Source organism: Vanellus vanellus, assembly GCF_965231255.1.
Source record: "Vanellus vanellus genome assembly, chromosome: 5".
In the NCBI taxonomy this organism is placed as follows: Eukaryota; Metazoa; Chordata; class Aves; order Charadriiformes; family Charadriidae; genus Vanellus; species Vanellus vanellus.
In genome coordinates this window covers 21,108,741-21,180,829 of record NC_138910.1, presented here as the reverse complement: position 1 = coordinate 21,180,829, position 72,089 = coordinate 21,108,741, and the positions used below count along the sequence as shown (strand labels likewise).

At 37.5% G+C, this 72,089-nt stretch overlaps 1 protein-coding gene across 1 annotated transcript; it reads left to right on the top strand.

Annotated features, from left to right (window-relative positions):
* Positions 1 to 33,283: 33,283 nt before the first annotated feature.
* Positions 33,284 to 71,776, top strand: COBLL1 (cordon-bleu WH2 repeat protein like 1; the record flags this gene model as incomplete). Its single annotated transcript, XM_082483455.1, has 13 exons — positions 33,284 to 33,327; positions 33,983 to 34,162; positions 40,555 to 40,756; positions 41,710 to 41,938; positions 44,694 to 44,788; positions 44,924 to 45,163; positions 53,877 to 54,021; positions 54,623 to 54,691; positions 60,211 to 60,469; positions 63,009 to 63,094; positions 64,394 to 66,018; positions 67,145 to 67,327; positions 70,501 to 71,776. 13 exons carry the CDS (start codon positions 33,284 to 33,286, stop codon positions 70,585 to 70,587), a joined length of 3,444 nt encoding a protein of 1,147 aa, XP_082339581.1. The 3' UTR covers positions 70,588 to 71,776.
* Positions 71,777 to 72,089: the final 313 nt, after the last annotated feature.

Below are 72,089 nucleotides of genomic sequence, written 5' to 3'. Positions count from 1 at the left end.
CAAGGACCTGATAAATTCTTTCACTAATCAGGCTTCCATTTTGACATGCAAAGATCCTCAGTAATAGGAATAAAAATAAATACAAAAATTAAAAAAGCCATAAAGAGCATGTTTTTCTTAGCATCTCTGGTGCTTCATGGAAGGCTGCTTTTATCCCTACAAGAGTCTGGGATACTACTGATTCTTACTCTTAAATGTTCGCTTTGTCATCAGAAAAAGTTCAAGTGTATTTGCTGGAAGGTACTCTAAGCTGACCTGAGCCAATTTTTATCTGATCTGTTTGGGCTAATTGCCTTTTAGGTAGAATATTTGCATTGTACCATAGCCTTCCATAGTCCCAGCTGATGTACTCTGACTTCTATTTTAAATTGGTGTGGTGGTGTAAGGATTCTTGCTGCAATGAGTGCAATACTGAAATAGGAAGTACAAGAGATCACTGAACTTGCTTTTAAACTTAATTACCTACAGCCAATCTAATGAAATGTGACAGAACTCAGAGGGTTGTGATCAGGGGCACAGAGTCTAGTTGGAGGCCTGTAACCAATGGTGTCCCCCAGGGGTCAATACTTGGTCCAATTTTGTTTAATATATTCATTAATGACCTGGATGAGGGGACAGAGTGTATCCTCAGTGAGTTCACTGATGATACCAAACTGGGTGGGGTGGCTGACACCCCAGAGGGCCGTGCTGCCATCCAGCGTGACCTGGACAGGCTGGAGAGCTGGGCAGAGAAGAACCTAATGAGGTTCAACAAAAGCAAGTGCAAGGTCCTGCACCTGGGGAGGAAGAATGCAAAGCACCAGTATAGGTTAGAGGCGGACCTGCTGGGAAGTAGCTCAGAGGAGAAGGATCTGGGGGTCCTAGTAGACAGTAAATTATCCATGACCCAGCAATGTGCCTTTGTTGCCAAGAAGGCCAATGGAATCCTGGACTGCATAGGGAAGAGTGTGGCCAGTAGGTCGAAGGAGGTCATTCTCCCCCTCTACTCTGCACTGGTGAGGCCACAACTGGAATACTGTGTCCAGTTTTGGGCTCCTCAGTTCAAGAAGGACAGGGAACTGCTGGAGCGAGTCCAGCAAAGGGCAACTAAGATGATTAAGGGCTTGGAGCATCTCCCTTATGAGGAAAGGCTGAGAGAGCTGGGACTCTTTAGCCTGGAGAAGAGAAGGCTGAGGGGAGACCTTATTATGGCGTACAAGTATCTAAAGGGTGGGTTGAAGGAGGATGGAGCCAGGCTCTTTTCAATGGTTCCCAGTGACAGGACGAGGGACAATGGGCACAAGTTAGAACATAGGAAGTTCCGTTGAAATACATGGAAAAACTTCTTTATGGTGAGGGTGACAGAGCACTGGCACAGACTGCCCAGGGAGGTGGTGGAGTCCCCTTCTCTGGAGATTTTCAAGACCCGCCTGGATGCAGTCCTGAGTAATGTGCTCTAGGCAATCCAGCTTTAGCAGGGGAGTTGGACTAGATGATCTCTAGAGGTCCCTTCCAACTCTGAGACTCCGTGATTCTGTGAAACAACAGTGGTAGTTCAGAGATCTCCTTTGTTTGTTTCTTTATATTGTATTATATTACAATTTCATTGGAAATAAAGATGACTGGTGAGAGACAAAACTGGCATATCAAAGAATTGAAAGGTTTGATTGCAGCGTTGTCTGTTTAATGTGACTTTAAATATCTTGACTTGCTAATTTCGTCTGATTTGAACATAGCAGTGTCACGTTTGAAGGCAGAGGATGCCAAGAAAGGAAGGAGATGATTTACAGCTTCCATAAGTGTGAGTTTCAGGTTGGAATTTGGCTATAAAATATTCAGAGTTTTCAGAAACAGCTACATGATAAAACAGGATGGGGTACAAAGGCCTGTAACTGGATCCATAGCTTGTATGTACCTTTTCCAAAATGTAGTAAAGTGTCTGCTCTGTCTTGACAAACAGCCAGCTTGTTTCAGTTTCTACTGTCTTGAGTTTTACAACGTACAATTACTTACATGTTTAAAAAAAGCTGAAAAACTTCAGGCTAGTATCATAAACAAGTTCTACTGTACATCTTGAGACTGGGCTCTCCTGCTGCTAACTCAGACTAATCTTAAATCCTGGTTAGAAGACCAGACGTAACAATACCAAGCCTGTCGTATTGGTGAATATATGGGATTGTGCTGATGAAATTAAGCTATTTGCTCGTTCATCCATCCATATTTGTTTGTGGCATATAAGCAAGACTATGTTTTGCAGGTGAAAGGATCTAACTCTAAATACTACTAGAATTGCTGTGTAGTCATTTGCCTCATTCTGTTGATTTACATATGCTTACACATACTTATATATGTATACTCACAATGTTTGAGTTCAAGCATTTTCCTTTGTTTTCTAGAGCTTAATCTTACAAGTTCTGCATATTTTCAGATAACAATGTTGTGTATGTTGTCACTGTTGGTAGTTGCCAACAGTAGAAATAATCTGCCAAATGTTAAATTAATTCTGATTGCACACTTTCCTTAACGCAGCTTCTAAAGAAAGCTGTGTCTTGAATTCCAAGTATACAAACCAGTACGTTCAATACATATATTCTTCTTTAGGAATCTGTGGTGACAGTTGTCACTGACCGCAATGTGGAGCTTCACAGAAGCTCAAGAAGAGCAGGATTATTGTGTTTTCTAGTTTCAGTTTGTGTTTCTGTTCACTTCAGCCCCCTCATGTAAGAAGCGTGGAACGCTAAGACTTGTTACCCAGCAGGATGTTGCAGGTTTGTCCACTATGAGCAAGTGGGGATGCTTTTCTTTCTTCTTTTTCATATTTAAAAAAAAAAAAAAAGGAATATGAACAGGAGTGGACAACCTGAAGAGATGGTTTCACCCCTCCAGTGAAGAAGGCGAGGAGTTGGCACTGTTAGGTTTACAGGTGGACTTGATGATCTTCATGGTCTTTTCCAACCTAAACGATTCTATCATTCCATCTTTTCCTTCACCAGCCACTTAGCTGCATTGCTTAGCATCAGTTGTGATAAAATTATGCAGCTATGTAACTGGGGCTAAAAAAGACCAGTAAAAAGATAGAGAAATGATACCTCGGCCTAGTGGTAAAATTTGTCTTGCAGTTTTCTCAGAAGCTTTTGTCGTTGTTATGATTCTTCACTTTTGACAGCCACTTGCTATCCTTATTAGCCACCTTTGACCCCAGAAAGCTAATGGTATAGAATATTTTTAAAGGCTACTGGATCATACTTAAACTTGAAGTCTAATAAACTGTTTCACATAATCCACAATGATACTGTGACAGATGTATCCCCCGTTCACTGTTGTTTCACATCAGCAAGTATGCAGAAAATAGAATTATGAGACTAAAAATGATGGTGAGCTTGAGGAAGCCATGTGACTGCACAGAAATAGCACGCTGGTGCGAAGTGTTTTATGAACAGCCATTATTTAGCCATGTTATTTTTCTTTTTTGTTTAGAAAACAGATTCAGCCAGGCTGTTGGTGAGTAATTAGAAGGTGTGGTCTAGTAATTCACGTGTGATTAGCAGTGGGATCCAGTGAGGTTGTGTTGCCAATGGCTGGTCCTTAGATATAGAAGGTGGTGAAAGGTTGATGGACCTTATGAGGAGGAGAGTGAAGGTATGCAGAATCACACAGTCTGTTTCCTCTGTCTTTACCTACTGTAATCCCTAATTTGACAGGTGAATTCTGGTATCTCCTAGCAGTCAGTCACAGCTTGTTTGGTCCTCTGTATATATATGAAGTGACAAATAAAGCTGTAGCCTATTTTTCTGATCCCTATCTGTATGTCTGAGTGAATACTAGACCAACTTTGTCTAACAAATTTAATCTGTGGCTGTCCCAACGCTTTCAACACAAACCAACTTGTGTAACTGCAGCCACCACAATACCTAATTACATCTATTTTAAATACACATTCATTCCCCAGTTATACTGACATTGTTAAAGAAGTCTTCATGTATGCAGGCTACACTTTAAAACTGAATAGAAATCCAGGACTGGAAATACCTTTTTGATCCATTAGATAATCTTGATAGCTGTTATTAATATCTCTTTTCAGTAGATGATAAAATAAATTTATTTCCCCTAGAAAAATGCAGTAAGCTAGCATAAGTTTTAGTTATATGTCAGCAAGAGACAGAGACAAGACTGTAAGTGTGTTGGGTCTTCTGCAGCATAGTTTTTGGACTCCTTCTGGGGGTGATCTGATAATAGTCACCTGTCTAAACTGTTAAGTTTTTAATTTGGCAGAATTTGTACTTACAAGGTACTAATTTTTACTGTTGAGTAAAGCAGGAGCTTTGCATATGTTTTTAGCTTGTGCTGTCAAGCATACTGTATTAGCAATACCGATATCTTTGTCTTTTCTGGATTTTTTTTTTTTTTTTTTATCTTGCAGTAATAGGTTGTTCATTTAAAGGAAGACGTTTGTGTTCTAAAAACAAATGACACACACAGCTGTGTAGCCAAGTGACCCAGAGAAAATGAGTTCCCATGATCTATGTATATGTGTAAGTGATGGGGACCAGAACTTGTTCTTCATCCAATAGTTCAGTTGTGCATGGCCTCAAGGGAACATGTGGCTGTGCTCCTTGTACTGTTAACTTTCCATGGGAATGTAAGAATGTGTCTCACAGTGCAGGCTAGGAATAGTTGAGGGGTGGGGGGGTGGTGTTTTGCTTTTTAAAATGTTTTCTTATATCTAATTCCTGTGGGTTGTATAGAAATTTGGGCTATGTACTGATTGCACTTTTAAGGAAGAGTGTAAAATTGTGTGATACTGCAGTTGTTAAGAATTGGACATAAATGTTTTGTGTTGCAGTGACAAAAGTTATGCAGCTGTTTAATTTCTACTCTTTGAGTTCTTGAACAAATACTTCTGTTCTAGAATATTTGAAAAATGAAGGGAACTTCTTAGTCATCTGCATAAATAAATAGATACGAAGTTCTCAGATACCTGAGATGTGTAGATTTTTTTTTAATTATTATATTCTGTTGTTGTTGTTCTACAGTGGGTGAGAGAGGACTAGGATTGGCAGAAACCTTTCTTTGGTATTTGATTTTGTGAGTTAAAATTTTAGTATTTGAATTTATTTTTTTTTCTTGAGGGATATGTGTGTAACCTCATTTAGAATTGAAAAGTTCTGTAATGCCATATCATAGACCAAGTGCTGTTCAAGTTACTAATGACCAACTAGGAAAGCTTAATGCATTGGCTGGTTTTGAAATGATGATTAGCAATTTGATTGTTTGCAATGTGATTAACAAAAGTAGCAATTTAATTGCATAGGGTTCCTAGTGCCATCCTGAGGCATTATTCCAAACCTGTGCAAAATATGTAAAAACTAACTATGAACACTTCTCTGCCTTAAGTAAGGAAATTAAAAAGCAGAAGAAAACAAAACTCAAATAGAAGACATGCTAGTTACTTCCTCCATATATCCCATATATCATGTCCTCATATATCAGCTTTCTCAGAGTTCGTACTTTTAAGAGTATGGCTTTGGTGAGCAAAGTACCTACTTCCCGAATTTTTACAGTTCTGTTTAGCTTTCTATTAATAATGGTATAGGTGGCAATAGAAGTGGCCAGAAAACCTATTTGAAGCACTATTAGATTGCATCTGGTGTGTCTCCTTTTAACTTAAATAGTTCATTTTATTTAGAATTAATGAAGCTTACTTCCATTAGTTGCATCAGCACATAACCTTGCTGTGTTAGATGTAAACAATATTATAATTTACATAGTTGATGAACTGTGAAGTTATTGTATGAAGTGTTGCAAGTATGGTTACTCAGTATCTAACAGCAAACATTTCTGCAGAAGCCTTTGCTCTCCAAACCTAAGCAGAGGAAATAATAATAGCTAAACCATTTCAGTAATAAGCGTTTTCCTTTGTGTTTTGCTTTTGGTGGGTGGTGTTTTTTGGGGGGGTCTTAAAAACATTTTTATTAAATATATGATTTTTAAGAAATACTGATTCCAGGCACTGAAGTTGTGGTACCAAAATCAATTTATTTTACCAGGTGACTAACTTGTTGATTTAATATTTGTCTAGGCACGTGTTCTGAAACCGTTTATTAGAATGTAGAGTGCTTTAGCTTAAGAGTCAGCAAAATAGGTAAATAATGTGCTCAAATCAAACTTGTATAGCTTTGGAAACCAATGCCATTACATAATCATTTGCCTTATCCATTGTTAAAGTCACTGCTATATTGGCGTATTTCTTTGGCAATGTGTTAATGTTATGCTATCTAATAGGAAGATAATCTCCATCTACAAACAGTTTAAGAAATATAAGGAGCAATCCTGTAGCAGAAAGAATGGTTTATAATTACTTGGCAGTTTAAACAATTACCAATCCACTCTTGAACTTCTGTCTGAGGGCATAAAATGTCCTGTTTTTTAGAATTTTTGCCCTCTGGGGTAAGACAAATGACAGCAGATGAATTAGTGTTCTAGTTTATAATATGATGCAACTGAACTAAAATAAGCTTATTTGCTTATTTTCATTTATTACTAGAAACATTGACAAGGAAGGATGTTGCTGGTCATACTTTTGACCGGAAAATTTAAAATGGTCTAGGACTTCAGGCGACTAAAATGGTTGTGCATAGTCATATATTATCTGTTAGCTTAGAATCTACTGAAATATCAGGTTTATACCTTGAAGGAACCTTTTGTTTTATAGAGTGGAAAGCAACTGTTGCAACCCTGGATGACCTCCAGATCTCCTCTGAAAATCAGTTTCTTCACTAAATGAACAGGAATAGCTTTTCTTGCAAATGTTTTGGCTTTTAACTCAAATGCCAGGGATTTGAAATTTGGGGAACAAGAAGCCAACAAAGCAGATTAAATAGACTCCTAAGTCTGGCTTTGAAATATTGCTGTACTAAGTCTTCTATTTTGGATGAAATGATGTATGGTTCTTTTATACATAAGAAGAAAAATGTTTTAAAGGCATGTGGTAGTGTTGAATGCAGTATTAAGACTTTTTCACGGACTTTCATTCACTTTCTCAGAAGTTAAAACTGTCCTACGTTTCAAAGGAAGAGAGAACTGATGAGAGATTTTGCCATATTGATAAAAAGTCATGGTACGAAGAAAATTTTTTTAGCTTTTTGTATGAGAATGCACATGCTTTATGAAGATTTTTTCTTAAATGTTTTCAAAATGAACTGACAAACCCAAAATATGTATCAATTCTTAGAGTATCTTTACAATAGCATTCTCGTGTTATGCTCTTAAATGCCATTTAATGAATTTATAAAATGATATCTCTTCAGTAGAGTACCTCTTTTAAGATGTGATTTATATTCTAGTAATATTTGTTGCTGGACAATACAATGTTTGAAGAAAAACTAATGAGCCGGTCTGTTGTTCTGTACAGATGGGATTAGATATGCTCTGATTTGCCTGGAAAAGAGTAAGAAGCCAAGTAGTTTTAAAATATAGCCTACCTGCAGTGCCACCCTGTGGCTTTTTTTTTTCATGGCTTCTCTTAAACTAACCAGTTGCTGTTCCATCCTCCCCAGTGGGAAGATTATTTGTGAACTTCTAAAATGTCTGTGTTCCTGGCTGCAGACCTGGTCTGACCAGGATAGTACAACACGTTTCTGTGCCTAACTTCTGTGAGGCAGCATTATTTCTCCCTGCTGAAACCTGCTTAGATGGGAGAACCAGAAAGAGGATTTCTAAGCAATACCGGTTCATTCATCTACCACATCAAATCACTAAGCAATGGCTGGCTTGGCCATTGGAAAGGAAAGATCACACTGGAGCTGGAGAGCAAAACTTGTGTCAATTCCCAGTGGTAACGTGAACGAGCATGTTAAGTGGTCTCCTATGGTCCAGCAGTGCTACGTATGCAGATAGTTTATTTCCAGGTAGTTGGTTTTCTGGGAAGATGGTTTCATTTTAAAATTAGATTGTCTAGGTAAACACAGCATTTCTTATGAAGATAATTGATACTATTTTGCATTCAAGACATCTGCATTTTTGTTGACTTTAATTGAAGGATGTCAGAGAGACTTTGTTCTTAAAAGCAGCATTATGCTTTGAGGGGTATGTTGTGCTTTGCCTTGGACCATTTTAAAGAGTTGCTTAAATCTCGGTGGGATAATCTCTGCAGGTTTAAGACTGGTTTTCACGTATAGGAAGTAATACAATGTTGAGGATATTTCACCCCAAGCAAGTATTTAGGAAGGAGTTTTTCAGCACTTTGCCTGCCTTGTCTGCCTCGGAGAGCAGAACCTGCTTTCTTGCTCACAGCCAGCTTAGTCTTACTAACAGCTCGGGTGAAAGGCAGGGTTATACCTATCAGTATTTTCTTCCTGCACGAGGCAACAGAGTAGACTCTTTTGCCCCTTCTGCCTAGGTGGCAGCACTATCATCATCGTCTAACGCAGGGGGTTCAGTAGTGGTTCCCAGGGCTTCCCACCACTTGTCCCCACTATACCAACAAGCTGACCTGCCACACTTCAGTCCAAGGGGAGTGTTTGGCTACGGTTTTGAGTGTTTAAAATCGGTGCTTTTAATGTTATAAGAGTTTTTATTGTAATGCTTTGAGCATGCTGTCAGTATTTTCTTGCTACGAAAGTAGTTACTTATTTTAATAAAATTAACTCGCCATGCTTGCGTTGCTCTGCTGTTGGCCTGATGGCGCTGCCTGAGTTTCCTTGCTTTCACAGAGCGCTGGCTGCCTGCCCCAGAGCTACTTGCGCTGTGCGGAGGCAGGACGAGTGACTAAGGGGACAGATCGAGTCTGGACTAGCAAAGCCTCAGTGTGTGTTATTCAGACACCTCTGGCGTTTGGTGTCTTCATTGAGAGCTTTGTATTTTTCTGTAATAGGAAAGTAAAATGTGAGAGCGTGGTAAGTATCAAGCTGTATATTTAATGTGTATAGGCTTTCTCTGATGAGCAGAGGCTTATGTTTACGTTTGGTCCTAATTATAGAAATTATACTTGGGCTTTTCTAGAAAGCGTTTTTTTTTTTTTTCTGAATTCAAGTATCTTGCTTGAAAAATGTAAGTAGAGGCATGTGAATATGGAGTGTGAGTTCTTGCAGAATCTTAAAGCCACCAGTAGAAATATCTGAAACTACAATCTGTACCTGTAGGTTGTACTGTTTGTTAAGTGGAGCTGGAAAATCTTAAATAGTGAGAGTTAAAAATGCAGAATTTTCTTCTTCCAGTATTGGTAGAAGGATTTCCATTCTTTGACAAGAAGTGCAGCATTTTTTTCTAATTACGTTAATATAAAAGCAGCATGTATCTAAGCAAAATGATGAACAAAAGGCTTAAAAAGAAACAGTTAAAAGACTGTACTTTAGTTTAATAAAACTGTATTGAATTGTTTAATGCTTGCAGTTAAATACATCCTTTTGAAGCCTGGATTTCCAGGTAGTAACAACCAAAGGTAGAAAAAGTGGATGTGGAGGAAAGTAATGGAGAAGTGTTCGATTACTCGTCTTTATTTAGGAAGCTTGTTTGCTCTTTCTACCACGCGTCAGCCTTCTACAGTATTGGGGATGTGTAAACTAAAGAGTCTGTGATTTAAGATGCTTATTGCAGAATCTCTTCAGGCTGCTATAAATTGCAACATAAAGAACAACTTCATTGTACTTTAGATCTTGGTTTTTGTTCAGTGGATGATTTTCAAATTGCTTACATTTAAGTCATGGACAATTCTGATTATTCTTTCTTAAAACAGAATATTGAAATGTATACGTGCTTGCACATTCTTGTGTATCACAGGTCCTGGCTTGAGCCCTTCCTGTATTAGAAATTTTGTCTAGCAAAATGTCTCACTTCATACCATAAATCAGAAAAAGGCTGCAGTTTTATTTTAAGAAAATGCATTTAAAAACTTGTATACTGTATGATTCAAGTTGTGGTAAACCTTCAGCATTGTAAATAAAAGCCTGTTAGTCTCTCTGATGGCACTTCATTTCATTGGGAAAGAAAATCTGTACTTGCTGATCTGAAAGTGAAATTCGTGACCAAGCTGTAGGCCCTTTCATATCTTTTTTAATAGGTACTTTTGTTTATAATTTTCTTTAAAATAAGATTTACAAAAGTGTCACATGAGCTCACCTATAAAACATTCTATCTTTAGGAACCTTGATTAAAAGGTGCTGTTTGGTTTTTACAAACAGTCCACAAGAGGAGGAGAAAACAAAACAAAACCAAACCCCAAACAAAAACCTCTAGTGTTGATACATGCTGTTCCTTCAGTTCTGTGATATGCTGTGTCTAACTTGGTCTGTTTCATGTTTGATAGAAAAAAAAAAAATGGCCCGAAATAGCCACCTACCATAAGTGTTTGCCTTTCTGTTGAAGGCTTGCAAAATTTACAGGGCTAAAGTAAAACACTGAATCATAAAACCTTGCTGTGTTGTATGCCTAAGTTTAAAAGTAGATACTATCGGGTAAGCAGACCAAATGTTCTCTGACTCTCGTACATCACTCTACAATAATGCAATGGTTTTTTTTTAGCAGCACGTGAAGACAAGACACTTAGAAACATTTGTGAACTTATAGTGGTGTAAGAGGCCTCTTATTGCCTGAGCAAATATCTTCCTATTTTCCCCCTTTTCCTTTTTCTGCTTTTTTTTTTCTTTTTTATTTTGGTCCAGCAGAACTCATCTCCGTTAAACTGTGCTGTTGGCACTACTTCTTTCCTCCTGCTTTCATTCGTTTTGTTCTTTGTGAGCTTTTTCATTTGATAGGATTTCAGTATTTGTACTCCACACAAATAGAAGTGTTTGAATACTTACATCATGTAGTTTTTAATTTTTTTTCTGATTAGGTGGAAGATCAAGCTGACAGTCCTGCTCTGTGATGAGCTTATAAGAACTTGGGATGTTTTAGCATGGAAAATTTTGTAAAGCATCTGTTTTGTACGATTGCACAGAGGAGACAGGCTGCACAAGTGGTATAGCACTGTGTGATGAGCTGTACACCCATGCAATAAAGGGTGTTGTACCTAGTTTCTAGAATATCTGGTTTATCTAGTAGCAGTTTGAAGGAGCCTATGAGCCACTGTTGAGGTAATGCAAGGAGGGTTTCTACATTCAAGTGGGCGTTCTAGCAATAATTAGAAATATTAGAATGGTGGAAAATGAGCTCTGTCAATTTCTGCTGATGTAAAATACGTTGTGGTTATTTTCCCTCCACATAATAGCTCATGGCAGGAGCAATTTTCTAAGATTATACTGTAGATTTTCTAAAAATAAAATTGAAAAATTCCCCAATACTATAACATGTATAATAGATACCAAGTATGGCTGGAGCACTTGCACTTTTGAATATTACTCTAGAATTATGGTTTGAAGCAGACAAAACCAAACTCAAGCCTTTTTTATTTATTTGTTTGTTTATTTTAAATCATAATGGTGCAAATAGCACTTTCAGGGTGCTAACCTGTTAACGTTTGATCCTCTTGGGGATATTTTGAACTGTTTTGTTAATGGTGCCATAGTGTCACTGCTATATCTGGAATGAAGCCTGTATTTTGGAAGGCATATTTTCTTCTCTTTTTTCCAACTTTGTTGATTTGAGCTTTCTTCTTTTGAAGACTAGAAAGAATCTGCAAGTGTGACTAGCTGCCCTTTCCAGAAGTCAGTACGCTACACTCCCAGTTTAGTTGTCAGTGATACTGATTCCAAAGACATGTGCTTATCTGAATTAAGGAGCTTGTTTGTGTGCATATTAAGTAAGAAAGAACACTGTATTTTTCTTCCTCATTCCTGTCTTATGGGTGGCAGGGAACCTGAGGCATGGTCCTTCCCACGTGCCATCTTTGCAACCGTGGGCTTTTGCTCCCCAGACGGCTTCTTACCCCTTTGGAATGAATATCCTCCTGTAAATCAGTTTCAGGTCCTGTAAAAGAAACTCTGAGCAGAATTGTTTGATGTCATCATTAAAAAGGGGAGGACATTTCATTACAAATTATAATATTGATCCCAGTGTGATTAACTGTAGAATTTTTCCATTGCCTCATGTTTTCTCCACTTTGAGGAAGTACCTGAAACTTGCATGACCAAGTCTGTAACTGTAGTATAGAGTTTGCTTTTGTTCTTTTTTTTTTTTTTTTTTTTTTTTTTTTGGGGGGTGTGTGTGTGTGTTTGGTTTTGATGTCTGATAAGCACAGGAACTCAAAAGATTGAGAGAACACCACCAGATACACAGTTCTGAAGAACTGAGTGCTGAGTGAAGTAAACACAAGGTGTCCTTGCTTCACAAACTGTTTAGCATTGAAACATTGCAATTATTTTTAACTTTTTGTTTTGGGAGGAGAAGAGTGAGTGTTACTAAACCTGACCAGAGGTACAGGTTTTTAAAAACAGCATTATACTACGTCTAAACATTCAGAACAAGAAACTTGTTCAACTTCTCATTAAAGCTACATCTAAATTGCTTACAGCAACAGTGCCATAAAAAGATCTGTCAAAGTACACACTATTCTGTCAAGGAATGGATATGATTATGAAAACTTGCATGTGAAACTGGATCTGAAAGTTTCTGAATTAAAGCATGGGATTTTCCAGAAGGAAATCACTGTGGGAACTTTATTTTGTCTGTTATTTTTTTATTAACTTTCTAGGCCTCTGAGAGTAATTTAAGGAAGCACAGTTAACTCTGTTTGGAGCTGTAATTCTCAGATACAGAAAAACACTGAGGGCTTTTTTTTCAGTTGTTTGGTTTTGGGTACATTTGATTGTTGAATCCCATAGTGACATTTAGTGTTCCAGAAAGTCTTTGTTGTGCGTGGCTTCTGCTTCCGCTGGTTAAGGAAGATAATACTGTTTCAGTTCTCCTTAATGTTGTCTAAATAAATTCTGGTGAAATGAGAGGGCTCCAGAATCTTGCAGAATAGTCATAATAATAATGTGTTTGTTAAATAATAAGGTGTTTGTTAGAAAATCCAAATTATCTTTTCCTGCAGTTCTCTGTCATAAGAGAGTTTTGGGGCTTAGAAGATATTTTTAGCATTACAACTTTTAAATAGTTGGATACTCTCTCTCCTTTTAACTATGTAACTTCAGTCACAAGTTAAGTTTTCCTCATTATGTTCCTTTCATGATGGCTTGGCAGTAGCTATCCTCTTTGGAACCTCTAGCACTTCAAAAAAGCAATACAGTTGTTTCCATTGGTCTTTGCTGGTAACTCAGGATGTTACTGCTTGTAGAAGAGTGCTGCATTTTTTCTCAGTGTAGATTTTTGGTGATGGCAGCTAAAAATAGAAAAAAAAAACCCAACAATAACATTCGATAATATTTTGTGAGCTGGTTCTGCCAAGCTACCAGTTTTCTTGTGCCATAGCACCAGCGCAGGTATCAGTTATCTAGGGATACGCCTGTACCACCCAGTGACGGTGTGACTGGGGTGTGGGTATGGGTATTCACTGCAACTTTAATCTTTTACCATAGGTAACACAGTAATGAAGGCGCAGTGTCATTAGTTAGTAACTGGTGTGTGGGTTACGAAACCCCAGAGGGCTTTTAGCTGTGAATACCACATCTTTCACTACTATTTTAATTATATTGTTTAACTTAACGCTAGCGTTATGCCTGTTTGTGTTACAGCAGCAGCTTCATTTATGGAAATAACGTGAGAATAAGATTTGTGGTGATTCTTGATTTTTCTCTTTCTAGATCCCAGATTTAGTGATATCTTGGTGTGCTGCTAAGCATATATTGTATTTCGAACTTTTGTGGAGTACTATAAACTGGGATTAAAAAAAAAGTAATTATTCAAACGTTCATCAATGATTTTATGGTAATATTGTAGTAATAGACCAAGAGTTGTTGATCCTAGCTTTTCTGTAGAGTGTTTGGTGTAATGTGTATTTGAAGAATTCTGTAAGTGTAAGCTGGTATCTCTCAAATAAAAACAAGCTGAAACTCTGAGAGGCAGCTGAATTGGGCCTGTTCATGGCTTTCCTGCCTACACACTCTGCTAAATAAAATAATACACTTGCTTCACAAACAGAGGGAGGGTTATAAAGGTAGCTTTACTGTGACATTAAATCTGTCTTGAGAGCTTTCCCAGAAATATGAATATAGTAATTATATGATGAAACAATAAGGAAACTTTTTGGGTTGTGCACTTCCTCAGGCTATTAACCTAACCACTAATTAACCAACAGGAAATTCCAGACCTGAAAGTTTCATTATTGCTATACTAAAATGTGATAATATAAGTGTGTTAATGAGGATTTCATTATAGCCATCTGTAGCTTGTTTTTAAATTGTGTCAAAGCAGGAAAAACATAATATACCATCTGTTACCTAGCCATACCCAAGTTGACATGAAAAATATTAGACAAAAAAATCCCCCAATTTACAACTCTAGTTGTGTCTTATTTCTTGTATTTTATTTGTGGCAATGACTAGTGCCATGGCACTACTAGTTCTACTGGAGTAATGTGTCATTTATCCCTTAAATGATGTATTTTGTTTAGTTTACAGTTTCTGTATTATAACTTCAGTACTTGGGGAGGAAGAGGTGCTGACTTTCCAAGATAGTAATTTCTGGGCAATTAATGACCCCTCTTTCAGTGTCATATTCTCTCAAATAGGTCTGAATTGCCCAAGCTCCGAAGCTGGGGATTGTCTTGCAATTTTAAGTAAATAAAAATTTCTCAATAACTTTTTTTCTTTGAATAGTGAGCATGAATTGAAGCATTTTGCTATCATCAGACACTGGGGGTTTTGCTGCTCCTTTTACCCTAACGCTTGTATGCTCTTTTTTTATGGATTCTTTTTCTCCTGTATTTCCTTGCGTTCCTCTATACAGCTTCATCCATACAAACTTTTTCAAGTCCCTTGACTTGTGGTTCGCTTTGACCTTAAAAAGGAGGGAAGTTGTAATGTATTACCATGCGCTTACCAAGAAATATTATGGATTCTAAATGTCAGGTGTTTGTAGGTGTAGTGCAAGTAGAATATTAGGTGAGAAGAAAGGGGTGGTCCCATGGGAAAGGTTATAGAAATTGCTCTTGGGAAGAGAATTGGCACAGAATAAAATACTAAAACAACTGTGGGATAGCGAGGCAGATCCTTAGCTAGCAGCTGAAATGAAATATGACTCAGTAAGATCATAAAATGTGCTAATGTTTGCATATTATCTTTTGTCCTGAGTAGACAGGAGTGATCTATGATGTGAAAATGAGGATAAAAGGTTGTATTTGAGAGGTGGAAGGGTGATGCAGCAGTTTAAGGGAAGTCGTGCTGTGGACAGGCAGCCCAAAATATGGGCTTGTCCTTTTGTCCCCAGAAGTTTTCTAAGTAGGCACTCTCTTTTTGTCCTGAGTTTGCACAGCAATTAGCGCAGCTTCGGTGAGGGCTCTTAAGCACTACATTATTATTCAAGACAAACTAGAAATTTGGTGGCTGAATATACAGTTGTTCTGTAGACTGCGATGCAACAAGCACAGTTAGGTAAAATGAGGAACTCTTTATATTTTTATAGCATTAAGACATTTACATTGTAGGTATACTGCTATATCGAAAAGAGTCTTAAGTGTGCTGTGCTGACCAAATGGATGAGGAAAAGCCAGCTGATGCAGTCTTTCAAAGGCTTCTGCTGGTGTCTAACCTAAAGCCTTTTAGGAAAACTAAACAAACATGGCATAAGACAATAGACCTTGCATGGCTAAATATTTTTCCCAAAAATAAGAACAGAGGTATGGGAAATGGTCTACTATGAAGGTGAAGGACTTGGGCTTCCACAGTGATATAAGCTGAAACTCTTAGTTCAACATGTTCATAATGTAGAAAAGCACTGAGTAGTGAGGTGGCAATTTGGTGACAGTAAAAAGTTATTATTCGCAGTATTGAGTGGAGACATGACTCTGAAGACTTGCAGAAGGATTTTACAGGAAAAAAAAAAGGGTAATAAAATGAGATTAAATTCAGTTTAGATAAATTTAATGCGAATCAGTTTGCCATGTGTATTAGTAAAGGAATAGAGAAGAAAAGAGAAAACATGATTATGCCACTTTATAAATCTAGAATGACAATACAGTGCACAGTTCTGGTTGCTGTCATCTACAAAAGGATATCATAGAACTGCAAAAAGTTTAGAGAGGATTGTCAGGGATAGTCAAAGGTGTGTTATGGTTTTCATGTAAGGGACAATGTTCTTACGTTTACCATTTGTACATGTACCAATTTGTTGCATTCTAACTGTTCCAAGTAAGTGAAAAGTGAACATGCAATAGAATTGTCTAATGATGCTGCATAAAATCCTTAAACCAAATGTTAATAATGGAAAAATAATTAAGTTCCCCTTAATGTTGAGTTATTATACAATCTATAATCAACTTCCTTGTTGATGTGTGACTTGCATAAGAAAAACAAGTTCTTGGTCTGTTTCCAAGCCATTTGGAAGCCTCTGTCTATGCTCTCTTCTCCAGTTCTTTTTGATAGAACAAAACTATTTGCCTTTCCCTGGAGACTTGACTGTGTTGATCCACCACAGATGAGATGTCATCTCAGTAGGTACAAAGCAACTGAAGAAATAGAGTATTTAATAAAGCAGGAATTTAATCTGGAAGAATGCCTATTCTTGGCCTAGTAATCCAGGTTTCCTGCTATTCTTGCTGCTTTCAGACTTTAGTTTGTCATGGACATTATTTTTAAAAAAATAATCATTACTATTTCAGGCTTAGATGAAATATCAGATAGTTTTTAAAAACAGTCATTTGTTTATAACAATAGAGACAATAGGTTCAAAGAGCTCCCAGCTTCACAGATATGTCCCTGTAGGGGATTTTTTTTTTTAAAAAAAAGATTATTCTGACCAGCTTTTGCATGTGCAGATAATTGATACACGTGTTGAGTTGTATCAGCCTATTGGGCTTTTGGAGGTTTGTGGGTTTTGTTGTTGGTTTTTTGTTTTTTTTTTTCTCCCCCCAACGCAGAAATACTCTATGTTCTGGGTAATCTGACAAGTGAATCTGACAGTATTAAAGATCTAAAAATGAATATTGGGAAGCCTTTGTTTTGCTGCTCTCACTAGTATATGCAAGTCTTCATATCCTTTTGGTCATGGAAACAACTCTGTAGATTAAAGAGCATGAAATATCTGTACTAAAAATGTGACATATACAGGGATCTCTTTAGAAAGTGTTTTGTATTTAGCACCATAGTGTCATTGTATTCAGCAAAATTAGATTGTTTACTTCTTGTAAAGCATACACACAAGAAATAAAATAAATTCCGTGTTTATGATCTGTTCATATGCATTCCCTTTTGGTGCTGATACTAGTCTGTTGATGTTTCCTTTTTAGGGAATGTTTGCTAATACAGCAATGCCAAGATGAGTAGTTTAAGTAGATGCTTTATGGAAAATTGAGAAGCATTTTAAAATTCTAATCCTAAAGAATTTCTAACAAAACAATTTAATTCCATTCCCTTAGATGTTGGTTTTTTTTTTTCCTAATACCCTGTCTAAGCTCTCCTCCCACCCCATCTTTTAAAATTCTCAACATTTTACCTTTCACAAGTGTTCTAGGAACTTACAAAAAAAACAAAACAAAACCCAAAACCAACTAGTAGCATACGCTGAGTGATATCAGTGGGGGGAAAAAGTAAAAGTAACGTTGTGTGGTGCAGGGGAAATAGGGAAGTAGCCAGGCACATGCTTGCAGAAGTGGAAAACCTTTCCTTTCTTCTCTTTCAAGTTATCTGAAATGTTGGGCCCTTGCTTATCATGGTCAATAGTACTAAATTCCATTGGTGACTCCCTGAATGAAAACCACATGATTTTTCAACAGTGATAAATTTACTACTTAATGTGTGAAAGCCATAAGAAGGGAATTGCTAAGTAGATAAAGGGTACGTAAAATTTAGTACCACAAGATACCAGTAGGACTAAAAAAAAAAAATCAGATATTTTATTATTGTAAATATTAATTGAATATTTGTAGCTACAGCCCCTAGACGCAGATAGTAGTTAATGCCTCCAAGTAGAATTCCCAAGTGCTTTGTCCTGTGTAGGGCATACTAGCCATAGGAAATGTGTTGATATTTTAGACAACATTGATAACCCTGTCTGCACTGAAACTTTTACTACTGGCAGTCTAGTCCTGCAAGTCTGGCTGTCTGCATTATCACTGTCCCCAGCTTTTCAAGCAATAAAAATCGCTTCAAGGATTTCTATTCTTTGCCTTATTAACTCTTGAAGTGTGGTTGCAGAGTGCGGTTGACTTGGAACGCAACCAGCATTTGATCTGACTGTTTTATTCAACCTTACACACATTAGGTAAAACTGACTTAGATTTGGTAAAACTGACTTAGATTTCTGTTTTGTCTGATATGATGGGGGATGGATACTGGTGACAGGACTTCTCAGGTATGAGAGGCTAGATAAGGAATTGTCAGTAACGTTGCTCACTCAGCACAGATGTTATCCTCTCAGTGAAGTGGTACACAAGCCACTTCAAAACACTCTGTGGCCTGATACGGAACTGGAAGACACATTTACCAATGACAGGAACCTGCAGGATGTTGCTGTTGATGACAGCGCTTGCCCAAAAGAGTTTGTGGACTGCATTCCTTCCCGTTCCCTGGGCAGACTTAATTGTAAGCAGCCCTCATATGGCTGTATGCATTAGGTTTGACTTTAGGAAGCGGTAACTGAATTGAGAATTGCTTTTAAGCAGCTTCTGTTTTTAATTGACACTGAAGTCACACTTCTGTAATTTATCCTACTTCAAACACTGCAAAGTTGTTTTTTGTTTTCCTGATAGCATAAATATTGTATTTTTGTTTGTGAAATTGATTCATCAAGATCCTAAACTTCAATAATTTTGTGGGTAGTACTGATGATCAGAGTCATTGGAGGTAAATGGGTATTTGCCTCTGCTCCCTAAGTATTCCACTGATACTAAAATTTGCTCACCTGAACTGTTTAGTCAGGTATCTTACAGACAGGGAAACAGGGAAAGCTAAAAAGCACAGAAAGAAGGAAGAGTCCTAATTCTAAAACTCCCCATTAAACTTGTCTTGCAAAAATAAAAGCGGCACAGAAAACAGGATTGGATGCTTTTTATGGTATAAAGCCACAGAAGACATAACAAAGCTACTTAATGCTCTCTTTTGAATTGGCTGAAGTGGATATGACAGGATTAATGGCTATACAAATCTCTAGATGTACTCTGTAGGCTGTTTGGTCAGGTGGTGGGATTATAAATAGGTAGGCTTACTGATGTCACCAGTAGTGAAGGGAAAAACAGTGAGCTTGCCATGCACACACACACTCCGTCCCTTCTACCTACATATGCTATTGAAAGAAATTCACTTGATTTTGATGGAGAAGAAAAACCTGTGTTATCTTGGAGGTAAGCAGAAAAGTAGTTTAATCAATTTTAGCTCTTCTTCCCTCTCCTTGTTTAGCTGATCAGCAGAATGGCTTCAAACTAGAACTTGTATTATCTTACTGGCGAGTGTCATACTAACAATAATTTTGTTTGCTATACACAGCTAAAACTTTGACCCACAGAACTGTTCTGGTTGGGGTCAATGGGATTTCTGGAAGTGTTTGTAAAGTGACACATATTTTGCAAGACTAAGGATGCAAATGTTGGTATTTACACAGCATTTCCTTGCTTGTTTGGTTGAACTTGTCCTAACACCTGCTGTGAGGAAAAATATTTACCAACAATTATGTATCTGCAGCAGCATTGAAGTCATTGCTCTTTGAGGGAAAGCAGAATTCGGGTGTAGGACAGAACATTAATTGCCAGAGCTCAAACAAAGGCCTGTAAAAGGGAATTATCAATGTATTTTGTCTTGTTTTTAGAGAAAGTATGTAATTCTTCCAGTCCAAGGTGCAAAAGCTTTTTGTAAATCTCATTTCTGGCTCAAACATGAGACCGTATAAAGACCTGTAAGTTTATTCATGTGGATGGACTGCTGAAATTTCAGTGGTGCATTTCTGGGTATAGAAGCTGTTCTGTATTTTAAGTTCATAATTGGGGCCTTGAAGTTCAAATGAGGTTATTGAGATTATTTTCAATGAGGAGTGTTGTTATTTCATGTAGACTGTAAGACTTTTCTGTCTTTAATTGTCTTTCATTTGATTTTGATCTGAAATTTTGTTTGGAAGAAAAACACTTGTTATTTGTAATAACTTGTAGAAGTCCATGCCTTTAGTGTTTAATATAGCGGAGTCCTCACTGTGTATTCCTTGAATATTATATATAACTTTCATTTATCATAGAAAGCATTAAAACAGATGAAATAGACTAAACACCTAAATAAGTGCACAATGCCAAGATGCACTTTGCTTACAGCAGCAAAGAAAGAATTTAAGAAATCTTGTTCAGTTGAACTTCTTGTAAAAGTCAGTAGGATTCTGGCACTGAGTCATATGTTAATATGTTAAAAACTCAGCAATGAAAAATACTGGGTGTAAACTTGTGATAGTGAAAGTTGAAAAGGTTGAGAGGTGAATACAGGAGTGAAGATAGCAGTTACAGCAAGTTATTCATCAGCATAATTGTATAGGAAAGTTTTTCTGCATTCCTCAGAGCAGACTGCTGCCAATGATTATAATTGTTATACAGGTTAGTAAGAAGTATGCTTCTCCCTTTCCTAAAGAATTTTTTCCTACTTTATAGTTGATGCTGAAGCCCTGTACCCTTTTTCAGAAAGAGCAGAGGCTTTCTTACAGAAGTAACGGGTCATCCAAACCAGCTTTGGTGTTACCACCATTATGCAGGGAGCCAGCTTTCATGAAGAAATGTCTTCTTTCTTCCTTGCCTGTTGCAAGAATCCAGTAAGAAGTGGATCTGGGGGACAGTGAGTGTGCAGAAGAAAGAGGAAGAAGGGGCCTAAAGGGTAGAAGGGGCTCTTGTGTATAGGTAGGGATCAGTTTTGGGGCAGAAATAATAGCATTCGTTTGGGCCCCTGAGTTGCCAACCAATGAGGGAGTTTAAGTTAAAGTAGGACAAAGGGGAGGGAGCTTCTGCTGTCAGCAGCAGCAAAGGTGGCTATGAAAACTGCTGGTCGGGCTTATGCTATGAAGAGAGCTGGGATAGTTCTGGCTGTGCTTTGTACCACCCATCTCCCCTCGCATAGTGCATAAGAGATGAGGCTTGGGCTCTAGCAGCAGCACTGGCGTTTGAGTAGCTAGTAAATGCGACCCTTTTCTTGAAGGTAAGAGGGTGTTCCACTTTGCTTTCCGAGGAGGATGCAGGGAGGGGAGGGAGCTTTGAGGAAGAAGCTGTGAAAGATGAGCAGGAGAATTTGGTGGCAGGTAGGTAGATACTTAGAGCATTTCTTCTTAGTTTTGCAAGGAGCGTTAGGCCGAGATGCATGGTGCTTCTGTTTGGGGAACTGAAGCTACCTTGTTCGTACTTCAGGAGAAACCTTGTTATTACATCCTAGTTTTCAGGACATTAACTGTGAAGATGCTTCTTATGCAATCTAGTAAAGAAAATGCTTGTTTTAATACAATTTCTTAGCCTGAGCTTAATTCTATTTATTTTCCCCCTGTAATGAACTAGGATGCCTTGTTTGCTGATGTGGTTGTCTGTGTAGGAACTCTGTCTGTTCTTCATGTGTCACATAACATCTGTGTATGTGCGTGTATATATATATTTGGGGTTTTTTTAAGCTTCTTGTTTGGGATAGGAAACTTTCCCTGCTTCCTGTTCTCTTCTGATGCTTAATATCATGTCTGTTCTCCAATTAAGTAAACCCTCTTATTTCTTGGTTGTGCAAACGTACAAAACATTTTGAACTTTTGCCAAACTAAGGTAGCTAAAGGACATAACTGCTAAGAGAAGGCTCCTGGTGGCTGAAGAGCTTTCTACAAGGGAGAAAGCTTGTTCTATTCCAAACACCTGCATAAACCCCAGAAATTAGCTGCGGTGTTTTCCAAAGTCTCATCACTGTGCTTGGCTCAATTATTCTTCCTCTATCAGAACCTTCAGCTGGGAAATGAGACTGTCCCAGTTGAACCCAACCTTTTGTAGCAGCTAAAAGGAAACAAAGTTTGTCTTCCCTGTTGTTACTGCAGAGCTTCCTAGCTGCTGTCCTGTATTATTTCATCTATTGCCGACCCACACCTACACCCACATAGCTATATTTGAGGGATGTGCGTACGTGAGGAAAAAGGGAAGGGTCTGTGTTAGTCTCTTTCCTGGCCACTGTGACGATGCTTTGCTTTTCCTTACTTTTCGCAGCCTCTAAATCCATCCAGTGCCTGCCTCCAGTGTTACTTCTGAAACGTGATTTTGAACAGGAGAGAAAAGCAGCAGCAGAAAAGCTCAGATAAATTGACAATTCGTACCTCTATTGATGTTCAGAATAGCGGCTGAAAAAGCCATGAGCAGAGCTAGGTGTTTCATCTGCAGGCTTTGAAAAGACAGTGGTGTTACATCTGCTTTCATGACTAGGAGATAACGGCCAGAAGGGCAGATTCGGGTTTTGCTCTATTTGAGAGCCCTTAATTGAACTTTTCTTACTGGTCATGGGAGAAAAACATCTGTATGAACATCCTTTTATAGCAGTTCTTGAAAAAAGATTTGAGGGTTTGTTCCTAGTGGAGGTAACATACGTTTGCTCAAGTTTTAAGCATTTGTTAGATTTATTAGTGTATCAAAGGTTAAGCTCCCCCTTTCAGTTCAAGCCGCTCTTTGTTTTCTTTCCTGTTTATTCAGCCAGTTATATATTACTCAATTACTGTTACAGATTTACTGCTTTCTCTTCCCTGCTCCTTCCTTTCTGTCAGTCTGTTTTCATAACTGTAAATATAATAAAGGCTAAGTGAGTCATATGAAGTTTTAATAGTTTTGAATGTCATTCAAGTTTTTTTTTTTACTTTCTTTTGGTAGTAAATCTGGGTTATTTTTTGCTTTCAATACTTTGTGAAAAGGTTGCAAATACATATAAGTATCTGTTTACTGCAGAGGTATGTTGTACCTGGACATGCAAGTTTGTATTTTTACTTTGTTTTAACCCTATTTTATTTCAGAAGTCTTAAGTTCTCAACCTCTTTAGAAGTAACGTTGTTGGAACTAATTTTCCACTACACCTCCTTTTTTTTTTTTTTTTTTTTAAATTTATTTTATGCTTCTTTTGGCACAGCAGAATGTGCTGTAAAGGAACTTTTGTATCAGAACACATTTCTATAATCTCTTAGTAATAATAATAAACTTTATGCTAATTTAGAGCATAAAGTATTTTTTATCCTCTGTTGCCTGCTAGGATTCTCAGCTCTTGGCTGTCTTCCTAACAGTGAGGCAATTCTTATGCCTCGAGAGGAGCTAACTATGTTTTGTTGGACAGTGCAAGACAACACTAAGTCAATGGCTATCTGCGCTCAGGAGTTGGGTCGTCTTTCATATGTTTTAAGTAAGCTTGAAAAGGTTGTTGTAATAATAGTTATGATTTGGCTTTGAAGGGCAATGAGTGAATCATTTCTCTAGAAAAGTTTTAAATTTGTACTTGACTTAATTACGTTACATAAGGTTATATTGGAGGTGGTGCCCCTTTAATGCTAAGAGGGGGACAATTAAGAACATGCCCGTACCATAGACATTTTTGTTTACATTGCCTCTGAATCTCCCCTTTTTCCTTGTAATAAGAGAAAACATTGCGTGAATTATAGCTCAAATACAGTCCCTTCTGTTTTCAAGACTGCCACTGCCATGGGGACAGACAATCAGACAGGCAAATGTCTGTTCCAAATGGTCTGGAGGGAACTGGAGGATTCATTTGCTGCTGTCTCGCTTTTAGTGTGAACCAGACATCCGAAGATTCCATTAAGCTTTCACCTTACTGTCATGGTTACCGTCCCAGTCCTGTGATTTATTTCTCTCTAGGATAAGACTTTTTTTAAAAAGTCTTTTCTTTAGAGCTATGAGGCTAGTTAGGGGGGGATTCCACACATCCCATTGACTAGGAAAAACTTTTCTCTAGCAGGAGCTTTGAAAATATGTCTTGATTCCAGGGATGCCTTGTTTTCTTGATCCAATTTATTGTGGAAAGAGAGTGGAAGCATAGGTATTTTACATAGTTTGTTTTTGTTGTAGCAGTAATCTGAATATAGGCATAAGTAAAACAACACAGATGATTTGGTTTTTGCTGGAGCCTTATGGAGTAAACCCATAATCTTCAAAGATCGTTTATTAATAATCTTGTCACCCGTGGCATTACTGCTGGCATGTAAGCTGGTGCGTCAGTTGCACAACACGTTTTTGTGTTGAGAGTGCTATTCACCCAGTGCCTCGTTTCTAATACCATCTTACTCTTATTTAATATTTTTAAAATTCCAGTATTATTTTCAATATTGGTCTCCTTTCAGCCTTGGGAATCTGTATAAAGAAGTGCACTGTGAAAAAAACCATTATCACAAAAGATTTACAAATTGTTCATATTTGTTCCTCTGCCTGGAAATTAAACTTGAAATGTGTTTCTGAACTTTGGGTTTTTTGGTACCTATTGAACTACCACACAATATAACCTCAGAATCTTCCCCAGATAACTAAGTGAATGAGTTTAGAACCTGAAAGCTCATGTTTCTCTATAAAGCAGGTACAGCAAATATTTTTCCTTTATTTTGTCCTACGTGTCACATAAGCCTGGCTTGAAGGGATAACCTAGGAATGGACAGTTCTTGAGTCTCATTGAACCGTGCCTTGATCTTAACATCCAGCTGGTGCTTTTATAGTAGAAATAAAGAGAGACACTGTGTATCAAACAGTGATATTGATCTAGAGATGAAAGCCTAGTATCAAGGCTGATGGGCACGTTATATAGATGCTGTGAGGCTAGCACAGCAAATGCTTGAGCTGCTTAATGTTAAGAAAAAATATTAGAATACTACAGTATGTAAAAACTAACTTAAAAGTAATCTTTTTTGCAGCACTTCTGGCAACCCAAATTTTGTGTAGAAACCTGTGTGCCTGGTAATAACTTAGTTAGGATGAATAGAATGTGACATTTCAACTAGCCAAACTCCAGTTAAAAATTATTAAGTTCCACCAAAAGGAGGTGCTTTTCATGAGCAACAGCAAAGTGTTCTTTGAGCGTGATTTTTAAACATTACATTGTCATATATTCAGTTAGCTCTAAGATTTAAAACTTAGTCATTTTCAAGAGCTGTATGAAAATAAATTCCATCTAAATTCTCATTTATTCAACTGGTATGGAAAATCAGTAGGCCTACTAAACCTTAAAACCTTAGGTAGAAGTAGAGGTGATGGCACATTAGAGACTCTGAAGAAGTCCTCAGATAAGTGTTTTCAGGTTAATCTTTGTGTGAGAATGCCAGACATGGTGAAAAAGCACCATTAGGAATGAAACTAAAATAGTTCTTAGATGAATTCTATGTTTACAGTTCCATGTGGGTCTCTATTCCTACTCTTCCCCTGCTCCAGTGTGGGGTCCCTCTCACGGGAGACAGCTGTCCACAAACTTGCTCTCCACCCCCCACCCCCCCAGCTTTGCCATGCAAATCCAATTACAGACAGTTATGGCACAAATTCTGTTTCATAGCAGGGCAAACCAGCACTGAACAACTGGAGCTGACAGAGTGACTCCGAAGAAAGTAGAAGGAAGAGTTGAGATGTTATATTAGTCTCTGAATGGTTTATTTGACATTCTTTGTCTCAGAGGTTTTCTTTCATCTGGGGGTGCTCCTGAAAGCATACTCTTTTCTGCAATCATTGTTCCTCTGATGGCTTGCCATCTTATTTGGAGGAGTATTAGAGCTAAAATTGGGACAATGCAACTGTAAAGGCAGCAGAAAGTAAGTAAGGTTAGGGACTTCCCATTCTAAGCCCTGATCAGAGAATCTAAGCAGTGAACTGTAATTTGCCAATGAGTGTGCCATAACATAAAATGTGTTGTATAGAAGCTATTGTACTTTCCCTGGAGGAGGATTTTGTGAGTCCTTGTTCTTACTGAATGTTATAAATGCGTAGACTTTTGCTGATACTAGTTAGTATTAAATTCTGTTGCTGAATCAGAAGAATACAGTTGTACAGAGAGTGTTTTTATGCAACTATAGTGTAACTTTTGACTTTATGATCTGAAACTTTAAGTGATTGAAAAAATTCTAGAATTTCTTGCAAGCAACTTGTTAGAAATGTGTGTGTATGGAGGAGGTAGGATGCAGCAAACAGCAGTGAAAGGCAGTTAAGATGTAGTGTAGATAGTTCCGGGTGATGTTTTCACTTCAGTTTTCTGAGCGTAGCAGTCATTAAGGGGGAGAATCTCTAGAAGCTTATAAACAAAGTAGCCTTTTCTGCTTTTGGCAAAAGCTAAAATTAATGGGGTTTTGTGCAGTGTTTTTTTTTATTATTATTATTTTATTTATTTATTTAATTGGGCAGTGTAAAGTAAAGTACTTCCAGTCAGTTCTTTCTCTGTTAGCTTCAGACTTGAGCTGGAAGAAGCCAAGATGGGAATGGGTGAATCAAGATAGGAAAGAGAAGTGTCTCTGAAAATGAGAAATCCAGATAATTGTGTTGTGGTATGAAATAAATAGTTTTGAAGATGTGCTAGCAAGTGGACTAATCATCAAGAATTGCAAAATGTTAAGATATGTGCTTGCAATAACCATGCACATCTGCTGTTGTAGCTATATGTAACATGACAACTGTTAACTTTAACTGATTTCATGCAATGTTTCCACATAATGATGAACAGATAATTTAGGGACTTTTCTGCTCTTTGCTAATAGCACACAGGAAAATAGAATAAATATTGTAGCTGTTGAAGTAAGGTTTTTATTTTAAATACAGATTTTTAATGAAATCTCTAATGAAAAATATATACCTTATTACACATTGGTCATTGTTAAATTCCGTGTTTTCACTGATCTCTGGAAGAAGCTTTTTTTGCTTTAAGAGACTAGATGCCAAGTATCAGATCATAGATGGGGAAAAAGGCATCACGTACATAGAAAAATCCTGAGTTCATATATAGGCTATTTTGCCGTACTGGTGGGGGTAGGGGCGTGAAGAGCAATGGTCCTATTTCTTGAGTATTTTCATTTCAGTCTATCACAAGGTTGTGCAGAGTGGCTTTACAAAATCTCTAAAACAAGAAAAGCTGTGTATTCCTGTTCTCAGGCTAAAAGAAAAGTACTCCACGTGGAACAGATATGTCAATGTGATTGTTAGTATTCAGATTAAGAACACTAAAAATGAAAATCAAGCTGCATTTTACTAAGGGAGAGAAAACAAAAATATCATCCATAATTACACTGCAGATGAAATTGGCCTTTCAGACTGGCCCGTAGACAATAGACACTATTGTAAAACACTCCATTTTTCATGTGTTTGATTATGTAATTATCAAGTCCTAATTTGGGAGCTCCAATTTGGAAACTAACTGAATGTGGATTACTGAACATTTATGTCTTATGAAATACTTGCCCCCTCTTTTTTTTTTTTTTTTTTTTAAGGTGGTTATCTGTGCATATGCCTGAAACACATAGCAGTGATTTTTTGAGTAACTTGCATTGATAACTTCAGTCTTTTGCTGGACTATGACAAGCAGATCAGATAGTAATGCTGCAGTTGTCTCCAAGCTTTTTCCTAGCAAGTAGTGTTTGATCTTGAAGATGTGTGGTGGTGATGCTGTGAAACCATAATCCGCAAAGAGGCAACTGAATAAGCAGGAGGAAAGGGGAAAGTTGGTACTTTCAAGGTCTTTGGTTAGTGTACAACACAAATTTGTTGTGTATTACAGGTAAGTATTGGGCTGGGAATGCTTATGGACAAAATTAGGGGTTTAAAATTTGTATACCTGTTGGCCAAAACTGGTGTATCATTGTAAACAGAACAAATAAATGTACTTAATGTAGGCCTGAACTCTTGTTCAGCTGTGCCTTGGTTGAGCAGATGATGTGCAAGGTTTTGGCTGTCTGCTACTATGGCGTAGCAGTGGAGCAGCATTATTGTAATAATCAAGAAAGCTTTATAATAATTGCTTGGGGTAAAAGGTCAAAGACATAAAGCTCTAGGTGAAGCTTTATTGCAGTGGTCTTTTTCCTCTTGTGACATGGGCTTGGTAGGGCTATATCCCTCTCTGACTTCGAGGGAAAATAAAACGAAGTGCTGCTTGTATTTTTGGCATATATAATTTTGTAAAGTTTGATATAAAAAAATATGTGTAGTTGCTCTTTGTATAAAGCAGTATTTTTCATGGTGCTATAAGTCAAATTAACAAACTTAAGTCTATCTGTTGTGCAGTAGAAAATTTTTATTGTACTATGTTTAATAAACTTTTTCAGTACCTGAGAGATCACTGAATTGCAGGTGAGGTCCCTTATGACCTTTCCTGTCTTAGGTGATAGCTATAGAAAACTTGAGGGACGGTTCTGATGTTGGAGGTTAGACCCAAAATAATTTAAGTGAGAGGGCTATCAGGCTGTCTTTGTGTCTCACGTAATTGGGATCAAGATGGGAAATGCTGTAAACATTAATATACCTTGATATGAAGATGTGAAGAGGTGGGTTGTTTATGTTGTAGCCTTTGGTTGTGCACAGATCTAGCAGATAGATTTCCTCTTTTTTTCTCCATTTTTTTGGGGGAAAAGTGATCCTTATCAAGTGGAAGTGCTGGTGAGAACTGTAATATCCAGGTCACTGTAAGTTCAAGTATTTCTCATTATTTTAAGTGCCATTCTCTAGTTACTGATAGTTAAAAATATACTGCTTGTACCTTTCTAACAGGAATTGAAAGCTTGTTGGCTTTAAAAAAAGGTTACATCAAATAAGTAGATGCTTTATTTATTTACTTTAATTATTTATTTATTTTTGAAAAGGGCTTCCGCACCTTCCATTCACTGACACTTATTTTTTTTGGCAAGTAGGAAATATGTTGAGATACAGCAATGATACTTCATTTTGTAGAAGAGGGATCTGAAACACATAAAATGTTGACTTTATGGCCTTGCATTGGATTTTAAAAGACTTACTGTTTTTCTTAACAAAATGGTGAAATCTTCCATCTGCATTTGGCTGAAAGAATTCTTTAATGTCTTTACAGGAGCTGTATTCCGTTACAAAGACTGGTGGGAATTGCAGGTGGGACTTCAAAAATTTAAATTTCTAAGACATATGAATTCACTTGGGAACAATATACTCTCACAAGATGAGGGCTAGCTGAAGGGCTTGGCATAAGCAGTGGGCTCCAAGTGCACTGGAAACAAGGGAAATACAAACTGCCCAGCCTGCACCAGCTTGTGTTTGTGGGACCCTGTGAGAGTGTTGTGGGTGTCCCTCTGGGTGCCTTTTCCAGGGCTTGGAAGAATCAGAGAAGAAAGATTTTTTTTTTGTTTTGTTTTTTTGTTTTTTTGTTTCCTACTTTATCTTAAGCAATTGATTAAACAGAAGATGACATTCAAGCTGTTGCAGCATAATAGGCAGCTGGAACTGTTTATCTGGTCATAAACAGTGGGGAGCACATCCCTTCAGATGGGTTGGGATTGGCAGTTTTAATGTCTGGTGTAAGGAAGGTCAGTCAGTCGATGGGGCTGGGACCTATGGAGACAAGGAAGGAGTGAGGGCCCATGTTGTGTAGGATACTGCAGCTCAGTCTCCAGAGGAGTTCTTATTATGAGTTGTAGCCTTATTTGGTTAAAATTTCTCTTTTAACTCCCTCTATATCATAGCTAAATAAGCTGCACTTTGATTCTTCCTGCAGCTTTCCTTCAGTTCTATAGCGGCTGTGAAAATAAAGAGTATGTTTTTGGTTTTTCTAACTGCTTCTAATATTTACTTTGAAAATTAGACTAGGTCTGCATATCTCCTAGCACATATGGAAACTGTCTGAACATGAAAGGTGCTATGAGTGTGACCATTTACTGAATACCTTTTTTCTGACCCCTAAAGTGTTATTTTTATATGATTAGGAGTTTATTCCCTTTGTTACAGTTGTATTTTGTCTTAGTAAAAATCAAGGGGTTTCTTCTTTTCAGGAGAAGAAACTACCTTAACCACTCTTTTCAGAAAATTCATTAAAAACCAGCGACTCTCCTGGTTTGCTGAGTACCTGGTAGAGGTGTGAAGAGGCAAGAGAGAACTGGGCTTTTGTTTGTTTGTTCTTTATGAAGCATAAGTGTTTGAAATGATGGTGTAGACTTAGAGCTACTTGGGTAATGTGGATTTTAATTTTTTGTGTTTGAATAAAATGGTGTGTGGAGGATGCCTTTGTGAGAAGATCACCTGTGTCAGCTTCTTGGAGGCTCCATAGTAGAAAAAAGGAGGGTTGTAGGTTAAAATTACCCCTACAAGTTTATTTCCACCATCCTGTCATTTGCTGCTCTTAATTTGCACCTGTAGATTTACTCATGGTAACTTCAATTGTTCGTACTGCCCAATACCAGCTGTGGCGCACTGGGAATGCACGGCTTCCGTCACCTGGCAGGCACCCTCTCCTGTCACAAGATACAGGCACAAACTCAAGAAAAGAAAAAGCTGTAAGAACAAATGTAAATCCACTGGGCTAAGAATGAGAGATGAGAGAATTGGTGAAAAATGAAGAAAAGAGAGACTTGGCATCTGGAAACAGAAAATGAAAGTATTGGGATCCCTGTTGTTTAATAAGAGGTTGCCAAAATCTCGGCATAACTTCTGGAGAAAGTATATTTGGAGATTTTTCCTCCTTTGCATGGGGCGGGAAATGTAAACATAACTAACCGTAAAGAACGTGCAGATGTGCTGTAGATGGGTGGGTTACACAGCTCTGCAGTGGTGTAAGTGGAGAGTCAGCCAACCTTGTTAGTCTGCCTGACCCTGTGTGTGTGTGTGTATGTGTGTGTGCGCTAACTAGCTGTCATACGCAAGTTTTGACAAGAGTATTTTATCAGTTCTAGCTCTCTATAGTGTAAGTTAGACAGAGAGAGGTGGGGGCTGACCTCTCTGGTGACAAGTGATGGGACGAGAGGAAATGGGTTTAAGTTATGTCAGGGGAGGTTTAGATTGAATATTAGGAAATGCTTTTTCACTGAAACGGTGATTAAAATTTGGAATAGGCTGCCCAGGGAGGTGGTGGATACACCATCCCTGGAGGTGTTTAAAAAAAGAGTGTGGTACTTAGGGACATGGTTTAGAAGTGGTTTTTGTCAGGGTAGGTTAATGGTTGGACTTGATCTTAAAGGTCCCTTCCAACCTCAGCAATTCTATGATTCTATGGTATAAAGCTGCATTTTACTGATGTGGACTGTGCATTTATTACTGTGCGTGATTAAGCACTCTCTTTTGTGATAGTAGAGTTCCAGCATTGAAATTGCATTTGTCTGCTTAATGGGAAATAGAGTCCACAAGCATTTGCAAACAAATCTTTGTGGCATGTAGTCTTCAAAGATTAAATTCTGAGTTCAGTTGCAATAAGTATCATTTAACAACCATTTAACAAAGATGTAAGGATGAGTATCACAGAATCACAGAATTTTCAGAGTTGGAAGGGACCTCTAGAGATCATCTAGTCCAACTCCCCTGCTAAAGCAGGATTGCCTAGAGCACATTACTCAGGACTGCATCCAGGCGGGTCTTGAAAATCTCCAGAGAAGGGGACTCCACCACCTCCCTGGGCAGCCTGTGCCAGTGCTCTGTCACCCTCACCGTAAAGAAGTGTTTCTGTGTATTTGAACGGAACTTCCTGTGTTCTAACTTGTGCCCATTGCCCCTCGTGCTGTCACTGGGAACCATTGAAAAGAGCCTGGCTCCATCCTCCTTCAACCCACCCTTTAGATACTTGTATGCCATAATAAGGTCTCCCCTCAGCCTTCTCTTCTCCAGGCTAAAGAGTCCCAGCTCTCTCAGCCTTTCCTCATAAGGGAGGTGCTCCAATCCCTTAATCATTTTAGTTGCCCTTCGCTGGACTCGCTCCAGCAGTTCTCTGTCCCTCTTGAACTGGGGAGCCCCAAACTGGACGCAGTATTCCAGTTGTGGCCTCACCAGTGCAGAGTAGAGGGGCAGAATGACCTCCCTTGACCTACTGGCCACACTCTTCCCTATGCAGCCCAGGATTCCATTGGCCTTTTTGGCGACAAGGGCACATTGCTGGGCCATGGATAATTTACTGTCTACCACGACCCCCAGATCCTTCTCCTCCAAGCTACTTCCCAGCAGGTCTGCCCCTAACCTGTACTGGTCCCCTAGTATAGAAGTGGAAAAGCAGTACTGCTTCACTTTGGGTTTGGATTTTTTTGGTATTAATGTCAAAGGTTGAGTTTTTAGTTTGGGGTTTTTTTTTTAATAAGTTGTATTGATGGTCTGTATTGGCTAATAATTTCTTTTTGGCAGTTATGAAAGCTAAAAGTCATGCAAAAAAAAAAAAAAAAGTCGGGGAGGAGCAAAAAGAAGTTTGATTCATACATTTTGCAACGTTCACATAACCCAGAAACAACCCAGGCGAGTTGCTGTAGAGACCAAAGTTAAATTTGCAGCTAACTCCACACGTATTGAATTGTTTGTGGAGTGCACCGAAACTAATTTAGAACATTAACGGAGAGGAGGTATGCATTTTGATGGCAAATCCTCCTTCACTGTGTTTGGAGGTCTGTGAGTACTCCCGATTAGCTCTGAGAGGCTGTGAATAGTTAATTATTCAGCACGGAGTTCTGAAGTTCAAAACTCTAAGCACTTGCAGCAACAGATCAGTCATGTGAAGTCTCATTACACAGTCGTCTTTTGCAATGCTGCTCTGGACCTTGTTTGCTCTTCATTGTGAGTGACTTTAAACTTTGTTTTCCCAAGAAAGATGTGTGTTTCTAACTGTTGTATGCTAGATCTTTTGTTTTAATTCTCTAGGACAATTATAGAAGTTAATTTCTTTGGTTATGTTTAAAGTAAACAAGTTTTGGTACAGCTCCAGAATCTAAGTTTCAAGCGTATTTTTAGAACCTTTGTGCGTTATGTTTTAAATGCATTTGAACTTTCTGTGAACGTCACTCAATTCAAACTTTTTAAAAGAATGGGTATAAGAAACTAAAAAGTTCTTATGAGGTAATGTGTCTCCACAGTGTGTTTTGGTTTTGTTTCTGATGGTGAAATTCTTAATAATACTGTTTTTTCCTGTGACAATATTGGTGAATTGTGGAAAGTTATTTGAATAAAAGGGGATGCTAGACTATATGTTGTAGGACATGAGTCCTGCCCTCAGAATCTACTGTAATGTACTTATATAGAGATGTAGAGAGTTTTCCTTTTATACCATTTTGGATTTTTTTTTTTTTTATGTGAAATAAGTGAAACCTATGTAGTGATCACTCTTTGCATTCAAGATTACACTGGCTTGTCACTAAGATGGGAAAGGATAATGAGAAAATTAAAATAGGAACTCAGAATAGGTGAGGGGAAAATATGAGAGCATAATGTGACTGAAATGTCAAGAAATATTACAACAGAGTAGTATTGGTTATAGTGCTATTTTATTACTGTATAGAAATAAATAAACTAGAGCTGGTAAGATTTGTTTGAATGATTTTGAAAATCAAAGAAAATTTGGGGAGGAAAAGTGTGATTATTCCCCACCTATCTATCCTATACATTAAACATACTGTCAGTGCAATTTGGCTTCCTACTGCATTAGTACAGTATTTCTGTTTATGCTAATCCTGTAAATCTGTTTGGAGAACACAGGGTTCTTTGTGTAATCTGAGGGAGGAAAAAAGTAATTAATTTACTTTTTAAAATTTATATTAAAAAAAAAAACTTTTTGTTTTGGGCTTGATGTTTATTGGGTTTGGGTTTGCTTGGGTTTGTTTTTGTTTTTGTTTTTTTTTTTTTAAATAGGGTAGATACCTTAGCCTGTTGTGTCATCTGTTCACCACTGATCATATGTTTAAAAATCTTCTCTCATCCCATACTCGCACATATCACTTACACAGTCTGAGTGAAAAGAATTGTGTGGCTCATTCCTGTTCCGAGACTTGTTAACTTGCCAGTATGGAATCGTATGTATAAATACATACTTGACTTTTAATTTTTATCCATTTATTTCAGAAGAAAATCTAAAGCACCTCCTCCTCCTTCTGAAACAAAACCCATTGCTGTTTCTCCATTTGATGACACAGGATCAGCCAACCTCATCATGGAACAGAAAGAGAATGTAATCGATAAAGACATTCAACTATCAGTGATCCTGCCAGGAGATGTGATCAAGTACACTACAGTTAATGGGAGGTGAGTTCCACAAAATGACATTTTTGTTTAATTTTCTTTTCTTACTCTAGTTTACTTCAGCCTTCATCCAGGTTTTAATTACTCAGTAAAATACATGAGTTATATAAGCCTGAACTTTTTTGGGTAGGTGTGGAAACATACTTTGTATGTTTTCCTACCTTTTGGGAAGACGGTTTTTTGAGATTCAGAAGTTCTGTATGGCGCCTGTGAGGAAGTGTAGCCATACCTCTTGTTCTTTCTAGTCACTGCGAATCTCTAGAGCAATACTGGTTTGTGTGAGTCACTGAATTTTCCCACATAAGTTTTCCTTGTTAGACCTAAAGATGAATTCCCGCATCCTATTTGGGCACGAAGTCACCTGTTCAGCACTTGCTCAGCATTACTACCTATAGAATACTAGCAGTCGTAAAAAAAGTTGTCATTGCTTCAGACAAAATCTATAATGCTTCAAAGAAATAGTTTCTAGCTACAGCTTTGGAAAACCTTTTTTTTAATTTTTTTTTTTTCCTCCAATATATTTTGCTTAAGCTGGCTTTAATTTGAAATACATATTTCAGTCTGCTAATTGGTAGTATAGATTATGCGTATAACTCTCAAGTCACCTTTAGTTCAGAAAGACCTGGGCATTGAGTGGTGAGTTGAGATCATAAATCCTCGGACTTAAAATGTTATATTAATTATCGTAGCAGGTCTACTAAGAAGTCTTCTATGCAAGGCCTTGTATAGATCAGAGCCGTTAGGATGCCAGTTTGTTGCTTTCCTAAGTTGAAACAGAGAAACTATGTGTATATTGTAGTTGGTTACTGTATTGCCAGTGTCTTTGCTACTGAAAGCAAGCAGTCTGTTTGATTTATTTATTTAAACCAGGTAATGTAAATGTGTAGTTACACCTACTCCACTACTTATGAAAGATAAAGACTTTTGCTACTTGTGTCTGTGTCTGTTTGCACACTTTTGTCATTTGCTGGAGTGCATGAGGCTGTTGCTTGGACGTCAAATACCAGCTTGTTTACCAGAGCTGCAATGGATGAACTTTGTGGATTCCCTTGCCCCGGACTCCATGTAATTTTCAGGATAATCTAAGGTTCTATTTATCAGAAGAAATTTTTTGAAATAATTGCTGACTACTATGATGCTTTATGGTGGTCTTGCTAGCGTGTTTACAGCAAGGAACACTGCTGTCTGTAAATACGGTGCCTTCCTCAGTTTTTAAAATTTCTTAAAGGTGAGACTTCTTGTGTACAATGTCAGGCACTTCTCTTTCTTCTTTTCACTCCCCTTGCCCACACTTATGAGTACTGTGTGCCCTCTGTCTTGCTTTGCTCAGAATAAAGTGCCAGAAAGGAATGTTGCTTGTATCTTCTTCTGCTTGGTCGAATTACATAGTGTATAATTACTCAGTGTTCAAGACAGCCTCACAGACTTATCAGGAAGCGTACATATTTCCCAGTCAGTTTTATTGTCCCTTGGTTACTGTTTTTTTTTCGCTCAAGATACTGTATGTGATTGATTCCATAAATGGCTCTCTTGCAAATAAGAACCTATATTAGCACTGCTGGGCTCACTCGGAGTGAGGGGAGATACTATACTGTACAGGACCTGCAGCCCTCTCTGAAACAAACTCTTTTTTCGTCTAGTTTTGCTCTGTCTTGATAGTCACATTTTGTGGACAAATAGGCAAGATCCCTCTAGAAATGACATAAACAGATAAATTGTTAATTTGTCTCTTTCCTGATCATAATCAGAGATGAGGAGGTTCAAAGCTCCTGAGCAGAGAATATCTTTTTAATTCTTATACTAGGAAAAGCAAAACTCTGAGTTTGTACAGTCACATGTGCAAATGCCATAGTGCACTAGAAGGAACTTCTCTACTGTCCTCAGATGAAGTTGGCTTGGTTTGCTCTCTGCTTTGGCATAGTGGACAGCAAGAGCTGTGTAGAACAAAGCAAGATGTTACATAGATAAACATCCCAAGCGAGTAGAATCGGGCAGAAGAGGATCAGAATGAAATCCAAAAGGGGTTTTAGAGAAAAAAATTACAAGAGAATAATTTTTGATCCTGGAGTTGTTCTATGGGCAACTAAAGCAAAAAACTGAGAGACTGAGAATACGAATGAGGGCTGAAATAGCTCATTCCTCATTGGGAAGCTTTAGGCATAGGTGGATTCTCTTATTCAAGCCTAGACACCAAGTTGTGTTTTGTAGTAGTTGGTGATAGTGATGCAGCTCATCTGTTCATAACCTGACAGCGGCATTCACACTCTCCTATGACCAGGATTCCTGCAGGGGGATCCAGGCAAACAGTTATTTAAAAGCAAACAAACCAACCCCCTCATGGTAATAGCAATGAGTGGTAGAAAGTAAAGGTACACTGTTCAGAGGAAGGAATGAGTGAGGGTTGTTTTTTGGTTGTTGGGTTTTTTTCCCCCTTATTGGAATGTTTTTCAGAGTGAAGTTTCTGAATCTTCTCCATTGCTTCTAAACACAGCACAGGACTGAAGAATTTTCCGCAGCCAGAGAAGAAAAAACCCAAAAGTTGTAGATTTACTTTATTTAGCAGCCTGATGATTTTAAGTTAGATTTTTGTCCACAAGGAAGAAATGCAGAGTTTGAGAAAGTTTTTGCAGAATTGAATAATTAGTTTCAGTTGTATGCAGCAGTAAATTAACTTAGGGATTTCAAGGGCCAATATGATGGTGACACGAATTTTATTTGGAAACGGTCTGTCAAACAAACAGTTATGCAGGGTAGCATGTTTAGGGCTTCAGTTTCACATGCCTTTCAGAAAGACCTTAGCTTTGCTGAATTTGTTTTCTTAAGAGTCCTTTGTGAGTTTCCATTTGATCCATTCTTGAGTATTTTCAGTCATTAGAGTATTCTTACTAAACTGTTGGTTTACTCTGTATAGCTAGCTGTGAATAACAAGCTTTGTGGTGTTGCCCTACTTTTCAAAACCTATTGTACCTACATTTGTTACTAACAAATTCTGGGGGTTTTGGTGTTTTTTTGTTGTTCTCCAGGAAAACAAATGACTTTCTCTTTAGAGAATAGGATTAGTAAGTATTTTTGCAAGGAAGGCCATGAAGCCATGGGCTTAAGTAATTGGAGATCTACAGAAAGCCAAACTGTTTATTTCTTTTTTTTCTTTTCCATTTTCTTTTTTTTATTTTGTATTCCATCCCTATGTAGGAATACTTTTTGTGGTTACTGAAAGAGTTGTTTGTTCAGTGATGCTTACTGTGAGTCTCATGATGGGATGGGAAGACCTTGTTCCTAAAGTTTGATTGTGTAAAAATCTCAACTTTTTTTTTTTTTTTTCTCAAGTAGCATGTTTCTAGCCTTTTTTTTTTTTGGACAGGAGTGTTTAAGTTTGCATTTTTTTTTTCCTTTCAACACCTGATCCAGTATTTGAAGTGACACCTTTCACTGTTGGTTACAAACATAACATGGTTTGATACATTTTAGGTGAAGGCTCATCATTTAATTATGAGTTATGTCTGGTAATGAGAGGCTGCTATTAGCCACTTTTTATTCTTATTTAGCCAGGTAGGAATAATCAGAGGAAAACAGATGAGAGATGAAGGGGTGCAGTAATATGTAAACAAATTTATGATCAGAGATTTCCAGAAAAAAAAAGGTAATGTAATGAAGTTAAAGAAGCTGCAAATATTTTACTGAAATTGGATAAAGGAGGACAAGCAGATGATGGACTGTGAGACAGCGGATGGCCACTTCTTGGAGTTTTACTAAATATTAATTATGGAAGCTGTTAAATTTACTGTGATATATGTATTCCTCTATCTGCAATCCGTGAAGGCTTCAGCAAAAATAGTTTGCAAGTTTTGAAGGATGTGATTACAAAAAAATATTGCTTTTTTTATAACTGTAGGAATATCTGTCTAAAGTAGCTGTTGAAGGTGTCTTGGCCTCCAGTGGAGGGGGGGAATTAAAGTCTAGCATCCTCCAGTCAAGCAGGTCATTTCTGGAAGTACCAATGGAAAGCAAATTTGCACTGAATCACTGTTTTCGTGTACTAATTTGCATGTACCTGTCCATTGTGTTTGAGCAGCTGTGTTTCTCACTTATCATTCTGTCACTTCTTGTGACTCTGGTTAACGTGAGGGCTTGCCCCTGCCACTGTGGTACATTTCCATAGGACGGCTTTCTGTGATCTTTGCTTGTGAATTCTCGTCCTGGTCATCTTCGGCGTTCTTACCCTTCTCCAGTAACTGAAGGCCAGAGGAAGGGCAGCTTTTAAAGAGAGTCAGTGTATAAAAAATGCACCACAATAAAAGTAATGGGTAACTTATTGGATAGACTGATAACCAGAAAGGTCACTACAGTAGTGTCTGCTGTTTCTTCTGGCTCCTTTCTCCCCTCCCCTGCCCTGCCTCCAGTGAAATTTGGAAATGACATAATTTGCATTTGCAGCTCTTTTCTGCTTAGGGTGTGATGGATGTACTTGTTCCATTAAGTACAAGAAACAGAGTAGTTCCTTCTGCTAATCAGAGCAGGTTGTGACATATATGAGAGAAGAATTGAAATAAACTCTCTGGTTTAGCTATGTGGAAAGGGAGGAATAGGGTTTTTTCTGCCTTGCTCAGTGTATTTCTCATGCTATTCCTCAGGCTGATATATATCATCTAGATGAAGGCATGTGAGTATATTACATTCTTCTATACCTCTTCAGACAATCTGATAGCTGCTTTTTGACACCTCGGAGCATAATTTCTGTATGTTTTTTGGTTTTATTGTTCCTCCTGCTTTTGTCTCCTGAGGAAAGTATTCTACTGCCACTTAAGCAGGCAGAAACTTTGCTGGGAGGGGGGGAGTCTGCAGTAAATATATCTGTCGGCTTTCAAACTGTTTCCATCTTCTGGAAATGCAGCATGTGCACCAGAGAGTGCAGCCTTGCTTCTGCAAATCAGAAGATAGTTTGCTTAAGGAACGCTTCTTCTTTAAGACCAAGTGAAAATGGAATAATATTTCAGGGTTAATTAAAGGGGGGATGGGGGGAAACAGTGTTCACAGTAATTTCTAACATTAAGTCATTCCTAAGTCTTTTTACAGAAATGGATCATATTAAAATTTTGCTTTAACTTCCTACTCAACTGTGTTTACAATCTTTATATTATCTAGAATTCTGCTTAGCTTCATGGCTCTTTGTAGAAGCTATCTGTTTCCACATTTGACTATGCTACCAGAATACTTCCATCTGTTATGAGATTATATCTAGAATTTAAGATTTCTGATAAAACTCTACCAGTCAAACCCTATATTAATGTTCTCTTAGACACTTTGTTGTTCTTTTCAACATAGCATTTGATTGCTTCACAGACTTTTAAAATTATTTTCATAATATCCTTGTGAGACAGAGCAGGTGATAGGTTTCCCTGTTTGTAGCTGTAACTGAGAGATGCAGAGGGCGTCAAAATGAAATGCTCCTTACAGGTGATTACCCAACTCTAAAAAATTCTTGAGGATTGACCAGTTCCTGTGACCTGATAGGACTATAACCTTATTCGGTGTCTGTAACATGCAAAGTTAGGATACTCCCCTTACCTTTGGTCTATTTAAACTTCTGTGACACTTCTGTTTAAAGTACGGCTTTAATAAATTTATTCCAGTAGCCACTGGGAATGTTCACCCTATCTTGATATGCTGTTCTGTATGTTCTTCATTGAGCACGAGAGAACAAGGACACAGAGTTAGTGACTACACATGAGAAATTCGGTTTGCCATACTTCATTGTGAAAAGGACATCTGTTGGATCACACAGAGCTTCTCAAGAAATTGCATTCAACTACTATATTGTCATTCAGCTTCTTTCCCTCTGTCTCTATTAAACGCTTGACTTTCATTTTGGGATCCCTAATGCAAGACCTTAAAACTTCATTTCTTCTGCTTCCTCCAAATGGTTCGTGCTCAGAATTTATGAAAATAAAGTCCCCTGTAACCTCAGAATGGATATAAAAATTTAAAGCTTTTAAGGTAACTGTTCTTAATGAATAGCAGGGCGTTTATCACCACTGCTACAGTTCCCATCGAATGTCAAATGAGGTGGCTAATACACATCTCCCTGCTGACCTCAGGAAAAGCATCGCATCACACAAGCAAAAATTTCCCCCTTTGCTCAAGCACTTGGCATACTTCTGTGCAAGCTGGTTTCATTTGCTTTTTAGTGTTTTTGGTTGGTTTGTTTTTGGTTTTTTTTGGGGGGGGGGAGTGGTCCTTTTTTTTTTTATGTGTTGAAGATATTTAAAGTTGGTGTCAGGCAGTAATGATATAGTCACGGAAAGGAAAGGATGACTTGGGTTAAATGTTTATCAGCATGTTTTGTTATAGCCTGCTTAATTGTCATCTGTTGTGACAGTTCCATTTGTCTTTTACAGGAAGCCCATGATGGACTTGCTGATCTTTCTCTGTGCCCAGTATCATTTAAATCCATCAAGTTATACTATAGAGTTGGTATCAGCAGAAAATAGCCAGATTAAATTCAAACCCAACACACCAGTGGGAATGCTTGAAGTGGAAAAGGTGATTGTAAAACCAAAACAAATGGATAAGAAGAAACCTGCTCCAGTTATACCAGAGGTAAGAACTAAAATTTAAGCGTATTGAGAAATTAGAATCACTGTTGTATTCAACAAAGTGAGCTGGTAGCTCAGCCTCTTGTTTCAGCTTTTCCTGTTGTCTTTCATCCTCTCACCATGCACCCCTGCGAAGTGCTTGGCTCCATGTTATTGATAACCTCCTCTTAGGTAAAATACATCTCAATTTGTTGCAGCAAACGTCTTTGCTGCCGAAAGAAGGAAACATTACAATCTAATTTGAAATCCCACGCCTTACTGTCCTTTTGACAAATTCTGCAGATGAAGTGTGGCTCAATACAGCCTTCCACAAACTGAAAATCAACAACTTGTACCATCTGTCATGCTGTGATATATATGCCCTTCTGATTGTATGTTCATTTTCCTTTAATACATACTGTACTTTTTTGCTGTTACTTGTTTTTTTTTTATATACCCTTAAGAAGGCAGGAGGTTTTAGAAGTATGTCCTGGTTTGAGCAGCAGCAACTCCTGGGTATTACCTAAATCTTTCCTTCCACCTTTGTCTTTCTGCTATCTAGAAGAATACTGTTTTTTAATTTATCTAAAGCACTTACTTAGGGCCAGGGGAGCTCTTCCGCTGCCCTTTTAATTTCGTCCTACGCATGTGCATACACAGACACACACAGACATGCCTCATTGACTGACTTCTACAGCTACCTAAGGTAACCTCGTAGGGCATCTCGCTCCGGGCACGTACCCCGCTGGACAGGCAAATGACAGATGCTAAAGGAGGAGCAGACAGTTTCATGTGTCCTTTTCTTCAGTAGAAGAGAATCACAAAATACTTCATAATTTCTCTTGTAATGTTACTGAATCTATAACATTGGTGAAGTTGGCCATAAGAGGAATTGCTGTGATCACTGTAAGGCTGTTGTACAAATGCCAGTTCTTTAAGAATTTATGCTGGTATTTATTGGAACTTTCTTCTCTTTAGCAAACAGTAAGGGTAGTGATAAACTACAAGAAGACACAGAAGACGGTAATAAGAGTTAGTCCACATTCACCCCTTCAAGAACTTGTACCCATTATCTGTAGTAAATGTGAGTTTGATCCTTCACACACTCTGCTGTTGAAGAATTACCAGTCTCAAGAACCCCTTGATGTGACCAAATCTCTTAATGACCTTGGACTAAGAGAATTATATGCCATGGATATCAGTCGAGGTAAGATAACTTCGGTAAATTGCAGTTATAGAAAAGATAATGACAGTATTTCAATAATGTATATGTTTTGTTGGGGTTTTTTACTTATGAAGAAATTAATTTCTAGTATTTTAGTATATATTTCATCAGTCTTCTGCAAAATTGAAACTGGAACAAGTTTACCTGTACTTATGTTTGAGAAGTGCTACATAAATGTGTTATTTTCTAACAAAGTGTTACATACCAGTAAAGGTGGCTAAGTACAAATCATCAATTAAAAGTAACCACTTCCTTTCCTTCCCCCACCCCTTCCCCAGAAAGACCAGCAACCCCTTCCCCAGAAAGACCAGCAACCCCTTCCCCAGAAAGACCAGCAACCCCTTCCCCAGAAAGACCAGCAACCCCTTCCCCAGAAAGACCAGCAACCCCTTCCCCAGAAAGACCAGCACCACTGTATTTCCCTTAGCTCATAGAAAGACATAGAGTCATAAGGAGCTGAGAAGAACAGAAACATAAGAGAAATTGTTTTGTTAAAAATATTTAAAATTTTAAAAGTGTTAAAATATTCTGGTGGTGTTTATGTATATTTCTGAGTGCTGTTTGCTAATTTTATAGATTGTGAAGGAATAATAATTCTCTTGTTAATCATGGTCCAGCAGGGGCACTATGAACTAACTTCCTTATATTTGTAAAGACATTCCTATGCCTGGTTTAAACTTCAGCTGTAAGCCTGTCTTTTTCATAAAGGGTTTATTGTACTGTGATTAAAGATGCTATACAGTGTGATTTGTTCTCTTTCAGACGTTTCTCACAGGAAATTTTACCTCAATATAGAATGCAGTAATACTGCCTCATTCCTGTTCTTGAACACTGTCCTATTTGCTTGGGTTTCTTCCTGCTCTAAAACTTGGGGGGTTTTGTTGGGTTTCTTTGTTTGTGTCTTTTCTCCCCTTCTACTGAAATACAGTAACCTTACCATTCGGTGGTTACAGTTTTAAGAGTTCTTTCAGTTACTTCCCAAAGGCCGGTTATCTTGAATAATAGGAGAATGACAGATTTGGAAAATATATCCTTTTCCCATGGAGAAAACAAAAATGAAATATCTTTCTCTTCTTCACTGGAAAACAGTGTATTTTTACTTGCCTAAACATGTTACTTGAACTAAATGTGCCCATAGTGCATTGTCTTGTTTGTTGTCTGGCTACTGCTCTCATCCACAGAGAGGCAGAGCTGCCTTTTGCACAGTATGCCGTGCACTTCATTTGAATCAACAGCCAAAAATCCTTAGGAGAGAATACAAGGGCATGTGCACTTTCTACAAGGCCGTGCCCCGCTAGGAAATTTAGATATACTTCAGTTCTCTTGGCACAAAGTAGTTCAGCATTTCAGTTTTGCAGACAACTTCTAAGCTCTGAATTTTCAGCTTTCTTTATGAAAGTAAATGGTGAGGTACACTCTTACTTAATAGAATTTAAATCCAAATCTTATTTTATTCAGATTATATTTTCGTTATACATTCCTCTTTGTTTTCCAAGTGTGGACTGCCTGACAATCCAAAACTTACAGCGCAAACTGTTCTATATACTAGTGTTCCTCTTTCCTTCCGAAATATAAGTGGACACTCTCTCCTTATTTACAAGATTCCAGTCCGCTTTGCATGTCTTCAGGCTCAAGTTCTTAAGTAGTCTATGACATTAGGTAGTAAAGATACGCGTCTTTTTACTTCAGGAAACTACCCAGTTACTTTTTCCTAATGTTGAAGAGTCAGCTTGGCTTTCTGTGTTTGTAACTTATAACTGCATCCTTGATTCAGATTCACATTTTCTGTCTTTCTTTTTGTCTTTCTGTAGCCACATCACCAGTTGATTTAAATTTACCGTCTGTGCAAGGTACGATTTACTGAAATAGGCGGTGAAACTGTAGCACTTATGTGACATTACCGTCCGCTCCTATTATAACATCTGCTTAACGGTGATATGAGTCATTATCTCTGTCTTATCATAAATGCATATTTGAAAAGATAATACAGAAGTGGATATATGCAGCTATATAGAAAGTATTTCTGTATAGTTTTACCCGAGATTGATTGATTAAATTTAGTCATGTTTATATTGATACTTGTTCCAGGGGCCCACAGTGGCCTTGCTGATTTCTGTCGCTCATTACATTTGCGTTCAATGGGATTTCTTTAAGAAAGTTAAATCCAGTAAAAATTAAAAAGAGACATCCTTTAGATTTATAAATTGTCTGCGTGAATAAGATAATGTAAGGAGGATAAATTCTGCAAGACACCGGAATGGACTTGACTATCTTTACTATGACAGTTACATGTGCAGCACCTATCAGGAGTTTCAGTGGTCCTTCTCCATAGTCATACCATGTGCAAGCTTGTGCCTGTCTTGTCCCACTTCACACTTTGCCATGAATTTAAACTGTTAGGAATTGAGAGCTGGAGAGGCTGATGCTCTTTCTCCCTTTTACAGCCTTTGTGATATGAACCATAACATATGACAAGTGGGATGGGCTGGATAAAGTGCTGGGGTTATTAATAACAGCTGAAACTCATCTATTCCAAGTTCTGAGAAAGACAGGAAGAACATGGATGGTAGGAAACCTGTTCATTTTGCAGTGTTTAGAAAAACTATTAATATAGGTGATTTACGATGTGTTTTGTATATCCTTCCAGGAGGCTTATGACAGACAGTGAAATAGTAAGAATGCCAAAGCAATAATCTGTGCAATAAATAACATCTAGAACTACCGTTTTCTATTTTAGACTCCTACCAATCTGAAAACTTAGATGTTCTGAAAGAGAAAGAAAACAAAGGATTTTTCAGCTTTTTTCAACGAAGCAAAAAGAAAAGAGAACAAGTAAGATGTAACTTTGTATAAGCAAAACTTCTGGAAATGTATTCCTATTGAGCAATCAATACTGTTGCTTGTTTTCCAGAAAGTATAAGTAACTTGGATTTTTATTTTTTTTTCCTCCTTCTCTCGCACCCTAAGGTTGCCAGTGCCCCAGCAACTCCATTGATGAGCAAGCCAAGGCCAACATTTATCACAAGATCTAACACTGTTAGCAAGCAGTATGATTCAAACACTCTGCCATCTGAAATGCCGAAGAAACGGAGAGCTCCTTTACCGCCTATGCCAAATTCCCAGAGTGCTCCCCAGGAACTTGCACAAAGCCAAGTCAGACCAGCATCTGATACTGTGAAATCGAACAGCCTTGATAGGAATGAACAGGTTAGTTACGTTTGCCTCACTTCTGTTAAATCAAAAGTTTAGACATAATAAGCCTGATAACCCTGTTAATATCTGCTGGGGCTTGAAATAAATGGGAAATAAAAGCGTAGTACTTGCTTTTAAAAAGTTTAGTTTTAAAATAACTACAGAAACTGAAAGGTGTGTTCCTTTTAAACTTTGTGTCCTGTATCCAAAGACACTGCTGTATTTTGAAAAGGCAAAACAAAAATAACTTCTTATGTAAGTTGGTATTCTGAGCACCTTTTTGTTCTTCCAATTAATAGTTTATATATTTAAATGTGAGAACATTGTCTCACTTTATCATATCTAGTAGTTGATGTTTTGATCTTTCCAGTCAATTTTAATGTTTTAGTTAAGTGTGCTAGAATAGTTTGTTCTTTACGTTACATTACTAGAAAAAGGTGGAAATCTTGGGAAGTAGTCTTAACATTCTTGTGCTCCCAGCCAGTTAAAGTAAGGTTTTATTTCAATCAAATAGGGATGTATTTAATTGAAGCTATGAGATGTGGGCTACATATTTAAGTAACCTATATATCCCATGCAGTGCAGAAAGTCTGCCAACAGAACTTGAGAGAATAGACGGATTAAGTATTATCCTGGTATTGCACATACTGTCAATTGTGAATTCCAGTTAAAGATCAAGGATAAAATTGTCGTGGTTTTTTTTTTTTTTTTTTTTTTCATTCCATACTTGGCTTTGAATGCAGGATCTAAAGGTGGTCCTTAAAAATAAGGTTATTGGCACACTAGAAAATTAAAATGCAGAACTAAATGAAATGCAAGTCTGAGGGATTAATTTTGTGTTAGATTCAGTGACAAGAAATTTCAAACCGTGACTTCCTTTATCTGTATACAATGATTTACTCTTTCATTGATGCACAGAACCACAAGAGAGCACTGTTTAACAGAAGTTCTGAATTTGTGTACTGTGTCCTGCTGAAAGGCTTTATCATTTGAAGAAGACAAAGGTTTCTTTCTGTATTTTAATAAAAGGAATTTTGGAGGGGGAAAAAAAAAATCATGATCTTTTTTTACCTCATCATGTTTGTCTTTTAATTGAATTCAATTTTTTGGAAAATAATTTATTAATGTCAACATGCTTTAAATGATTAATATCCTATTATGTCTAACAGTAATGTATGACTGCTGGGCTAGAATCTGTCACTCAACAAAATTGCTTAGATTTATTATTTTGTACTGACATTTCTTATTCATCTAAAGTGATTTGACTGAAGTTGAAGAGCTCACGAAGGAAGGACAGAAGTCCAGATTAAGTTGTATTTTTGTCTGTATTTTCTATTTTGTACTACTTTGTGCAGCTCTCTTAGAACTTAGAAGCCTTTGGGAATGTGTTTTTTAAGATGACTTCTGTTTGATTCTGATTTAATTGCACAGTGATTTATCAGTTAATACAGATCTTGGGACTTAAATGTGGGCAAATATTTGCTCTGTGGTTTGAATTTTATTAATTCATGTACAATATTTTGTTTTTTTTCCAAGAAATATCATCTAATGAATGAATTTGGACTGCATAGTCCGTATTGCTCAACTTGATCAGGGAACTCTTAGGAGGGGTCCTATGACAGACTTCCTTGGAGAATAAAGCTGCTTCTTGGAAGAGTGCTGAGATATTTTCAGACAGCCTTCCTGCAGCACAAGAGTCGTCCATTCCCCTAAGTGGGAAAAGGAGAAGGCATAAAAATAACCAGTCCCATTTAAATGTGCTACTGAGAGAGCTGAAGTGCAAAAATAAGCATGTGAGGGATGGAGCAATTCCCCAAAAGAAATGCAGAGGTACTACTTAGCCATGCAGAGATGCAGTTAGGAAAAGCAAGCCTGGAGCTCGAAGTGGCAGGAGATATCAAGAATAACAAGAAAGGCTTTTGTAAGTTAGTGGCAAGCAAAAGTCCAAGGATGAAGCATGAGGTCATCTACCTTTATTTTAGCAAGGTGTTTGTTACAGTCTGCCACAACATTTTTTTGTTGAAAAGCTAGTGAGGTGTGGACCAGACAGATGAACCACAAGGTAGGACAAAAGCTGGCTAAACAGCTCAAATGGTGGCGGTTAATGGCTCAAAGTCAGACTGGTTGTCAGGTGGAATTCCTGAGGAGTTGGCAGTATGGCCTATGGCCGATACTGTTACATTTCTTTATGAATAACCTAGATGATGTAATTGAATGCACCCTCAACAAACTTGAAGCTGACACCAAACTGAGTAGAGAGGTAGGTACACCAGAAGAGCCACCATTCAGAGAGATAGTGACTGGCTGGAACTGCATGTGAAATTGTCTATCTAGAATGGAGTAATCCCAAGCACCAGTACAGGCTGGGGTCTGGCTATGTGATCCACCTTGAATGCACTGTACTCAATACTTTTTAGGCCACACCTGTGCTACTATCTCCAGATTTGGTTCCTGCAGTTCAAGATAGAGATTAAAACCAGGCAAGAGTCCAGTGGAGGGCCATCATGATGTTTAAAGATTGCAGAACGTAAATGTAGTGAAAAGAAGGCTCAGGTGGAACCTCAACTAATTCTTCTGATATGTAGAAGGTGTTACAGGGGAAGTAGAGGTACGCTTTTCACAAAGATGCGTGGTGACAAGATAAGGACCAATGGGCACTAGTTGCTTTGGAGGAAATTCCATTCTCGTACAAAAAGAAAACTAATCACTGTGAGAACAGTTGGACATCAGAATATGTCGCTCAAGAGAAGTGGTAGAAACTCCCTCACGAGAAATATTCAAGCTGTGTCTTGACAGGCTCCTGCAATAACCTAATCTAAGGCCTTGTGTTCAACAGAAGGTTGGACCAAATGATCTCCAAAGGTCCCTTCCAACTTAGACTTTTCTGTTTCACGTGGGTGAATCAGACTCTTGATTTTCAAAACTGTATGCACATAATTAGAACAGAAAAAATATAATAGGGCTCCATCACTAACAGAAACCAACAAATACTTGGGTTTGATGTGAGATCAAGCACTGCTTGAGTAGTGCTGGCAAGGGAGAGATTTGGAACCTTGTTTCTTGGAGCTTCCACTGAAGTCTCTAAAATAAATAAAAAGGTATCTCCAGCTATTGGGACTTCTGGTTTCACTTCACTGTAAAATAAAAGACAGCTCCCTTAAAAGCATAAGGTTAGGCAAGGGGCAACGTAAAATAATTTTATTTAAATTAAAATGTCATTTATAGGATTTGCGACTTTATAAATGAAACTGGGCACTATTTAAATACATAGTAAGAATCAGTCTTTATTCCAAGAATTGACATCCTAAATACAGAATTTGAAATGAAACATAAAGTACTGTAGAATAAAGTCAATTCTGGTGTTTACACAGCATTTCATCACCTGTGTCATGTACATTCATATTTTCTCAACCCAGTGACCAATTTATACTCATTTAATCCAAGTTCTCAGTAGTGCATCAAGTACAATGGTCACACTAAACCACAATTATTTCATTGTGAACAATATAAAAGTTTGGTCTCTCATTCTCCACTGTTGAAAATGTGCATCCTGATGGTAGGACTTAAAGTCTTTTTTAGGTTGCTCACCAGGAGGATCGGTGTGTTTGTTGGGCTACTTAGCATGTCTGGGAGTTTCACTGTTATTGCAGTATCCCATTAAGTTAATTTACAAAACTTAGGATGTACTTTTTTTTTTTTCTTAAGGTTTACTTTTTACCTGCTTTTGCTTTACAAGAAGCATTTTCTTGCAAATTATATGGATTTTAAGAATGCCTAAGTTCTGAAGCCTGCCCTTCAGTTTATTTGGCAGGTTGGATACATACTTTATTTCTTCTATGGACCAGGATGACCTTCTGCATGTGCCTTATTATGGACAAATCTCTTGTAACATCCACAAGGAAGACAAAGTGAAATGTCAGTTTTGCCTGGATAAACTGTTTGCCTGGTTTTGATAGAAACATGCCAAAGTAGTAACATCAGACAACAGTGAAACGAGCCAACTTTAAGGGAACAATGTTCTCACTGTTGTCTTTCTTCAAATTCACAGTGTATTGTAGTCCAATTTCTCACAGTATGAAAAAGGGTTTTAATGTTTACCTCCTACAGCTTCTCCACTTCTTTTCCCCTAAAAAAGAAACTGCTTTCTCTTTATATGAGCAGTTACATTCTGGTATGAGGGTTGGAATTTTTTCTGCCGCAGTAGTTATCGAATTAGTTTTAGAGATATGTTCCTATTTTTAGGGGAGAAATCAGTACAGTGGATGTAAGGGTAGCTTTTACAAGTTACTACGTAGCATAACTTTTACGTGAGACTCAGAAGATGACTAGTCAAGCTTAAATAGTTAATGTTTGTCCAGCAAATTTCTATGTTAAATCAGATTGGAAATGAGCGTGTTAGTCTAATATTGAAATCCCTTACTATTTGTCAGTTCTAATTTTGGGCAAGATGGCTTTTGCCAGAAGTATGTTTAGAACTAGCAAGTTTTAAATACACTTGAAAGTAGAGAGGACTCTCAAGGGTTTTTGCAAAGTGCTGTTGTATAATGCAAGATGTGTATATTCACACTTTTATGAAAAGTGTATGCAATTTTCTAGTAATAACACTTCTTTAACAGAAAATTTATTTTGAAAGAAAAGCATTTGATTATGTCCAAAATGCCATTGCTGATTTTCTTCCTAATGCTTTATTTATAAAAAGTAGACTCTGATATCTTTGTTTTATCCCATGGATGTTTGTCTCCTTACACTGTTTTGAGTTATTGTAAAGGAGCCCATGTAAACGATGCTTGGGTGGGAACAATTAAGTGGAGATTTTTAGTCAAAAAATTTATCATTTTCAATGATGAATAGAACTTCTCAACTGTAGAAATATAGCTTGCTTTTATTTACACAACCCTAACTTCTAAAGAAATTGAAGTGTCCAATCTACCCCTTAGAAAAGAAAGGGAATGAGAAGATGGCAGAATGGGAGAAGGGTGGAAAGCAACTAAACCATAAATATTTCTGAAAAGATTTATTAGCCACTATCATGCAACAACTTTAGTTAAGATTTCTGGGAGGGATGAGTTCCACGCTTAAGAAGTTACACCAGAGGCTCAATTGCCTGAAACTTGATGTCAGCCCTTTAAAGGAGAAGTTGGGCAATGATGCAGCAAGCACTGTGAACATCAGGGAGGTCTTGAATAAAGCCAGTGTTACTTGGGAGAAGAAAATGCTCAGGAGTACCTGCTCGCTCTTGCTGAAGTTTGCATGAAGATCATTTGATATGGTTCTGATATCATTCAGAATTTGTGGTGAACGTTGCATGCATCTACTTTTCAGTATACCAAATGTATAACCTTGTCTCTTGATTGTATTTACTTCTGTACCGTCACGTATGTAAATAAATCATAGGAGAGAATAGTTAATTTTGGGTGTTTGGACAGAATAACACCAGCTGAGCTTCTCCAAAAATATTCTATATGTCCTTTCACTCCGGTAGGTCAGAGGTGTATTACTTCTTCTGTAGTGCTTTTGCTTAGTTTAAGGATTTGGGGGAAGCTTATGTCGTATACTGTAAATCGAGCGCGTATAAGAGCAAATGCAACTGTTATTCCTGTTACTCCTTGGACATACATTTGTCTGCATACTGATGTTAAATTGAACTAATGTCGTCATTAAGATGGAAGACAGAAATACTAGCAATATGGCTAGCAGCGTGCTCCGATATCCCAGTTGCCTGTCAATCTTCTGTTAAACCTAGTTATCTATAGAGCAAAAGAGGTAGGTACTGGTGGTATGACCCTTGGTGTGAAGTATGCTTTCCAGCACACTGAAATGCTCCACTACCACTACGTTCTTTCCCAAATACTTTTTTTTTTTTTTTTTTTTTGCGCCTTCTATTCCAGCTGCAAAGTTACTGCGGCTTAGCTACCTTTCCTTTGCTCTTTGAAATGGTAAGAAGGGCCAGGCACCATCTCTGCCACTGCTTACAGAGGCTGGAACTTGAGAAGCACTCGCCTCTATAAGTGTCTGCTTGGGGTGGTGTGGGATTTGGTGCTAAACTTGTACACATTTGAGGCTAAAAAGCTTCATCTCCATCCTCGCTTGTTCCAGGATGAGGAGGGTGTACAGTGTAAAAGTGGAACTCCTGCGTATGTTGTGGAAATTATGACAGTTCGTTGGTGTTTCTGCACAAGCACGGTTAATTACTTTAGTGTTTCTAACATGATTTTTAATTTAAGTGTAACTGAGAGAGCACTGGTTATCATTGGCAGTTGGTATGACACATGAACACCCAGATGTATATTCCAAAACTTTGTCAGATACATCTTAATAACATTATTTTTTTTCCATCTGTTTAAAGTACTATTTTCACATTACAGCCTTTGTTAGCTCTTTGAAAGCTCTTAATATTCATATGTTGAATAATTCCTGAGAAAATCTGTTCAACACTTGAACCTTAACTGGAACATTTAGTACTTTCTCGAAATCTCTCTTTGCAAATCGTTTGTTTCTTTGGATGCAAAGGGCAGTAGAAAGGCTTATAAAAATCTTCTAGTAGCATTTGTGCTCTTATGCTGAGAACATTATTTCCCCCCTACACACATACTCTTTCTGTGCAGGAGGGAACTCTGGTGACATCTGTTTAGCTGAGCGAGTATGCGCAGAACTCTGTGCCAGCCAAGTCAGCTGAGGGAGCCTGTGCGAAGCAGATGAGGGTGCAGACCTTTGAACAGAGAGAGAGTGTCTCTGTGCAGCCTGGAGAGCAGCTACCAAAGAGCAGAAAAAGAGAACTGCCCAACAGCAAGGACGAAAATGATTTAACAATTAAAACAAGTCTCCTTTAGGGAATTAATATTGCATGTGACATCCCCTCCTGCATAAATTCAGATGCTGAATACTATTCTTCTTTTTTTGTAGAACTATTTGGGAACTGTGAATATGAAACTATAACAGTGTAAAGTGATTTTTGTTGTGTGACGTTTTAATCTAGAAACTGACTTGTTTAAAAACTATTCAAGCATGCAAGTATTTTTAATTGGGAGTGAAGTGCTGTGTCTGTATGCTCTGCAGCTCTTAAAAGAACACTTCACCTTGTGCTTTGTTTTTTCTCCTTAAAACTCCGAGTCCTGCTTTGCTATAAAAGGTTTGAGTTGCTTGCTTTGGCATTAGTGATGGGTAGAATTGTGTGAACATTTTGGACAGTGTTGCTGCTTACAGTGCAGTAAAGTATCTAAGGGCTCTGTCACACCCAGCATTGAGGTGGGACAAGACAGATGACAGAGTGTGCCCAGGGTAGCTTAGAGGATGGTTTTCACCATCCCAGTTCATTCATTCAGGTATTCTATTGAGATCCTACAGGAGCTGCCAGACACTGCTTCACAGACATCTTGTGTCAGTATCTTTTCTCTTGTGAATAATTTTCTTTATAGTTTTGATTGCGTACAACCAAATACTCCAGCTTTTGCTCTTTAATATCCCCCTTACTGTAGGATTTGTACTTACTCAGTGGTAACTTTCTAAACAATAAGCATCTTATTCTATGGATATTGATACAGTCAACAATTCTGTTGTCATTGATGTTTTTTGAAAGGATTGTCAGTGAAACAAAACTTTTTAGGTGTATTTATGCCATCTCTGTTCCTCGATATTCTGCTTTGCGAAGTGGGCTGATGAATTGAAGCACAGAGAAGTTCTTTGAAGATGACCCCACATCCAGTTGCTGTGTGGATCCTTCCAGCAAGAAATGGATGTCACTGCTGAATTTTATTATATTGTCGAGTAGACAAGTGATAGGAATCAGAATTACTACAGAAATAGGCAGCTGTGTCTAAGGCCAAAATACACGCCTTTATTGCTGGGTTCCTAAGCATTATCATTATAATAGGTGTGGTTTCTTCAGCATAAGGCAAACTGCAGTTAAGAGTGGCAGGCAAAGTTACAGCCACTGCCTTATTGAGACAGAGAATGTATTTTAAAAACAATTTAAAATGTAATTGGACTGCTATATCATAAAACTATGAAGTCTTTGGTAAGTAGCCTTTGTTTTTTAAATGGTTTTGATTATTTATGAATTAAGAATTATTTTTTCTTTTGCTATAATAATGATGACATTAGTACAATTTAACATCAGCAGGTATTATACTTACTGCTATTACAACTTACTACAATTTAACTTCACTAAGTATTATGATTCTAAGACAGTTGTACTTTCCAAGATAAGTTTTGAAAGCTGGCATTCAAAAAATTTCTGTAAAAGTTCAGGTATTTCAAGTCGAGAAACAAAATCCTAATAATTATGTATACAGCCCAATTAGGACTGCTTCTCAAGAAATGGAGGAGGAAGCATTGTGTCATGTCATTGCAGTGGGGTATAGTTGAAGGTTCTTTCCACAATGATTTTTAGCTACTTTTCTAAAAGAATTATTTGGGGGTTGTAGAATAGCCTTCGGGCATAAAAGAATTCAAATTCTCTTTTATAGTATACGTAACAACTGATTTTCTTCTACTGCTGTATCTTGTACCTCTGTGAATATATTCAATTACTCTAGAAATTTTTTTTTTTTTTTGAAAACTACTCCTTGGAGGAATTAAGATGAGAAACATAATACGTTTGATAATAGGTATATACTCTCTCTTTCCCAAATGCATATTATAAATGCTTTTGGAGAATAATTACTAGAGCTATTTTGCTGGTTTTCTTTGATTGCTAATAATCTTCTTCCTCCCCTGTCTCCATTCTTAGGCCCCTGCGGGATTAGTACGGAAAGGTTCTCTGCCGCTCAGTGACACTGCTTCTGTGAACTCCTCTCTGCGGAGGACGAAGCGCAAAGCACCCTCACCACCCTCTAGAGCACCAGAAGATCAAAGTGGAAGCAGTAATGAGACTGGTATTCTTTTTATGCTGTTTAATTGGGAGGCAACAGAAAGTATGGCAATTTGGCTAAACTTTAAAGAAATACCACCTTATGAGATAAGAACTTCAAGAAAAATAACGAGTGCCAAACATCTTCAGATTGTACGGAGCGGGAATACTACTTTATGAGATTGGCTCATGTAGTGTGAGAAAGTAGGCAGGTTATAGGGCACTCGGATCAGAAAAAAAGCAGAAAATACCAAATTAATTACAGTTAGGTTAACTATAGCAATTATGTTTGTGTTAATCAGATGGACAGCTTGGGGTGGGGAGAAAAGATTAGCTTCTCTGGATCAGAGAGGGTTTAATAGGAAGAATTTTAGAGAAAGTTTTGTATTGTTCTTTTGTAATTCTTCTGTTTGAACAAAAATTCAGTTCTTTTTGGTTCAAAAATACCTGAGAGTTGAGATTAAAACATCTGGGAAATGTGACAATGAGCATTGGTGGCTTAAGAGAAAGTGCATTTCTTGAAGAACTTGCCAGTCTGTAAGATCAGAGTTTAACATTTTGTATGGAACTCTTCTTGTGGAAAAATTGAGAGGCAATAAAAAAGCTTATTACTTGACTTTTTGCAGTAACAGAGTCAACAGAATCAGCCCCTACTAAAGTGCAAGAAAAAGCCACTGAAATGCAGTCTGAAACAGGTTGGTTCTTTTTCCAAGTGCATTGATAAAATCTACTTCATACAAGCTATTCATAGTACTAAATTCTTATACTACAGATGTGTCCTAAGTATAGAACTAATTTTAATGCTTCAGATCAATTAACTTTTCCTTTGAAGTACAAATACGGCTTTCTAACATAAAGATGTTTTACCTTTTCTGTCTACAGAAATACATAGGATATATTTTGTATTGGTCTCTGTGCTTTACACTTAATAAACTAAACATTATCCCTATTTTCCCTTCTCCCTCATAAGCTGTAGACAAGAATGAGCCAGAACTTCTTTAATTTTTGTATAACTCATAGCATGCCTTTCAAAAGCTACAGCCCAGTCTTCGTTTTCAGAACCCCACCTTGTGCTGCCCGTGACCTGCATAACTTAGGGGTAGGAGCAAATCTGTGCCTATCTTTTGGGCTGCGTCTCAACAGCCTTTGAAAACATAAGTTGTAAATATAAACTGTATGCACAAACAGTTGTTTATACATTAAATTAAATAATTTGTTGGGTGCTATGGAAAAAATGTGATACATAAAAGTATAGCTGTTCAAAATTCAATTCTGTAGCTGCTGAACGTAATACTTTTAATTTATGCAGTTTGTGCTATGAAGTACTGTTGTTTGTAAGCCTCAGGCTGTAGGGTTCAGATACAAGATACGACATCTAGGAGTCTTCTAAAATTTGTAAAAGCTTTTAGAATAATCAGTGCAGTCTGGAAAAATCACTCTTCAATTTATTTCACTAAGAATGAAATATATAAACACTAAGCATGTGGCGTGCCACTGGCCTTATATGAGGCTAAACACTCAGTTTCTGTGCTAGTTGACAGGAACTCTTAAGTAGTTTTCCAGCTGTTTTATGTGGGATGCCAATCAAATTGGTTGGAGTGGTAAAACATAAATGTACCACTATGAGTTGAAAAAGTCACCTGCCATCCTAGGTCTCTGGCAAAGGGATAAAAAAAGAAAGATTTATTAATCAGTAAATTTGGGCTTGGTTTGTGTTTAGGGCAATTATTGTAAATTGTCAGAAAAGACCTTTAATAGAAATAATATGTAACTTAATAAATGGGAAGTATGAACCTATACTGTGCAGTCTGAAGTTGAAGAAGTAACGAAGTCATAACCTTTCCTTTTCCTAGTTGTTGCAGCAGATGAAGGAGGGTAGTCACTTCAAGTGAATGGCTCTTAATGATGTTTATTAGTACTTAATTTTCTGTTGAAAACTGTGTTTGTCTACATTTGATGAGTCTAAGATGATGAGCAAAGTTATCATACTATGATTTAAAATCAAGTTTTTTGTTTATTGAGCTTGTTTCTATCTTAAGATTGTAGATCCGTATTAGAATATCTGCATTTCCCGTCACTGTAATGTCCGAGTCCTGCGTAGATAAACAGCCCTGAACTTGATAGAAATGGCTTGTTTGCTTTTCCATAGATTTAGGAACTTCTGTTTGAGGCATTTGAGTTTTGTAATTAAATGTTTTAATTTAAGCTGTAATGGAAAGAAACAGAAAAATGTAATCATCTTCACTGGGCTGAGAACAGTCTGTGTTGAGCCCTGGGATTTACCTCTGCAGTTAGTGACGGTCTTCACTCTCTAGTTCTGCAGCTGATGTCTTCGTGCAGTGTCCTTTGCTGAAGACTTAATGCAATGCATTTTTTAAAATCTAGTGATAAGTCACATGGCACATCTTCGTTGCTTTTTTTCTTTTCTTTTTCTCGTGGGATACTGCTGCTCTTTGGTGAAATCTCTGAAACTGCCCTGAGTCCTATGTATGAAGGGTCCTTTTAGCAGAGCCCATCATGCTGTGAGACCGATATTCACCTGCAGCAAAATCAATTGCTGTACACTTGTCCTATTCCTAGTTGGAAAATTATGTACCTTTGGGTATTTTTTTTAAATGGATAAAATAGTTCAATATCTCTTTAATTGATACATTGGACATAATTTTAACTTTACATACACTCGGTAGTTCCTTCCATTTGGATTAATACTGCTTTGATTGCCAGGCTTCTGGAAGCATTGTGAGTTTTTGCTCAGCTGTGACGGGCATTCCCAAAGTAGCTCTGTTATACGTTGCTACAAGCTGCAAATACAGCATTACCTTCTGCCCTATAATGAACAATTGCAAACGTTCAATTTGGTATCTAAGTAGCACGTAGCTAATAGACACATGTAAGTTAAGTGGAACTATGCTATATATTTTGGAATAGGCAACATTTCTGTTGTGAAATGACAGTTTTCCCACGGTGTAAAAACAGACTGTACCTTGACAAAAGTAGTTTGAAGGCATACATCTACTAGAATAAACATTGACAGAGAATTAATTTGAACATTTGTGATTATAAACAACAATTTTTTTTCAATTATGATTTTTGTTCCGCTCTCCAAAGTTTAATTAACGCTTAGTCTTTTTGCTAGGGAAGAGGGTGAAATGATGTTTAAAAAATAATTAAAAAATTACAGATTTTCAAATAATTTCCCATCAAAAAAATCCCTTGATACAATCTTGTTGGTTACAGTATCTCTTAAGAAACTTGTTAAGGACTACAGAGTCAAGAGCAAAACCACTGGCAGATTTGCATGATGTAGTCAGGCTTTCTGGCTTTGGTGCTTACAAGGATAACAGCTCAGAGCAGTGTCAGCCTATTCTCTGTTGTGCAAAGAGTACTCTTACTGACTCCAAGGAGACTTGCAGTTGGTATGTCAGTCATCTTATCAGGTATGTCTTCACAATGTCATCCTGCAGGCTTTAACAATGTTCTTTTAGGGATAATTAAAACTCAATGACTAATGTTCATAGAGCATAAATTATGCACAGACAAAAATGCAATTTATATTGTATATGGACTTACATATCGAGTATACAAGCAAAAAGGCAACAGTATGTAGCCAGTATTGCAATAAGTATTTCCTAGCAATATGTTGCATATAAAAACTCTAAACTGAGGATTTGGAAAAAAGTCATAAAAACTGAACTGTTGCTCTGGGAGTTAACTGCATGATGTAACTGAAAGATGGCTCTTAGATGTTGCTTATGTATCAAGTGCATTCAGACTTTATTCTGCTGCACCAGTGGTGACCCAGGTCTGGAATGAGATCCAGTAACAAATGAAAAACCGTAAGTTGAAATTAGCTTCAAGCAAGGCTGATATTATCCTGACAAATGAAGCGGAGCACTTTGGAAAAAAAAGTGTGAGGTGGTTTTTTTGTTTGTTTGTTTGGTATTCTACATTTGTAGGTCAGGTTAGTCCACTCCAAAGCTTGGAAGCATTCCTAGCACAGCAAAGGACACTTTCATGTAGCAGGAATGTCAGCGATGTCTCTTACAAACCCAAGCTAAGTTTCCATCCCATCAGTATAGATACAACTCAGCCTTTGTTATACTTCTCTCCAGAGGAAAGGCAATGGAGATGACAGCAGTGCCTGGGCACAAAGCCATAGCAACTCCAGAATGCTTCCATTTGTCTTGTCAGAAGTCCTGGCTGTGCTTTGTTTTATAATTCAGGTTTCCACAGAGTATTTAGACTGAAGGTCTTAGTCTTTGTTCCTGTGGCTGGTGATGGCTCAGGCCCATGGCATAATAGTTCTCATCGGTGAAGGAGATGGTGTTCTTGGGAGCTGGTTATGGGCTGTGGAATAGTCTCAGCAGGTTTGATGTTTGCCCACATTCTATTATGCTTTGTTTGTGCCTTGTGATGTATGTATTTATCTTTGCACACATAAAATCATACTAATCACTAAAATCATCTCCCAAAGTATGATGCTGCTGGCATGACTTTTCCTAGATGGAGATGAAAGGGTTTGGCAGGGAGGAAGGAAGAGAAGGCCCTTACTAATAGTAAATTCTTAAGGAGTCCCTTTAATACCAGTGTGGCATATTGGTATGGAAGGAGCTGTCCTGCACCACTTTGCAGTCTTTCCCTTCTTTCCCTGGGGATCTAAATCACCTCTGCATTCAGCGTATGACACATGCTGATCACGTTACTTAATATATAACTACAAAGCCTTATTACAAGAGTTAATAAAAAAAATAGAATTAAATAGTAAAATATTTGGCTTTTGTAGCTGCTCTGTAACTGTGAATTAGTAACTTTGGTATTACTGAGCTCTTAACTAATGACCCTGTTGGAAAAATCGAAGCTTCTGTTCTGTACTGAGACTTTCTCCAATATATACAGCCCTCTATTATGTTTCTGTAACAGTGTACTTCTCTGGAAGTACTGGAAGCATTGTAGGATACCAGTCTGTACAAAAAAAGTGAATCTAAGATTTTTGTACTCTGGGATCCGTTACTTTCCAGCATTGCTTGCTTTAAGCCAGTATTTTCTTTTTGTTTTTAGCGTTGGTTTACACTTGGAAATTTACAGATACAAGTTAGAAAAGTCTGAAACCTAACTGCCCAAGCACACGACCTGTACCTAAGAGGTACTGGTACATGCAAAGCTGAAAGGTATACCCTGGTCAGGTCAGGCAGAGGGCACTGCTTATACGGCTCAGCTGTTGCCAGTAGCCTTCCACGGCACTATATTGCACTATATAGATGGAATTCGTATTTTCTTTGTGTTATAGAATGCAAGTTGCAAAGCCAAGAGGTTAATTGTATGGTCTACTTACTAATATTTGAAAAATGTGAATCATCATCTTGTCGTAGGAAGATTCCTGGCAGGGAAGTGAAGCTAGAGACGGTTAGTTCCTCTGGAAATCAATATAGGTGGATTTATAAGTTTAACTTCAGGTACACTGAATTATGTGTGTCCTAATCCAGTAACTAAATATTTTGCTTGAACTGTGCTCTAGCTGAAAACTTCATTATTTTTATAGATTAACATTTTCCTATGGTGTACTTTATTTTTGTGTGCTTCTACTGTAACACAGGGCACTGCACAAGACACTTCTAACTATGTTTTAATACATTTAGGGTAATTATGGGAAATCTTTTATAGCGGTGAGCAAATGTGTTCAAACCATGGGCAAAATTGAGATCTGGTTTACTCTTTAGTTCTCTACCATACCTTTATGTGATATAGGTACGGTAGAGATATAAAGGAAATGTGTATTTTAAACCTCATTGGAGAGCTAACGGATGTATGAAGAAATCTGGGTAAAATAAACTGCCTCCATGAAGTTTTGGATTCTGCTATTGTTAAATATATTTTGATCTATCCTAATCCAGCACTTGAGGTTGAACAAGGAAAATGGTATACAATAGTTACAGATGCAGAAATGGACAGTAGCATGGTGATGAGCGTATTTTTACATGTAGAAAGAGAGAACTGGAAAGAACTAGAAAATACTGTGAAGTTAAAACTCTGAATTATTTTTTTTTCTCCCCTCCTGAATGATAAAGAGAAGTCTCCTCAGTTTTCCTTCTTCAAACTACTTAAGCTGACTTCACAGTCCCTTTCTTTGTATCTACACCCTGCATTGAGATTTGTGGGTTGTTTCTTTTTTTTCTTTTTTTTTTTTTTTTTTTTTTTTTTCTTTCTGTGACTGTAGGTGTAAGGAGCTCAGAATACAACCTGGAAGAAATTGATGAAAGGGAAGAGATGAGTGTGCAACAGAGAGAGGACAGTGAAAGTACAGATACCTCTCTGAGGACAGGAGAGGTTACTGCAGCCTTGAGCTCTGCTGAGGTACTACTGGAAACTGAAAAAAATAATTCTGGTTCATCAGCTCCAGTTCCTGGCAGTGTTTCTGTAGACAACTCACAAAGCTTCAAGGAAGAAAAACAAGAAAATATGAGCACAGATGGCAAGTAAGTACGTTTTGTGACAAAGAAAGGAGCATTGGGGAGGGAATGGGGGAGGCAAATAAAACGTAGAGTGCTGTTTCATTGTGGAGCACAGAATAGAGAATTGTGAGAGAGGAATGAGCTTAATATGCTTAGCTTTCATTGTAGAACTCTTCTGTGCACAGTAATTCATGAAGCTTTTCAACAAAAATGACAAAGAAGTGCTCTGCGGGCTATTCTGTTTCAGCCTCCCTTTCCTTACTACTCAAACAGCCGCATCCCAGAAAAGCTGAACCCATCTCTAAAATACCCAGCATATTTACTAGAGCAGTGTGCCTCAAAAAAAAAAAAAAAAGGAATTGGTTAGTTAAATGAGAATTTACAGGTTCATTCTTACAGTTGGGGAAAACCAGGTAGATCGGCCATTTCTGTTCTTCTGTGCAGTTACCTATTGCTTGCATATTTGTCTTGGTTCTAATTTTTTCTTTTGTCTCTTCCTTATATGCTAGCCAGTTGTCTTGACCTGTCTCGATCCATCTGCTCTCAGGAAAACAAGTTAATTCTTCCTTTTTAAAGAATAAACACATTAGTTTTCTTAACTGCTCTTTTTCCCTTCTGGTGATGCTGTACCTTTGCCCTTCAGCATGTTTGTTAAACTACCTGACTCAGCAGGTTTCCAACATAAGTTAGTGCCTGCTTGAAATAAATGTTGATTGTCCAGAGAAGTCCCATTGTGTTAATGTTAATTCACTATTTCTCTGTTCCCTGGGGCAACTAAACTGGCTACTGTTCCCAATTTAAATTGAAAGAACTGTTTCAATTATTGTACTGAAGCCAAAATACTCTAGTAGCCAGGAACTTTCAAGGTAGTATGGAGAGCTTTGACTTGTTTCTCAAGGGTCTTTTTTTGTCAGTCCAAGGCCAAATGGGGCTTTGCAAAAATCTTTGGTGCTCTGTCATAGCAGACATTGTGCCAGTTGCTTGGCTGTGTCTGCTCTATGGCAATCTATGAGGAGGCAGATCAGCCAAATGTTATTTGTAAGTTGTCTTGAACTTGCAAGTTATCAGACCTGTGTTATTGAGCCAGTTTGGCCAATTGTCCTGGGGATGCTTCTTTTTTTCCCCACTAACTTGTAATAGCCTTTCATGGGCTATAATCCTGGTGAGTATCATCTAGTATGCACTGCACTCTAGAGTTTGGCAATCCTTTCTTTCCCGAAATATCACAGGGATTCCAGAAAGAGCACTAGGGTTTCTCTGACATTATATTTCTGGAAACCTTTGGATAATGCAGATCTTTTATATAAGATCTAGTTACTTTGAAGAAGTGCTTTTTAATCAAACCAGGGGTACGTGTCATATTCCAGTCAAAACCACTGATTTCTATAATGATATTCTGTGGTGTTCTGTGGCTCTCGGGTTTTGGTTTTTTAAAACTATTCAGCCTGTTGTGAATACTTGTAGTTCAGTCGGCTGTGTTCAAGGGAATGGAGATAAGCAAGAGTACAGAGTGAGTGCAGGACTGAGCTTTAACTTTCTTCCAACAATAATTTTGAGAGCATATGCTCCTGTTTAGTCGTTTATTGGACACTTACAGTATATTTTGGACTGTACAAGCAACATGAGGGTGGATGTTTATTGAGGAATGTATAATTTTAAATGATTCAAAGCAGATGTTTCCACTCAAGGCATTGATTCCTGACAACTAATACATTTGATGTGGCAAATGAATTGGAATCTTCATAATGCCAGTATTCTTAACTACAGAAAATAAAAGTATCTTAAGCAGAGATGTTAAGTTTGAAGTTCTAATAATTATTTTAAGAGAGAAATTTTCAAGTATTTTGGCCTTTTTCATTTACCTCTTTAAGTCAAGTACTTAATATGTCATGTGTCCCCCCCCGAAATGAGGGGATTTTCCAGCATTTGTGCAGTTTTCTTGTCCACTGTGATCTATGAACAGAAATTGTACGCATTTGCAAACTGTTTAGTATGCAAGTAACATGTTTGATGCCTATTTCTTTGTTCAAGGTATTTCTTGAAAGGGACAGGAAATTTTTCATTCCTGTTTTGAAAAGTCTGTACTGCACAGTTCATATGCAGCCAGTGCCTCATGCAGCTTTCTGTCTGTGGTGTTGGGGACCAAAATCAAGGACACGTTTTAAATATTGGGGGTGTCAGAACACTTCACACTAACAACACTGTTATGTGAATGATAAAACATCACCTTTGTGGTTGTACTTCATCTGAGTTGTAACTGGAAAGGGGCTTGTTCAAACTGCACGAGTAAACAAAAGGAGGGGAAGAAAGGAAAGGAAAACGGATCATCTGCTTACACAGAAGAGAGTGAAGCTGCATGTCATTCTGGTAAAATATCATAGCAGCATTTCCTCCTGTTTTTTAAAAAAAATAAATCTATTCTGTTGAGTACTCCAATGTTTGGCAGAGTGATTCTATTTTGTCCATCTGTGTTTGGAGAATATTGCCAGTTCTCTTGCATCGTTTCTTGTGTTTACTGAAATGAATGATACCAGCATATTTAATGTACTGTTGTGCTTTGCAGAGGACTACAGACTAAGATAAGCAGTGAGCAAGCTGCATTTGAAAAAGACAGGAAGCTTAGAGTTTTGGATCAAAATAAAAATGATGGTGAGTAGTTCCCACTCATTTTTAATACTTCAAAACAAGGTTGAAGAGAACTTTTCTATTCCTTTGAAAAAAATGACAATACAGTCAACTCTTGAATTGCTATCATCAAATTATTTTCTTTATACTTTCTCTAGCTGTGGTGTATCCTCTTTGAGATGAGGTGACAAGAATGAACTGCAGTTTTGGGGTTTTGGCTTTTTATTTTTAATATTTTTGTATTACTTCCTATAGCAGTAGTCAAAGCTGCGTCACACTGTTGTAGGGCAGTACAGGTGGAAAGGCCATTGGGTGTTCTTTGCTTATGAATTTAGCATGAGTTTTCTGCATGAAAATGCAAATATTTTTAAACATAAATAGAAAGGAGTGATAGGCTGATTTGAAAAGAAATGACGACATCCTGTGCATCTAACGGATCATAAATTTTTCCATGGATTTAGTGACCTGGCTGATTTATTTTACCCTTTTATGACACTGATTTTCAGATTTATATATTAAGCCTTCCATGGTCTTTTATATTCAGTACACCTCTGTTTATAAATCATAACAACATACTGCATGAGTCCTGTTTATATGTGACGTAAGTTTTAACTGCCATTTTATAACATATTTGAAATGAGGAGGTACTTGTCGTCTTTTTTTTTTCTTCAAAATACCACCCCAAATTATTATTCCTAAAGAATTTATTTTTCCCCAATGTTATATTTAAAACAATTTGACTGAAATATTCCTGTGTTTTGGAGAGATCTACATATGTTTAGTCCAGGGGTAGAAAAGTGAATTATCAGACCTGCTAAACAGTTGGAAAAACAGAGTTGGAAAATTGCTTTTCTCCATATGTTTTCCAATTGTTCTCTTGTACAAATACATAAGGTGTAGTTGACAAATAACATTTGTAACGTTAAAACTAAAGAGCAGAAGCCACAAAAGTGTGGAACTAAATAAAAATTGCATCTAACTTAATATTGAATAGTCCTCGAGCTCATGAGTCACTGATGCCTACATAATCAACTGAAATTCATTAGCACTTTTTAAATGATTCTAGAATAGATTTTTCTATTAAGTTGATGCATGGCACCAGTAGCCTGTTAATTAAGTAAGAATACCTGAGTTAGAATGCTATTATTTGGTAATATTAGTCAAATAGAAGTATATCTTTAAATAGCCTTTAAAAGTAAGTTTTAAGGAAAATTTTAATATCTTGTAGTTAAATACATTGGATGTGGGGTTTCATGATGTAAGGGGTAAGGTTGAATCTTTTTGGCATTTGTATGAACTTTGGAATCTCTGTTTAACTTAAAGATCACAGTGATACAAAACTCCTTCCAACAACAGAAGAAGGGAAAGAACTTCAGACAGCCGAAATTATAACAGTAGATTTTAGAGAAAATGACAAGCTTGACGTTGACAGACTATCAAACTGCCAGGCACGTAAAAATGACACCTCTGTAAGTCATAGGAGTTATCCTCAACTGATTCCAGAAAAGCAAGATCAGAAAACAAATCAAACCAGCTTGGACACAGTAAAAACTCAGGATGTTGCGATACAGACAGGTCCATCGGATAGCAATTTGGGAAGGACTACACAGAAAGAAATTATTGTTCCTCAAGGCTGTGAATCATCCACATTCAGAGGACTGGTCCCTCAGCACAGTACAGATACAAACAACCCTCTTCTTCAAGTGATGCACGGAATACAAGAGGATGAAGGTATTTCAACAGGACAAAATCTTGAGAGACAAGAAGTTATCCATGAAAAAGTAATTCCCATAAAAGATCAGAGTCACATTTGTATAAATGGCAGTAATGTTGCTTCACCAGAAACAACTGTAAAAACTCCAGATGGCTTTCCTGTAAAAGGCTACCCTCTTTATAGACAGGACACCAAACCTAAACCCAAGCCAGCTAATGAAATTACAAGAGATTACATACCAAAAATTGGAATGACTACTTATAAAATAGTGCCTCCCAAATCCTTAGAAATAATGAAGAGCTGGGAAGCAGAAATTCCATCAGATTATAAGGATCAAGAAGTATCTACTTTGGAAAACTCTCTGAAGCATGAAGACCCCAAAGAATTCATAGTGCAAGCTGAAATTCCTCATCTTCCAAAAAGTGTGGGTCATTTAGAGATTGGTTCACAAAATGAACCAGCAGCAGCAAATGATCTGCTGCCCAGAGTGAACAGCACTTCTGAACATGTTGTGACGTCTGGAGCTGAGATTACTACTGAGAGCAATCGGACGGAAACAGAGTCTTCCAAACAGCATGTCCCTCTGATGCTAAGCTTGGATAACACAAATGCTTCTTCTGAGACTCAAGACAAGCCAAATGCATTAAGTCCTACAACAAAGCCTAGTTCTTTTTATCTGCAGATGCAACGAAGAGCTTCAGGTCATTATGTGACATCTGCAATTGCCAGAAGTACCGTTTGTGCTCCTAATTCCATTCAAAATGAGGCTAAAAATACAGAGATGGGAAAAAAAATCTCATCACCTGATCCAACTTCTTTATCTTTGCATAAAACAGGTGCTTCCTGTCTTCCAGCAGATGATGAAAAAGTCGATGATGGAAAAAAAATTGAATCCTCCACTTCTCCTGTTAAAAGCAATAAACCTTCAAGTTTTTCCTCCTGTTCCCCAGCACCACTGAACCTAAGAACTCTAAGAACTTTTGCAGTTCCAAAGCCGTACTCCAGTTCAAGACCATCCCCTTTTGCTCTTGCTGTCTCATCCGCAGTCAAAAGGTCGCAGTCATTCAATAAGACGCGTACAATTACTAGCCAGGCACCAAGAGAGGAATTTCCTGTTGAACTCTCCTCTGCCTCTTCAGCAGCTGAACTCTCCTCGGCTACTTCCGTGCCTCAAGTGAAAACCTCTTCCTTACAGACTGTAATGGGAGGGTCACAAAATAGTCTAATGGATAAGGTAAACTCTATTTCTGATATTGGTTGACCGATCATCCGCTGTCATCTAGCATGATTAGTCTAGAGGCTAGTCTCTGAACTTCTCCCTGATCAGAAAGTGCTGTGTTCATACAGTGTAAACACCTTGTGGTTTCTAGCAGTAGCACAGCATCATAATGAAAGACAGGAATACAGGGAATGTTAAAGTGAAAAAACCTCATTCGGATTATTGGAAATAATTATTTCTTGCCGTAATTAGCATCCCCTACTTCAAAGAACAGTAAATTCATAGAATCCTTGAATACCATGTTGGAAGGCACCTCAATGATCATCTGCTCCAACCTTTCTTGGCAAAAGCACAGTCTAGACAGGATGGCCCAGCACCCTGTCCAGCTGAATCGTAAAAGTGTCCAATGTTGGGGAACACACCACTTTCCTGGGGATATTTTCACAATGAGATCAGCCATTGGAGTAAATTTTCCTCTTCTGTCTAATAGGAATCTCCCCAGGAGTAACATGTACCCGTTACCCGTCATCTTTTCCATGTGACACCTTGTTAAAAGGGAGTCTTACCCTTCTTTGTATCCATGCTTTAAATACTGGAATATGGTGATAAGGTCTGCCCTAAGCCTTCATTTTCTCATGGCTGAACAAACCCAATTCTCTCAGGCTTTCTCTGTATGGCAGGCTTCCCAGTCCTTTGATCATCTTGGTGACCCTTCTCTGGACCCTCTCCAGCCTGTCCACATCTTTTTTGTATAGTGGGGACCAAAACTGAACACAAATTTAATAGAATCATTTATACTGAGTATACCTATCTTTGTTTGGAGTACTTATGCTTTGTCCTTTATGGTTCTGTATGTTGATTCTTAAATTTAATTCTGAATGTGATCAGTTTGGCTTCAAGTGATCATGGCACAAACATAGTTGAACAGGGGTGTAAAATTTTGCTGGCATAATTATTTGAGGGAGAAACTATGTGCTATAGTGGAAATGTGGCTGATCTTTGAAATATTGAATGAAGCAAACACTAGAACAGTGGCAGTTTGATATGCAACCTTGTGCCAGGTTGACTTAGTTTTCCATTTATGACTAATTCATATTAAAAGGTTTTGTTTTGGTTTTCCTCCCACCTCCTCCCTTTATAGAAAGGCAGCAATGTGAATAGTGAGCAGAAGAGTCAGGTGCAGTCAGGTGCTTCCACTGACCACCCACCCCCTGTCACTAAGAAACAAACCATGATGACATTCCAGCATTCTGACCCAGAACAGATCCACCAGAGCCTGCTGGCTGCAATCCGCTCTGGAGAAGCTGCTGCCAAATTGAAAAGGGTGAGTTTTCATCATTGCATCCATAACAATGAACTCGTGGTACTTCCTTCAGAATCACTGTATTAATGCCTGACACTAAAAGCAATTAGCTTTGGCACAAAGTGCTGCTGGGAGGTCTCTTAACAATGGGAAGGGAGGTGGGGAAGAGAGTTCAGTTTTGCAGAATAAGCTGGTGAATGCACACGCAAAGCTTCATATGTCCATATTTTCAAGCAGTAAAAATCCAATCAGAAATCTTCCTGAAATGAATTAGAAACCTCTACATTATCAATTAAGTATCTCTTTTCATGAAATCAGGAACATATTAAATTATTTGTTTGTGTTAATATGGTTTGAAATGGTATGGTTTTAAGACACGTGCTAAGCAGCTTCACCCTAAACCTGAAGTAGCTGCAGTCTTTTGCAGGCGGGTACCATACAGAAGTTCTGAAGATGGTTTGTATTTTTTTTATTTATTAGACTCTACCAGTTTCTTAATTCTTCGTATATGTACTTCAAACTTCCTGCTGCTGTTTGGTATCATTAGTAAGATATTTCTCACTGTTTTGTCAACAGCCCTGGTAGGACCATTTCCACCCACCATCTCAGCTTAAAACTGTGGCTTAATTTTTCTTTTCTCTCCCCTAAAATTCACCTCTACTTTTCTCATTGGGTAAAACATTGCACACTTTAAAAATTTGTACTGTTTTAAATTTGTAACCAGACAATTTAATGATCGTGTCACATAAAGTTTTCTTGACACAGCATTAGTATTTTGTTCTGTAGGGAGGAATAATTTCTCATTGCAGAAGGATAAGAAAATTCAGTAGTTTTTGTTTCTCTTCCCTTTCCCACTTGAAACTTGAAAGAAACAAATGATGTTTCGTGTGTGGATGTGAGGGGTTTTTTTTCTGTGTTTTATGGAAGTCTTTTTTTCCCTAGGGTCAAAATCTCTCAGTGGATGGTCATATATTAGAACATTCCATTTCATACGTAAGGTTTTGTTTCAGTGTAGCGCTGCAACAGCCTCTCTGAGGCTTGTAGACCTCCCATCGTTTCTACGCTGAATAGGAAGATTCAGTTTCTCAGAAAGGTTACAAGCATGCTCAAGTAGTTTTTGACCTCTAGTCAGTAAAAGCGGTACATAATACACCGTAGTATTACTTCTAACTACGTGTCTCTAACCACAGCCACTTTAAAAACAGTACAAGATTAAGCAAATGCTGCATTGTTCAGAGTCACTTAGAGATAAAATCTATCTGTTCTACCAGAAATATTGTTTGGATTTTGTTGGCATATAATTTTATTAAGGTGGTTTTTATTTGCTCCAATGCATAATTACATTCTGAATAATACTAAATTTTATTTATTTTGCATAGTGTGTGAATTTTGTTTTACGTTCCTATGCTAAATATGCACAGGCGTGGCTGTTGGCACAGTAATTTATAACTGTTTGTCCTGGTTTGAGGTAAAACCACCCAAACCATGACACTTTAAAAAAAAAAAGTTCATAATGTGCTTTTCAAAATTCAAGAAGTCTACTTTTACTAGAAAGAATCATAGAATTGCTGAGGTTGGAAGGGACCTTTAAGATCATCAAGTCCAACCATTAACCTACCCTGACAAAAACCACTTCTAAACCATGTCCCTAAGTACCACATCTACCCTTTTTTTAAACACCTCCAGGGATGGTGAATCCACCACCTCCCTGGGCAGCCTATTCCAATGTTTAATAACCCTTTCAGTGAAAAAGCGTTTCCTAACATTCAATCTAAACTTCCCCTGACATAACTTAAACCCTCGTCCTATATCCTCTTGTCCTATCACTTGTCACCAGGGAGAAGCGGTCAGCCCCCACCTCTCTACAACCTCCTTTCAGGTAGTTGTAGACGGTGATAAGGTCTCCCCTCAGCCTCCTCTTCTCCAGGCTAAACAACCCCAGTTCCCTTAGTCGTTCCTCATAAGATTTGTCCTCCAGACCCCTCACCAGCTTTGTAGCCCTTCTCTGGACATGCTCTAACACCTCAAATAAAGAAAAACTTCATTATGTGGTTATTCATTCTCATAGAAATGTTTTAGAGTAGATTTGACCCATATAATCTTTCTCAGTGTGGGTGCAAGAATGGCATGGGGAAAAAGAGGGAGATTATGACTGAAGTCCCTCTTCTCTTCCCTTTCTCTTCTGTGGGTGGGAGATGTTCTTTCTCAGTATAGTATCTGTTGAGGCTGGGGGTGTGGACAGGGCAATACTTTTTAAGGAGAAATTATAACAATGAAGGTGCTGTAAGCATAAAGAAAAGAATCCTGCAACACAGAAACCTGATCCGTTTATATTGTGAAAGAGGTCTGTGAGATGCTCGCTTCTCTTTTTACCACTTACCATACTCTCACTTTTTTCAGCTCTGTGAGGGAATAATTAAAAAAATAAAATGCTGGCACCACTAGCCAAATTCTTTATTTTTTTTCCCCCATTTTACTTACTACGTTGCGCTTGTGCAATGCTGAGATCTGTGGGCTTTAGTATTGCTGGTCTTTTCTGTTCAATAGGGCCCTCAGTAATTACGAACCTAAAATGGGTCCAGTGAGGTTTCTTTTTAACCATTTTTCCTTCAGAATGTTTTCATTGTGTTTAGTAAACTGTGTGCTGTGGTATGTGGTTTGCATGGCTGCGGAGCGCCCACAGCTCCCATTAACTCCAGTTGGAGTTGTTGGTTTATGCAGCTCCACTGAAAATCAGGTCTTTATCTATCCTAGAAGTTATAGTTTGCTCCTGATAGAAGAAACATTACCATGGTATAAAGGAGTGTTAGAAGATTTTATTTTTTTAGAAGTCAGCCCTATTCAATATTTAATAAAAAGTGTTTGGTTTAGCAATGTTTTTTCAAGTATTTCTTTGCATCCAGGTCTGGAGAGGAACTAAAAATTATGCGTGTTTTGAATAGTTATACATGAAAATTTTAGATAGCATAAAATATGTTTTTAAGTAATTTCTTACATTTCCACTTCTGTAGCATATGTGCTTTGTTCAGAAATCATATAGGAGGGTTTTCATTGCGATGAGAAAAATGCTAACAGTGTTTTTGTTTCCTTGAAGTAATACTGTGTAATGTACTACAGAGAGAAGAATTTGAAAAGTTAGGTTAATATTTCTTTTTTCTCTTTTGTTTTTTCCTTTCTTTTTCCCCTGCCTCCAGGTTGGTCCTCCATCAAACACCATATCTGTCAATGGAAGAGCCAGGCTTACTCATTTGTATTCCACAGAAGCAAAAGCTAATCACTAGATATTATACCAAATATTTTGCACTTTACTACTGCTTAATACTAACTACAAATTTTTGAAAGTGTAAATGCAAGTATATGTTAATATATTTTTGTCAATTGCTATAGGAATTTCAAGCTGGGTCCTTTGATGCCTTGGAAAGATTATTATTAGAATATGTAAATTATGGTAATATTTTGCCTTTTTCTCTTTGTAAAGCTGACTATGCTGCTAAAAAGGTTTAAGAGAAGGTGCAGAAGAGCTTTGCTTATGGTAGAATGAGATTCAAAAATTCTTGATTTTAGCCTTCAAGACTGAACAATATGTAGCACTATGCTGAAATTAGATTTGAAACAATCTAAGATTTTTAGATCATTAATTTTCAATTGTGTATTACTTTAACAGATTGTATGAATTTAAATCTACCACATGCTGCCTCCATATTACTGTTAAATTAAATTTGTAATTAGTAGATAATCTTAATTATATGCAATACTTTGTTTCTTTTAAAAAAAAAGGATGGTTTTGTTCCTTCAGCTAAGAATAGTTGGGATAAGTATTTTGATTTTTTTTTTTTTATTCTCCTTTAATTTTTTCCTGGTAGCACACCCAAGAAAAATTGGGTCATAAATTATTGGAAATTTTTGTACTACTTAAATTTTCTTAACAGTAGCACTACATGATGTTTCTTATCTACTCTTTGACTACCTGTATATAGCGTTTACCTAGCACTCAGATAAGCAATACTTTTTTTGAACTAGATATATTTTAAAGTCGTCGTCAGCATATAGTCACTTACTGATAAAATGCAAATTCCAGTTTTGATACTTAATGAAATAGAAGAAATTTTTTTTCACTGGAAGTATGACTAAAGAATGAACTGTTTTGGACTTATTCATGTAAAATATTTTAATCTTAGAACAGCATGATAACACACTTACAAAGCATTCTTGTGACTGAGAGCATCTATTTATAGATTAAGCATTAAATACCAAAATGGGAATATATATTAAAAGAAATGCTTCATGTTATATTTTATCTATTTTCCATTTCTTGTCAAGGTTATATATTTTGGGGAGAGGGGTGGAAATATGATCACACTTACAATGAAATAGCTCAATTATGGATGCATGCAGCAAGTGCTGGGGTATTTACCATATTAAAATATTTTCTTGATGGACTTGATTTAAATAAAAGTAATTGTATTTAGTTTCTATTCTTTAACAATATATTTATTTTGTACTTTAGAGACATTCTGTAACTCAGTTCCAGAAACTGGTCTATATGTGCATTTCAAAGGGTTATTAATGGTTTGCTGCCAGGTTTTTGTGCAATAATCTCAAAGAGGTCTCACTACTTTTCTAGTACAGAGTCAATTATTGATTACAAATAACAGTGTTAACTTAATGCTGAAACCCTTCAAGGAATGTTTTAGTAAATAAAAATTCATAAAGAAAGCTGATGAACATTTGTTCACTGCTGTTCTCATGTTTTCTCTCCTATATCTTAGTCCCCTGTCAATGT